The sequence below is a fragment of the Helianthus annuus genome, chromosome 5 (genome assembly GCF_002127325.2).
Source record: "Helianthus annuus cultivar XRQ/B chromosome 5, HanXRQr2.0-SUNRISE, whole genome shotgun sequence".
NCBI lineage: Eukaryota > Viridiplantae > Streptophyta > Magnoliopsida > Asterales > Asteraceae > Helianthus > Helianthus annuus.
The window spans coordinates 173,985,326-174,036,659 of NC_035437.2; the positions used below are offsets into that span (position 1 = coordinate 173,985,326).

Sequence of the window (51,334 nt, forward strand, 5' to 3'; positions counted from 1 at the left end):
ATACGTGCACGTGAAACACAGGGGATGAGTTCCATTGTAGGCGCGTTTCAATTGAACTGGTGCTGCTCGGAGAGGTTCTGGTTGCGACAGTCCGGTTATTGAAGAGTCTGCACTCATGGTCTTTCGTTTACGGCTGGGCTGGACTTCCTGAGATGATACGGTGTCGTTGGCGGATTCGTCTGATGTTTCGCTGGAGACATCCTCGGAGGAGTCTTCAGAAGAAGCATAGGTAGATTTGCCGGAAGAATCGTCAGAAGAATTGATGATGATTGCTTGATGAGCTTGTTTGACAGGATTCTTGGAGAAGAATCCGTCCAAGACTCGTTTGTCGTTGATCTCTGCAGCCAAACGGTAGGTTTCTTCGATGGTAGCAGGTCTTGCAGCTTCGACAAAATCACCCACACACTCAGGCAAGCCGCGAATGTACTTCGGGATGGCTTTTTCTGAAGTGTTGACTTGACTTGGGAAGATTACGCTAAGCTGTTTGAACCTTGCGGTGTAGCCAGCATTGTCACTCCCATCTTGCTTGATTTCCCAAAATTCATTTTCTAGCTCCTGGATTTCGTGGGGAGGGCAGTACTCTTTCTTCATGAGCTCTTTCAGCTCATCCCAAGAGAGAGCGTAAGCTGTGGAGATTCCATATTTGTTGCGTTCGGCGGTCCACCAGTCGAGTGCTCGCGATTGAAATACTCAGGTAGCGCAAGTAGTACGGAAACTATCGGGACACCCACTTTGACGAAGGGTAACATCGATAGAATCGAACCACTGGAGTAGTTGGGTCACACCTCCTTCACCTGTGAATTACATCGGGTCACATGCTTTGAAATGTTTGTAGAGAAAAGCAGATTGCGGCGCTTCCGTCTTAGAGTCTTCCGAGGCTCGAGAGTTGCTGAGAGTGTGCACTTGAGCGACAATATGAGGAATGAGCTTGACCACTTCCTTGGTCACAAGCGAGGCAATCCTCTTATCAGCGCTTCGTTTGGCTCTCCTCCTAGCTGTTCGTCTCGAGGTAGAGTCGTTGGAAGGCATCTAGACAGAGAGAGATTTGGAATGAGATTCGACCATAATGATTTTGAGTTTGCGATGCGATTGAGCGCGATCAAAACTCGTAACGTGTATAATATATTATATTTCACATAGGAGTCACATAGGAGACACGAAATTCCTAGGTTTTCACACACTGATTTGTTTGTATTTAAATATAGATAGTTGTAGTTTACACTTATACACACATATCGATGTAGATTACGCGAGGACGCGATGAGAGGGAGAGAGCGAGAGCGTAAGTGAGTAATTAGGCATTTGTTTTGTTGCGAACATTCGGTCTTCGTTTTAGATTGCGATGGCTATGCGAGTTGTGCGTTTTGTAAAACAAGGAGCGAAAATTGATAAATAAACACATAAAGCGTAGCTAAGTTCATCAAAGCGTAAAACCGGCGAGTCGTAGGCTTAGTAAAATAATCCGAGTGCCTCGGGTGTTTAGGCGCTGACTACCCAAGGTAACCCAACTATACCCAACAAGTTCGTGCACGCGTGTTGACCTAGAAGAGTTATGCTTCCACTGGGATGCAGCTCATGGCATTTGTCTTCCTAGTCATCGCGTGGCTCGAGTCATCGTTACGGTCGAGTCCTTGGTGAGAGCTTTTCGAAAACCATTTTAGAGAGTGGAACGATTTATTAAGGTACGGGTTTCACCCCTGACTTAACAGCTTCGTTCCCAATTGTGGTTGTGCTCATCGAATAAATCCGGGAGTTCCAATAGAATTTCGAAATGGAGACTTTCGTCGAGATGTGGATGTCACCCCTAGCTCGATGCAAGGTTCTCGTGCTAGAAAAATGCGTTGAGTGAGCAATCCTATCAAGAGTTCTTGGTTTTCACACCTGGTCTCGACTGGATCACTCGGTTGTGATATGCGAGTATTTTCGAAAACATGTGTATTGTGTCAGCCTTAGGAAAGGCTAAGTGGTATTTCAGCCTTAGGGAAGGCTTCTTCGTGTGAAGCTGTAGTACGCGGTGTTTACACAAAGTGGTAGTTTTTAGCAACTTCGATCGAGAGTATCAAGTAGGCTCAATACAAACCCTACTGGGTTCGTACGAGTTGGCCTGTTGGTACTTAGACTATAGACTAGGTCAATTTCTAAGACGTCGACCAGGACTAGGTCGAGTCTTGCCTAATTCCCTATAGTTATGGCTCTGATACCAATCTGTCACACCCCAACCGATGGCGGAATCATCGGGGTGTGGCACTAGGCGAATCAGATTGCTCAAGAGAATCCACAACAAATATATTGCGATAATATTTATTACATTCGTTATCCCATACTAACAAATAATACAATCACATAAGTTATTACAGATTTCTTGTCCTCTCGAACAATACAAATCCGACAACCTAGATTTTAGGTGAGTACCTAGACTTCCTAGCTTGATTTGATGTAGATAGCGATCTATCCTGCAACATACGTTAAAAACAACGTCAATACAAAAGTATTGGCGAGTATACAAGTTTTGATAGTGAAGCGTAAAATAGTTAAAAGTGTTGCGAATTACCAAATACATAAACGAGATACCTTAACATATATGTACATAAGACAGATACTACCAGCAAAGTCACTCGAGCTGCGATTGCGATTGCTATTCATCCTAACTAGACCCCATCGGGTGCTATAGTACTATACTAGTTAAGGCGGGACCTCGCGAGTATAAGTCCTAACACATATGTAACTAGCATCACGTATAAATATGCATAACAGTTATTCGCAAGTGATAACAGTTTGATTGACTGGTTCGATTTGATAAAGTTGATTTAATAGGAACGTATGTTACACCCAAAATGCGATAAAAGGGGTTCGAGTATACTCACAATGCGTATTTTGCGAGAACACAACTTGATTGGATCGGTTGAGAGCGCGCGTGAGTCAGCCTAGACAGGAAATGGTAGGGTAAGCGATGCATAGTACGCTAATCGTGAAGAGTCGGGTAATCGGCCCATTGTGCTAAACCTGATCCGGTTGGATGACCTTATCCGGTCGAATGACCTTATCCGGTCAGATGAGTTTATCCTGATCAGATGACCTTGATCCGGTCGGATGACCTTTATCCGGTCGGATGACCTTTATCCGGTCGGATGGCCTTTATCCGGTCGGATGACCTCTACCCGGCCGGATGACCTTTATCAAGTCGGATGACCTCATCCGGTCGGAAGGCATCGAAACTGATGGACAGCTCGTTCCAAGGTCCTGGTCAACCATACTTTACGGTTTTTGGAAAGAAAACGAGTGGTTTTATCGGAATGGTGTGACATCGTGCTAAACAAACGAATTTCCATCAATTCCGACCCGTTCTAACGGCCGGAACCACCCCGTTCCATCAGATCTGGTCATTCTTGACGGTTTTTCCTATGTTCAACCCGAATTCACACAATACTTGATTAGATATGTGAATTCTAGGTGGGATTGTTATAAAAACATGTGGAAATCACTCAGATCTGAGTTGTTTGTGGTAAAATGAGGTCACACTTTGAAGTTCATACGAACTCTTGGTGACATCATCCTTGAACACCTCAAATCAATAGATTTCACGGTTGAAAGTTGAGTTTTAAAAAAACAGAATGATGTAGAATTGAGTGTGGATCATAGAAGTACAAGTTTTTGTTTGAGATCTTACCGGAATCGCGTGAAATCAAGAGAAAAAGGGTCCAAGTGCGTGCTGGTCGAGTGGGAGCTGTCACATCACTGTTCAAGTGAAGTGACAGGCTATTTATAGGCAAGGGAGAAAGGTGGAGGTGACTTGGTGTGTTGGGTCGGATGGCCCATCCGTTCGGATGGCCCATCCGTTCGGATGGCAATCCGCTCGGATGGCAATCCGCTCGAATAGCCTATCCGTTCGGATGGCCTATCCGTTCGGATAGCCATTCCGGTTGGGTCTTCGGTGCAGAGAGTTTCATCGTTTCGAGCGTCTTAGTAGTCTTGGGTACGCGTTTCCTATATTTAGTTATTATATATATATATATATATATATATATATATATATATATTTAACCCCAAGGGGTCGTATTTACGTATTCATATTATATATTTAATTATTCAAAGTTGCGATACAATAACCGGGTTTTGTTTCGAGTATGCGATTACCTTGCGACGCTTCACGGTCATTGGGGAGGGTAGAATAGGTCCTCACTCTATGTCACCGTGAACGTTAATATGTGATGCGATGTGTGTTGTTAGTAATGAGTTGCACTGCGACACATCTCGTCTATCAAGAAGGGTAGAATTGGTCCTCACTTGACATCTTCGTGGTTGTCAGCAAGTGAAGTGTGATGTGATGTGATAGTGATAAAATATGCGATAATATGTGAACATATTGCGATATAGCAATATATGCGATATACCACATGATGCATGATTACCTCCTAGCACTTGAATAAGCTTGGCAAAGAAGATGGTGGTAGCAGTTATGTGTAGGCCGAGAGAGGGAGAGAGAGTGTGAGGGAGGTGGAGTGAAGTTGGGGAGTGTGAAGTATGTAATGATTCCTTTCAATCCAATTGGCCATTCTTGTAATCATTTCTTTATCTCTTGGCAACTCAATCAAGCAAGATTTAAAAACAAATCTAGAGAATATATTGGTGATGTTGACCGAAAATAGGCTAGGGGGAGGGGTTAATTGTAAAATTTGGTAATAAGTAGGTAAATAATTGGAGGTTAAGTGTAACATCTAGTGTATTATGTGTATGACATATTTTATAGTGTGTTGGGGTATTCGGAGACCATAATTAGTCTAAAAATAATAAAACAATGTTTCTGACAAACATTTGGTGTCCCGGGTAATGTCCGGTTCTTCGGTTAGGTACCGTTCCGTTAAAGTGTTAAGTTGTACCGTATAGTGTCTTTTATGTATCTTTTTGTAACACAATTAATTCCCAACATTTAGGAAAGCATTCAGGACCATTTAGTCAATTTTCTGCACAACACTAGTATGTTAAAAGCTGAATTTTTGCTGAAAATGAAGAATTCTGCACTTAAAATGAGTTTTAGGCACTTTTCGGCACTCAAACTATCACCTAGTGACATAGTCTTATGGTCCTCACTTCCCTACACACCATACTAGTGTAGTACCTTGACCATGGCCATACTGGGTCTCAAAACACTGTCTGTCTATGTACTGGCACTGTCAGTATATTTCTGAGTTATCCGCTAACTGTGCTAACTGTGCTTTGTGCATCAAGTTTGTCACTAAAGTTTGTATGTAATGAATGGAGTGACAGTATGAAATGCGATGCATATGTATGTATGTTACAGAAATCAGAAAGTAGTTTACGTCATCAGTTGTAATTAAGCACAGTCATTAAGCACGTAATTAAAATTAATTAATCGTACGGATACCTGTAATTTTGAGGGTTGTCACATGTAGCCGGGTATTTGAAAGGGTTAAATTACAATTTTAACCTTTTCTTAGAACAATTACCATTTTGCCACCGCTAATCATTCCATTTTAATGACGCACAAATTGATTAGACGGTCAGGACTGTGACGTACGCAATGTAGGATTAGGGGTTTTGTATGATAACCTCCCTCTATATATATATACTAGGTTAGAACCCCGTGTATTACACGGGTTGAATAAATATAATTTTATATATTAAATAATAAAAAGTAATATCTTTATGAACTCTGTATATTGTACGGGTTAAATAAATGTAATTTTATATATCAAATAACAAAAAAGTTATATCTTTAAAAACCATATGTATTACACAGATTAAATAAAAGGAATTTTGTATACTAAATACTAAAAACATCGTATCTTTAAAAAACTCGTGTATAATCGGGTTGAATAAATCTACCAAATAACAAAAAATTACATCCTTAAAAATCCCGTATATTACACGTGTTGAATAGATCTAAAAAAGAGTTATATCTTTAAAAACTATATGTATTACATAGATTAAATAAATGTAATTTTGTATGTTAAATACTAAAAACGTCGTATCTTTAAAAAACCCGTGTATAGTTGTGTTGAAAAATCTACCAAATAAAAAAAATTATATCCTAAATAAATGTAATTTTGTATATTAAATACTAAACACGTCGTATCTTTAAAAAACTCGTGTATAGTCGGGTTGAAAAATCTACCAAATAATAAAAAAAATAAATCCTTAAGAACCCCGTGTTATACACGAGTTCAATAAATGTAATTTTGTATACCAAATAATAAAAAAAATATTTTTAATAAATTAGGATAACATTTAATATTAATTTATTATTTATATATTTAATATAAGATAAGTAGATAAGAGAGGTATTTGTTTTAAAAATATACTAAACTAACAATTTAGATTTAAGAATAATATTTTATTAAAGTGTGATAAGATTTAATATTAATTTATTATTTATTTAGTTAATATAAGATAAATATAGATTTGAGGATACCTTCAATGAATGACACGTGTCCAAAGTTGGTCCAACACTTCGTATGTCCCGTGTATTATCAATATAACATATTATCCATTTTTTCAAACTTTAAAATAAACGTCACAATCTATTATATATAATAAACATGAAGATTTGGGCTGATGTGTCAGGTTCTTTGAGCTTCTCACAATGGGTTTTGGCGGGAAACTCATCGGGTCTAGAAATTGCACGCGGAGCCTGATTGTTTTAGTAACCGACCCATGTATTCAGATCTATTATAAAAGCCATTTAAAACCTAAATTCCCACATTCGTGTCTCTATTCTTTCATTTTTCTACCGTCATCTACCAAAACCCTAATGGATCCTTCACCGCTACTTCACCGCTACTTGAACCACACCATACAAACTGCAGGTATCAATGTTCTATCATTAATCTTGATTTCTTTAAAAGTTTATTTGAGAATCCATATTTGTTTATATCATCTCTGAAAATCTCAAGTCCATTTCGGATCCAGATGTTGTTCAAGGTAAGAATGTTTACCTGTTACATTAATGCCCTCAAAAAGTCTAATGGTGATGGAAGATTCGGGTTGTCGGAGAAAGCATACGGGATCCATGGCGGTTCATCGCCACAGCATCGATTCAAAATCCTAGGTATGATTTTCCTTTTATGGTGTTTTGTTCAGTAATTTTATGAAAAAAGTTGATTTGGTAGAAAGGTATGAATCAGTAACATTGTTGTTGTGTTGTTATTTTACTTGATTGTTTTTGCTATACGGATTTTATGCAATTGTTGATTTTAGTTTGTGAAGTTTATTAAAATTGGGAATCTAGGGCTTTTTTAGTACAATTTTAGGGCATTTCTTTGTCTATAATCGTTAGAATATTATATTATTATTGTAACAATTTTGTTTTTGTGATTATAACATTACACAATAACTAAAAAACAAAAAAATGGACAGGTTTTTTTAGCTCAATTGTACCTGACCTATGTGAACCTGCTTGATTTGTTCATCTTCTTGCCAGTTCTTTCATCAGACAATGTATGACATCACCATGTGCATTAGGAGTTTATATTAAGTCAATAGTTAATCTTTAACATTGGTTTAGAAAAGAAGGCCCTCCTATATGTATATTTAGTCTAACAATTTTTAATGTTTTTTATGGTAATTAGTTGATTTTTCTCCAATTGATAGGTTCTCGACGAATGTTCGTATAAGCTATCTAACTATCACGAGAGCTTTTGCTGAATCTGTGTTTAAAAGGTACGGTTTAGTTTTGTTGTGTGAGTCGCTACTCATACAATCATACTACGATCATAGTTGTTTTACTAACTTATAATATGTTTCGGGTTGATTCTATTTGTATGAATCGGGGGTGCGTAAGTAAATCGTGGTGTTCAATCAAGGATGTCAAGATGATATGTTGTGTTTGCCAGCGTTGGCTTGTGATGGTCCATAAACCAAGGAGAGAAAGAGTTTACCGGAGAAAGAAAAAGTGGCAACCAACATCTTTATGAATCGTATTGTTTGGGGTTGTTAAGGAATGATAAGGGGGCTGGCAAAATAGTGGTGGTGGTGATTATGGAAAGTTTGGGCGTTCTTTTAAGTCTATCGCAATTGAGCAATCCGTCTAGGTCCGTATCTATTTCTTATTGTTGTCCGATTTATTCATCTTTTTTTTCTATATTGTGTGTTTGTTTGTGTTGATTTTAGGCTCGCGTATGGATAAGGAGATCTGGATATTGTGCAATCACTTTGTTTGTTTTGAATATTTTTGATCATTTTGTTTGTTGTTGACAAATTGACAACCATTAGAGTAATCAATTTAATGAATAGTACATAGATAGTTACGTTGTTTTGCTTTTAATTTGCTTTTTAGTGGTTTTGGTGATGCCAAGGGTTGACTGGCTTTAGTTGTTGATGATGTACAATTTATATTATAAAGTTGCAAATGTGATTCTGTTTCTAAAGCCATTGGTCATTGGATAGTTTGTTTGTTTGATAATTTTACTAAATCTGGAACTATTATTTTCTCACTAATACTTATTGTTTGTAGGTAATGTATTATTTGTAGTTAGACAAACATTATCCAATCTGTTTACACTATAATTTTGATGTATTTTCATTTATCATATCTTTTTTGCTACTGAATCTATTTTGGGGGTCATGAATATTTAAGGGCATGAATGGGTTTTGCATGTGAGATCTAAGTTTTGAGCCGGTATTGATAGGAATGCAGTCGTGGGATGGCCTGCTTTTTTGGGATCCCATGGGATTCAAGATGGTGATAATTGCAGTTTCACTAATCGCAATAGAGAAGGTACGTAGTTCCTTTCACCAAATTCCAAGTAACAGTTCTCGTAATTTGAACAGTTTTTTAGGATGTATAGTTGGCATTTTTTTGTTAATTCAAGTCTCAAACTGATGTGCTGATGCTGCTGAAATTTTGTGGTTAGAAACTTTTGTGGTTTTTGTTGGTTACGTCGGGTATTCTTCAGGATTTTTTCTTGGTTTTTGGGTCTTTTGCATCAGATTGTTCGGGATTTTGGTTGGGATAAAGTGACCCGATAACCAACCCGTTTATAGTTCGGGTTGGTCGGGTTCGGGTTTGGGTTGTTCGGTTTTCATGTTTTTCGTGTGTTTTTTAATTCAGGTTCAGGTGGCTTTGAATTCGGGTCGGTTTTGGGTTGCACGTGTGGTCATCCCTTAAACTTTGTGGTAGTAGAAAATTAACTATTTTGTGGTAATTAATGTGAATGTTAGAATTACATGATGGATCTGATATTGTTTTGTCACAGTATGCAACTACGAGATATTGAAGTTAATCATGTTGCTATGTTTTTTATTTATTTCTACATTTTAACGGTTATTTTTGTTGAAGTTGTTTCTATCTTTAACTTATAAACCCCAAAATCAGTAATTTCTGTTATTAAAATTTCTGTCTTAGTTGGTGATAACCAATAGGTACTCAAATAATATGTTTGACCTGTTGGTTGGTGGGATAATTGGGGCACCTGTCCTTTCAGTTGGCCCAAAGGCCTGTTTATACAAGGAAAAAAGGTTTTTGAATATCAAAAAGTTTTATTCTAACTTGTGAGTTAAATAAACTATAGGGAAGCAATGACTGAATACCGAGCCGAACTAAAGAAACTGGCTGAGAAACTGATGGAAGTAATGGATGAAAACTTGGGGATAGCAAAGGGACACATTAAAAAGATGTTCAATGATGGTGATGAAGAAAATGCATTCTTTGGAACAAAGGTGAGCCACTATCCACCATGCCCTCATCCGGAGAGAGTGACCGGTCTTCGGGCTCATACGGATGCTGGTGGTGTCATCCTTCTTTTCCAAGACGACGAGGATGGAGGTCTTGAGATTCTTAAAGACGGTAAGTGGACTGATGTTCAACCAATTCCAAATGCGATATGCATCAACACTGGTGATCAAAATAGAAGTGTTGAGTAAATACAAAAGTGTTTGGCACCGTGTACAGGCTGTGCCCAATGGGACTAGGAGATCAATTGCTTCATTCTATAACCCATCCTATAATGCCACCATAGAACCAGCAAGCCAACTGATCCAAAAAGAGAACAAAGACGTTAACCATTTTGGTTACCGAAAGTTCGTGTTTGGTGACTACATGTCGGTATATACTGAACAGAAGTTCCTCCCAAAGAACCATGGTTTGAAGCTGTGAAAGTGGCGAATTAAAGTAACAGTGTCGTACCATCCTTTATGTTTAGCGTTTAATATTTACGAGTGATTAAGGATTATAAGCTCTTCTCCATGTGACATTGCGCATCTTTATAACATATCTATTTGTATAAATTATTTTATGTTTTTTAATTAAGATGTTAACCATAAAGTACCTATAAAATAACTTTCTCTAGTCCGGGAAGCAATCCCGGGTGATAACCTAGTATTTTATAATCACAAATTCGATTGTTTTATTCGTCTCACACCAGGGTTAAACATTTATATATAGTAATATAACGACATAATTAAATAACTAAGTATTAAAGGTGCGTGGTTAAACCTTCCTAAAAGACTCATCTGGCGCGTACACTCGCCTCAATCTATGCGTTGACCCAAGTTTGACTGTACTTTGACCAATTGATTCAACTACAATGAATCATCAAATCCGCTTCTAACACCATGAGGCCACCATCGTTGACCATCACCACCGTGACTATTCTCCGAAACCGTGTCAAAGTGTTTTGTATGGACTCTACAGGTGTTAGGAGTCCATAAGTACATTATTTGTTAAAAATGAACGACCGTAATTCGTTGGAATTTAGCCAGAGCATGAATCTTTGTCGCGGGAATTTTTGTCGGAAAATATGTATTTCCACCACCACTCCATTTAAGCAAAAACTAACACCACCACATGAACCGGGACGTCAAAATTAGTGGGGATAGGTGGTTCATTTGCCAGAAACCGCCGGCGGCGACAACTTCGCCATGTCAGCCGTTGTAAGCCGTTTTTCTCCCCACACCCTAATCTATTTCTTACAACACCCATATCTAGCTTAATTAAATGTAGTTTGATTATGAGGCCCAATAAAATTTGTTCGTTCTCTTTCCTTGTTGAAATTCTCTTTCCTATTATTTTCTTTTCAAAAGAAAGTGAATATCAATTAAAATTTAATAAATAATAAATAAAGTTAACTTATCTACAAAAGTAATATACTTATATATTCAAATTCAGATTTCAATATGTAAATCTCTTTTCTAAAATATCAAATAAAATTGGCATGTTTTACTTCAGTAAAAAAAATCTCCTTCATATTTGTCACTCCAAAAGATTTAAAATTGACATGTTTTATTTCCGTAAAAAAAATCTTCTTCGTATCTCTCCAAAAGATTCAAACTACCAAATTATAACTATATTTATCTATTATTATTATTTTTATTATTATTATTATTATTATTATTATTATTTCAAAAATATATATTTTTACCGTAAATCTCTATTTAAAATACATGGGTTGTTAAAATACTACCCCTTTAAAAAAATTTCATCTTCGAAGTTACTGAGTAAACCATATTAATAAACTTGTCCCATAAAGGAAAACATAAACTAGTCATTTGGAGTTTGGTAAATATAAAAATGAGATTTAAAACTTCTTTTCTACAGTGGAAACACAAATATATTAATTCGGTGTTTACCCATTACCTCATAGGTTTTGTTTTAAAAAAAATCAACAAGAAAGAGCCTGAGCTCTAACACAGATCATAATTGTAACACCCAACCCATGTTAGGTAAAGTATATGTAATAGCGATAATGCTTTTATACGCATTGAGGATAGTTGTTAGTTTTTACGTTACCAACGGTATTTATATAAAAATATCATTTTGTTTGTGTTAATGTTATGTATATATACTAGGATGGTCTTCTAGAAAAAGTAATCTGGAATACTTTAAAATAGATTATGGTGGTCTTTTGAAAAAATAATAATTAAATATTGGTTAATAGTTAAGTAGTAAGACCGTCCGTAATGGGGCGTTTTTTTTTTCAAATTTCGCCAAACACGCCGGAAAACGCCCGGCCTCCGCCCCCTTGGGCGTTATTGGGAGGTATTCGCGAAAAAAGGGCCATTGGCGTTTTTTGAATAACGCTGGAAGGGGCAAATTATGGACCAATGGGAACGAAGAAGAAGAAGGTCAGAAGAAGAAGAAGAGTGGGACCCATATGGTTTTTAAGTTTAAAAGTGGCAAACTAGGCCCCTGTGATTTTATTTTAAGTTTAAAAATGGCAAATTAGGCCCCTGTGGTTTTATTTGTTTTTTTTTATTTCTATTTTTTTTATTTCCGTTTATTTTTAAGTTTAGTCGGATTTTATTTTTTTATTTCTAGTAGTGTAATTTTTTTTTAAATTAATGAAGTATTTTAAGTTTTAAATTTTAAAAAATAAAATAATTGTTTAATGATTGGAATGGGCGTTATTGGGCATTATTCCCACTACGCCACTTTTGCAATAACGCCCAGTAATGCCCTCATGCTGACTGGACTGCCACATGGCAGAAAACGACTAAAGGTGGGGGCATTATTGCTCAAACCACTACGCATGGTCTAATTATGTTGTTGTTACTAGGTAATAATTATACTAATAGACTTGGTGATATATACTTGGGGTGTCAAAAGCAACACGGGAGAGAAAATGAGGAGAGAGAGGGAGTGAGATATTTATAAGTGGGTTTGAAGTGCGCTTCAAGCCCAGTATCCCATGCAAACTGCATCCTTTTGACCCGTTCTCGCTACCGAATTCCGTTTCGACAGATAACTTGGTAGTAAATTATTATACATATTAAAATAATCATTTACACTGCCAAAAAAAAAACCTATATTTTGTCGTAAAGGGTTTAAACAACGCGCACGTACGTGGTGCGCGTTTAAATCGCGTACAACAAGTAGTTCTCAGATTTTCACTATTTAAAACGATCCGATAATTATCATGAATTATTAAAAATTTATAAATGAGAAATAAATATCTAAAATATTTATTACGATTAAAAATGAAGGTTCCAATATATTTACGTTGTGTTTCAGAGATCTACTTAACAGGGGGAGGGGAGGGGAGGGGAGGGAAAATGGTGTTCCAGAGATCCATTTAACAGGGGGAGGGGAGGGAAAATGGGGTTTTTTTTGCCTGAAAATAGTCTTTCCAATTTGGAAAGACATGGAGGGGAGGGGAGGGGAGGGGAGGGAAGGGGGGGGGATTTTTAACTCGGGAACACAGTGTTAATCCGGTCCCGCTTACTTGCGCGTTCTCAACATCGTGTAACAATTTCGTTCTTACAAATTTCGAGCTCGATCTTTTAAGTAGTAAACTAATAGTTTACATCTATTATCTATTATCTATTATATATAATAAACAAAAAAAATTTGGGACACGTGTCGCAATATTAGGGCTTCTTAGATTTGGTTTTGGCGGGAAACTGAATGGGTATTAAAATTGAACGCGGATCCCCGTTTTAATGTGATCCGACCCGTGTTATGACCCGGGTATATAAGTCATCTAAAAAACCTAAATTCCTGTAGCTCATTCTTTTCCTTCACTGCTTCACACGAAACCCTAGCCTCCTTCTTCCTTTGGCTTGAAGCTTCTACCGTAACGTTTGGAGGATTATATTCGTGAATTGTAGTGATCTGGAAGCCAAATTTTCGTCAAATTTAGTTTGAATTTTATCATCTGATGTAGATATCTATGGTTACGTGATTGTGTGAATTGCATCGTGATCGATTTATGGAGTTTGTTAGGTAATGGTTCCAACTCCCATAGGTAATGGTTCGCATTTGTAAAGATCTCATCTATATCTTCAGTTACAGAAGCCATTGAATATTACTAATTTTTATATAACTTTGATACAGGTGAATGCAATACTGTTGATGCTAAACATAGTTTTTGGAAGTGGAAGTCCTTTCCAGAATGTTGAACTTGGTATAATTTATTCAGCTAATTGATATATATTTTTTTTCATGTATGTAGTTTTGCTATATTTGACACTAGAGGTGATAGTTACTTGATTTTTAGTTCCGATTCGGTACCGACATTTAGCTTTTTCGGTACGAAATTTAAGTTTATTATACAAAGATTTAACTAAGAGCAGGTGCAGATTCGTTGAGATGGTTGAATAACTACCAAACAAGCCATCTTAAGCAAGATCATTTTACTTTTAATTTTCTTTTTTGCAGCTTTCTTTTATGGTGTTGGGAGAAGCAGTTATGTGTTAAAGAGTCGTATTTTAGAGGTGTGAGATGCAAATGACACACGAAGAATGGAGCACTACCTAAGGTACATGATCATCTATCTCTTGCTACTTCTTTATAACTTTAAAGTAAAAGGATTTCAATAACAAAGTTTGGTGGTTAGCGATTTTTTATATGATTTGGAAAGTAAACTTATCAAAGTTTGGTGGTTAACGATTTTATATATACGTTTTACTATGATAAAATTATTGAGAGTGGGTTCAGGTTAAAACAAATCACTTTTAGTATGAACCGAAAATTACATTTTTCCTCTTAAGCAAATCTTTTTTTCGACCCTTTTGAGATTAAATAGAACCCAGATCAACCTATCCATGTTGCTAACTCTCGGTGTTCGTTGCAGATGACAGTCACATCGACAAGAAAGCAGTTCCATTTGTTGAGTGGGGCTGGATAGGCCATAGCCCAGAACAATCGCGAAATCGCCTGCTGGAAGATTTACATTTACACGTGGCAACATATTTGGTATAGTAATTCTTCAAAGCGTCAACCTTTTCTTTCTGTATGGCGTGGCAATTGCAGGTTAGATTAAGGGCGGGATTAGGTGTAATCAATGTCGTTCTCAAGGATAACATAGGTATGTAATATATTAACGACTATTTTTTAGAAATCTGTATATATGTACGCGATGTACTCATATTGTTTGCCCTAAATTCCTAATCGCTAATTGATAATTTTTGATACTGAATCGATTCACATAATTATTGGCAGCTACTGAGACATAGCCGATTTAGACGGGATGATATTTGTAAACACTTTTTCAGGGTTGCTTTACCCGTTTCTACTTGCTTTGGTCAACTCAAGTTGGGTCAAAGGTATGGAAACAAAGGTTGTACATGTGCATTTGTAGTTGTACATGTTTGACCCATATCATGAATTAGGTGTAATATAATATGGTATCTATTTAAATTGTTTATCAAGTATTGCTAAAGTTTGAAACACTTGATGAAAGGAACACTTTTAATGTACTTATGCAATGAAAGATGTATATTGTTAATTTGAGATTAATCAAAAATCATTAGCTGTGAAGCATGAATAAGTTGGACACAATTCTGATCTCTTATTACCAAGTTTTAGAGGGTCCCCTTGGAAAAAGCATAGCCAACGTGATCTTTATATAATAGGATTTCAGTTTGCAAGTTTTTGTTTCAAGGGTATTTGTGTCATCATTTTATTTATAAACAATGTTTTCAAAACTAGATCGGACATCGAACCGGTAGCCTTACTGGTTCACTTGTCGGGTCGGACTGGTCGAACCGATAGGAGTGGATTTGAGATATCACAATAGTTAGTTAAAAATTTATAAATAAATATACAAGTTTTTATTATAAAAATATCCTTTAGTTTGATTATGATTTATCCAAACATATTAAAATCAATGGTTATTAGTAGTTTTTAATCTTAAAATAGTTTTTTTTGTATGTTTCATTTATAAAGCAAGTACTTTTGTATATTTGAGATTGTTTTCATTATAATAAAGATTAATCCTTCACCAATAAAAGGTGATATACATTATAAAATTCATGTAAGCACCATAGATACAAGAATCCCATCTTAGTTAAGCTGGAAAATCTTACACTCTTTAGTTATTGGGGGTGATGATAATGTGGTACTAGCTCTATTTCACCACAGTAATTAGTGGATTTGAAGCAAACGTAGGTCTGCCCATGTCGATACTTTCTTGCGGGAACATTGTGGTAATGGGTAATAATTTTGTTATTAACTTATATGTCTATTTTCCTTGTGTATTGACAAATTGAATTAACCCCTCAGGAATCATTGAAGACAATAAAGGAAGCTTCAATCATATGCTCCAAGATGGTAATTTTGCACACTTTTACTTTTAATATCTTTGATTAGGCTATGTGTTAAGAGTTTACAATTTACACTCTACGTCAATGTCACGTTGACATAAGCTCTCACTCACTTATTTTCACATTTGTGTGTTATGGTCTCACAATGTTTCACTGCCTACTATCCATTAAAATAATATGTAAAATATATAAATTGCATGTTTTGTAAGATTTTAAATTGCCTACTACTAATATAACTTTCTGCTTTGAGTCCTTTTTGTACTTTGGTAATTTTTACTAAGTCATTGATGGTCATGGCATCTTTCACTTCCGGGGCGGCTTTTGGGCCGGCCAACCCGTGCCGTCATCCGAGGCCTAAATTTTCAAAGGGCCCGAAAGGTTTTGATAAGTTTATATATATATATATATATATATATATATATATATATATATATATACTAAATTATATATTTAATATATGCATCTACTTTTGACTGGACATTGTAAAAGCTATGATGATCGTCAAGCATTATGGTCGCGGGTCAGGGTCAGGGGCTACAACACTTGGGAAACCTTTTGTTCATCCTGCTACCGTAGGTTTGAGAGGCAAAGTATACGAGTAAGTGGATTTTTTTTTATTTTTTTTATAAGGCTTTTATATTGAGGGAACAATTGAAAATAAGGTTTATTAATGGTGGTGATTGGTGCAGGCTGCTTAGACAAAATGCAACAAGATTCTTGCTGGATGATGTTTACAGAAACCCCGGCCCCCTTCAGTTTGAGGGGCCAGGTGCCGATTCCAAAGCTGTCAAGGCATTTGTTTGGTGATTATAATTTTGTGTACTTAATGTGTATAATTTGTGGTTGGTTAGGTTGGAAACAACAATCCACTTTTTTAGTAATTTATGTAATATGTCATTTTATTTGCATTAATTTTATATATATACTTATTATTAATGTAATTTAATTTTTGCTGTCCGGGAAGCAATCTTAGGTGATAAAATTACTGGACCGTGTATGCATTTATGAATGACAGTATTTACTTAAGTTGTTATTGTTAACATAAATGAAGACATTTTTTAATTTATTATTGTATTAACAATAACAATTATTCAATGTCGTGTAAAAGTTTAATGAGATAATATGTACATTTTAATAAAAATACATGTTTATTAACTAATAAAATTAAACTACCCGGGTAGCAGCCCCGGGTGATAACCTAGTATTTATATATACAATATATATTTGTATCGTTTGAATTGTTTTATCTTACATTAGTTCTTTAAAAGTTTAAACGTGTACCGGTAATCATTGAAAGTTACTACAAATGTGACTTAAACTTACAAAAAGGGCTTTGCTGGAATTGTAAAGACCCAGTTACTCAAAATTAAGTGTAAAATGCATTAACATAACGAAAACATAATTAAATTTGTTCGAGTTTGTCGGTTGTCACAACGTACAAAAATAAAAATCGACGGATGGCATGTTACACGTATAGGGGGATGGGTTCAAGTCGTGCAACGGGAACACAAACCAATGGATTAGCTCTAGGAATCGTTAGTCCCATACCCTCTTCCATATCAACAACTATAGCTTGATTCCCATTTTTCCCTGCTGCCTTCCACTCAAAGCATTGAATCATTGCACCAAGGGTTGTGGGTAGCGTGAGCAACGCTAGTGAAATCCCTGGACACATCCTTCTTCCAGTCGAAAATGGTATTAAGTGGAAGTGTTGTCCTCTCACATCCAACTTGTTTTCTTGAAATCTTTCTGGCCTGAATTCAAGTGGGTTTTCCCAGTAGGCGGGGTCTCGACCCAGACTCCAAACGTTTATGAAAGTTGTAGTGTTTGCTGGAATATGATATCCTCCAATAGTGCAATCTTGTGTTGATAATCTTTGAATTAGTGGGGCTGCAGGGTGCAACCGTAGTGATTCCATAACAATTGCTTGGAGGTATGGAAGGTTTGGTATGTCCGATTCCTGTACAAGCCTACTTTTTCCGACGACTTGGTCTATTTCTTCTACTGCTTTTTTCATTATGTTTGGATGGTTGATGAGTTCTGCTAATGCCCATTCAGTTGTTATAGCAGAAGTGTCTGTTCCGGCATCAAATATATCCTGCAATTATATTTGAACAACCGTAAATAACTCTTTTAAATATGATATGATTCGATGTTTATTACGTACCTTAATGTAGGCTTTAATGTCCTCCCGGGTTAACTTTATCTCCCTGCTCTCATCTTCTGATATATCGAGTAAAATGTTGAGCAAATTTTTTTCTTCGTGTGTCGCCTGCTTTCTTGCCTCTTCAAGGTCCGTGATGATCTTTTCCATCAACGCGTCAAATCTTCTATGAGTATTCATTGATTTCATTCCTAATCTTTGCAAATCTAGATTCTTAAAGAACCATATATGATCCGAAAGGTTAAATGTACCGGTAAGCTTCCCTGACTCGGTAATTATCTTTGTTAATTCCCCTAACCCTTCCTCTTCTCCTGAACTCCTCTTGCTCATAAACATTCTCGATATCACGTTGTTTGTCAACTTCATAAGCTCGCCTTCAAGTTCGACAGAGTTACCCTCTTTCGCCTTTTGTGATATATATTTTATGAAAAGGTTAAGTTCTTCTTGCCTAACTGGAAGGAGGAGATCCAGTGTTTTACCATTGAGGAGTTCTGACATGGTGATCTTCTTGAAGAACTTCCAGTAAGATCCATAATTACTAAAGAGAAGGCCTTTGTATCCATAGGACAAGCAGTTCACGGCTGAGTTATAGGGTCGATCAAGAAATGCGGCATCACGCGTTTTAAGGATTTCTTTTACTGTTTCTGGTGTAGAAGCAACAACACAAGGTGTGGAGCCTAGAAAGATTTGAAATACTGGCCCATATCGGTTGGAAAGCTTGTGTAAAGCTTGATGAGGGATTGGACCAAGGAGGTGTAGATGCCCGATGATGGGAAGGCGAAATGGGGTTGGTGGAAGATGAGATTTAAGATGAGAAGATTTGCGTAATTTCGAGATCAAAATGGAGGACATCAGGCATACAAGAAAGGTGGTGAAGAAGAAGAACTCTAGCATGGTTGTAGTGAAGATAAGAAAGTTTTGCTTAATTTATATAATAAAAATTCCTAATTTTTTTTGTCTGTCATGATTAAAGTAAGTTAAGTGCCAAATATATACATAATATTTTGTTATAGCTATAAGCAATTAGCCCCGCAATATTGAACGCAGTTGTGCGATATCATAGCCTCGAAGTGTCACAGTTTTGACTAAAAAATATTGATGGAGATGGGCCCAATGGTTAATGGTTGAGAGCTCCAATCCATCTATTTGTCACTAGCATGGCGATAATTAAGCTAAGTAATACTATACGTTTCTACAGCAAATAAAGGCATGAACTACCTCCAAAAATTGTGTGTCCACAACCTTAGAGGTAGGGGTGGTCATCACTCATCACTCACTCAGAACTTACAATCAAATTCTGCCACGTAATCGAGCTTTATTTCATCATTGGTGATAGAGTTTAATGGAAATGTCTATCATTTAGGGGACTGGGGGTGAATCCGTGATGGAACCCCATCACTCGTGATTGAGATTTGCACACCGCCGCCACCCCAAAATATAACTCGTGGAAAATTACACGCGTGGAAAACATCACGCGTTGAAATTGTTGAAAATTATGAACGTTGCTTCAATTTGATGATCTGGGTTTGTGTGTTTGTTGTTTCTATTTCTAGAAATATTAAAACTTTTGATGAATACTTGCCATGTGAGCGCCTGTTGGTATTATATTTATTTATAGTATGTATATTCGAAGAGGTGTCCAAATCCAATATTACACAATATGTAATCAAAGAAGACGGACGTGCAATATCTCCGGATTGGGTGCCGGATCCTCCTACACAAGTTCACATTCCAGAAAATATTCAACAAGACTTGCATGATGAACAAACTCACTTTCGGTTAAGATACGATTTAATCGAACTAGAACTAGTAAGTTCTTTAGGTTTGGAGTTTCATGAGTCGGACGAGTAGTAGAGTTTTCTTTATTATTATTATTTTTTGAAATTGTAGTCTAAGATATTTCTAGTATGTTTAATTGAACTAGTATGTTTTAACTTTAATGAAATTTATAATTTTAGTGTTTTATTGTTAATTTATAATTTAAAAAAAATTAAAGAAAAAAGTTTGTGAGTGATGGAATTCCATCACTAGTGATGATCACCGCCACTAAAAAAAGCTTGTAAGTGATAAAATAATGGTTGATGAAATGGCGTAACTTGATTGGATGTTGTGAGTGATGAGTGATGACCACCCCTACTCCTCCTTACAACATCCAACAAGGCAACAATAAACCCTCATATTTTCTCACATTCTTCCATTCTTCACACGCGATATTCTTAATGCGTTATATAATTGACGCGTGAAAATTTTTGGTGGTGCTGGTGTTCGAAATTGTTTTACGTGTGAAATTCTTTCATGGAGAAAAACCTTCTACCTGGGTCCCCTTATAGATAGAAGAAATTAAAGGCTATAATAAACCACGTGCACACATTTGTTGACCAATGCTTGTTAACATTTATACTTATTTATATTTTTATATACTAGAAACCTGAGGAAATAGTGTCAGGCTCTATTTTAAATTTTCACTTTTGCCATTGGTTTTGTTTTTTCTCCTCTTAGCTAAATCACAGTTTTGCCCCCAGTTCAAATTTATAGTTTTGTCATCGTTTTTGTTTTTTTTTTCCTATCAACTTACGATTTTGCCCCAATTGTAAAATTACAGGCATGCCATCGTTTTAGGTTTTTTTTTATGACAAAACTTGGGTAATGTTTTATTTTAATTGTTTGACTGGTGTAATTTTTATTGGTGCCGATGCCAGACGGCTGCCTGGCACACGCTTATTTCTCCTAAAAATTTACAATTTTGCCCAATTTAAAATTTAGTTTTTCCATCGTTTTAATATTTTTAGCAAAGGTATGGTTGTTTTTGTTTTGATTAGTTGACTTGATGCTATTTTTTCAGATGGTGTTATTAGTAGTATGTACAATTAAGTTAAACAAAAACGTACATGTTTTATTATGAGAGGATTATTCGGTTTGATGTCTCACAATGCGAGCAGTACCATAACTAGCTCATTACAAAGAACTACGTGGATCATATTTTTGGCTTATCAGTATTTTAATAAATGGTCCCTATTTCAGAAATCATAACTTTAATTAACGAACTTTAAAAAACTAGTTGTATACTCATCCGGTAAACGAGTAAATTAATGGTATTATCTATATCTCTAATAAAAGAAACCATGGGGGACACATGTCACCATATGGTTGATGCCAAATAAGTAGACACATAACCATACATGTGGCATATCTCATAGAGGAGGACATGTTGCATAGCTCTAAGGGCTGGATTGAGTTTGGCTTCTTTGATAAGCTTCTTGTGTACTCTCTCTCTCATTTTCTCTCAATCATGGTTTCTATTTTCCTGAAAACCCTAGAGGCGAAATCATCTTCCTAATCCGGACCTCAATCTGCCTCTTCCGGATCTCAGTCAACAATCATGGTTTCTTTTTTCAAAATCAGTATGTTGACCCTCTCTCTCAATCTTTATCCAGATTCTAAACCCAAACCCTAGATCAAAATTCGTCTGCCTCTTTATCTCTCTCAATCTTCAATCGTCTGCGACAACGATCAATCCATCTTCTAATCGTAATCCAGTATGTGCGGTTACTGTTTTCGAATTGAAAACTGATTGTTATTTACGTTTTCGTAAGATTTGAATATAAACTGTAACTGATTGTTATTTTACGTTTTCGTAAGATTTGAATATTGTAACTGATTGTTATTTTATGTTTTCATAAGATTTGAATCAAGTTCTGCCACGTAATCGAGCTTTATTCCATCATTGGTGATGGATTTTAGTAGAAATGTCCATCACTTAGGGGACTGGGGGTGGATCCGTGATGGAACCCCATCACTCGTGATTGAGATTTGCACACCGCCGCCACCCCAAAATATAACTCGTGGAAAATTACGCGCGTGTAAAACATCACGCGTTGAAATTGTTGAAAATTATGAACGTTGCTTCAGTTTGACATGGGTTTGTGTGTTTGTTGTTTCTATTTCAAGAAATATTAAAACTTTTGATGAAGACTTGCCATATGAGTGCCTGTTGGTATTATATTTATTTATAGTATGTATATTCGAATAGGTGTCCAAATCCAATATTACACAATATGCAATCAAAGAATTAAGACGGACGTGCAATATCTTCGGATTGGGTGCCGGATCCTTCTATACAAGTTCACGTTCCAGAAAATATCCAACAAAACTTGCGTGATGAAGAAACTCACTTTCGGTTGAGATACGATTTAATCGAACTAGAACTAGTAGGTTCTTTAGGTTTGGAGTTTCATGAGTCGGACGAAGAGTAGAGTTTTCTTTATTATTATAATTTTTTTTAAATTGTAGTCTAAAATATTTCTAGTATGTTTAATTGAACTAGTATGTTTTAATTTTAATGAAATTTATAATTTTAGTGTTTTATTGTTAATTTATAATTTAAAAAAATTAAAAAAAGTTGTGAGTGATGAAATTCCATCACTAATGATGACCACCGCCACTAAAAAAAGCTTGTGAGTGATAGAATAATGGTTGATGACATAGCAGAACTTAATTGGATGTTGTGAGTTATTAGTGATGACCACCCCCACTCCCCCTTACAACATCCAACAAGGCAACAATAAACCCTCATATTCCCTCACATTCTTCCATTCTTCACACATTATATTCTTAACGCGTTATATAATTGACGCATGAAAATTTTTGGTGGCGCTGGTGTTCGAAATTGTTTCACATGTGAAATTCTTTCATCATGGAGAAAAACCTTCCACCTGGGTCCCCTTATAGATCGAAGAAATTAAAGGCTATAATAAACCACGTGCACACATTTGTTGACCTATGCTTCTTAACATTTATACTTCTTACATGAGGAAATAGTGTCAGGCTTTATGTGTCACCTTCTAATTGGTACAGTCAAATTATAATTTTATGCCGTTTAAATTTTTACTTTTTCCATTGGTTTTGTTTTTTCTCCTCTTAGCTAAATTACATTTTTGCCCCTAGTTTAAATTTATAGTTTTGTCATCGTTTTTGTTTTTTTTTCTATCAACTTACGATTTCGACCCCATTGTAAAATTACAGGCATGCCATCGTTTTAGGTTTTTTTTGTGACAAAACTAGGGTAGTGTTTTATTTTAATTGTTTGACTGGTGTAATTTTTATTCGTGCTGATGCCAGACGTCTGCTTGGCACACGCTCATTTCTCTTGAAAATTTACAATTTTGCCCAGTTTAAAATTATACTTTTTCCATCGTTTTAATATTTTCAGCAAAGGTATGGTTGTTTTTGTTTTGATTAGTTGACTTGATGCTATTTTTTTTAGATGGTGTTATTAGTAGTATGTAAAATTAAGTTAAACACAAACGTACATGTTTTATTATGAGAGGATTATTCGGTTTGATGTCTCACAACGCGAGCAGCACCATAACTAGTTCATTACAAAGAACTACATGGATCATCTTTCTGGCTTATCAGTATTTTAATAAATGGTCCCTATTTCAGAAATCATAACTTTAATTCACGAAATTTAAAGAACTAGTTGTATACCCATCCGGTAAACCAGTAAATTAATGGTATAATCTATATCTCTAATAAAAGAAACCATAGGGGACACATGTCACCCTATGGTTGATGTCAAATAAGCAGACACATAAGCATACATGTGGCATATCTCATAGAGGAGGACATGTGGCATAGCTCTAAGGGCTGGATTGAGTTTGGCTTCTTTGATACGCTTCTTGTGTACTCTCTCTCATTTTCTCTCAATCATAGTTTCTTTTTTCCTGAAAACCCTAGAGGCGAAATCATCTTCCTAATCCGGATCTCAATCTGCCTCTTCCGGATCTCAGTCAACAATCATGGTTTCTTTTTTCAAAATCAGTATGTTGACCCTCTCTCTCAATCTTCATCCGGATTCTAAACCCAAACCCTAGATCAAAATTCGTCTGCCTCTTTATCTCTCTCAATCGTCAATCGTCTGCGACAACGATCAATCCATCTTCTAATCGTAATCCGGTATGTGCGGTTACTATTTTCGAATTGAAAACTAATTGTTGTTTTACGTTTTCGTAAGATTTGAATATAAACTGTAACTGATTGTTATTTTACGTTTTCGTAAGATTTGAATATGGATTCTTCAGTGCCAAAATCAAATTGCCAACGGAAATACAACAGGCATTGTGGTGGCGTTTTACGTACGTAATCTTAATTCATAATTCATCATCTCTAATTTTGAGGAATTGGTGCAAAAAATGACAAAACAAAGGCAGTTTTCGTATTTTATTATTATGTTGAAAATGAAATGGTTTGGTATATGCAGAGTGGTTATGTGGATGTGTTTCCTAAAAGACATGATGAATCAACTTATCAAACAAAATTAATATTTGAAATTGTAGGTCAAAGGATTGCATCTGGTGGAAATTTTACGCCTCACATGGTTATTGTTAATCCGGGCGAGGTATGTTGATGTGAAATAAAAATCCCGCTATACTATTTGATTACATGTCTTATTCTGTTATAATAAATTGATTTGTAAATTGTTCCATGATTAAATTGGTTTCAAAACTAACTTAATTCAATTGTTGCCTAATTTCTCTATTCAATGTAGTTGCTTAATGTTTTGGCAGTTTGACAATATAAGCTGTCTCCACACGTTTGGCAATTAGAGTATGTATATGACTTTAAATAGTTCATAACTTTGAAACAATGTATGTGATTTACTATTTGTTTGGTGATTTAGTTTGAGTTGCATTTTGTCAATTGATTAGATGAAGATCTGTTTGAGATGGTTTACCTTTGGAATTAATTGTTGTCGAACTAATATTTAGGGATGCTACTAACTTATTTGACCTAATTTTTATTATTCAAATAGTTTTAACACATGTAGGAGATGGGTTGTCAAAAAAAAATCACAAAATTAGGTTAAATTTACAGTTTTCATGAATTGATGTGGGTTGTTAAAAAAGTCATAAAATTTGGGTTAATTTACAGTTTTCTTGAATTTCTAAACCATATACTATTATAATGCTGTGACTGGACAGTCTACATACCAAAAACCCGTTGGTTTTAAAGGAGAGATACGTCTTTGAGTTTTAAAACCTATGAAATGTCTACTGTATTTGAGTTTTAATTGATGTGGTTTTCTCTAATCTGGCGTTCAAATTCATGTAGTTTCCTTTTCTTTTAGGTAGCAAAATTTGAAACCAGCTTGATGTATGTTAGCATCATTGTACTGATCTATTGTTTTATGTGTGCCTTTCCTGAATGAACTAATGGTTTCTTTTTTTTGTTTTGTTTTCTACTTTTTTGTTGGCAGCCTAATAAAGTTTTTGCACAACCAACTCCTCTTTCATGGTGACTGATTTGCATGAATAGTTTGTTTACACTTTTTTCCCATTTCTTCACTCTAAGTCATGTTTGAGATTCAAAGGAACAAGTATCAGTATGGTATTGTGAAATTACTCTTTTTTCAATAGAGAGAAATATAATGTACAACTTAGATCTTTTTGATGTTCTTGAGTGAGGTTATATACTTCTATAAATGCTTTTAAGAAGATATACGGTGATCAATAGCCTCAGCCCTATATTAAAATTAAAGATAGAATTTTTACGATGAACTTTTTTATGGTATTACGTTACCGTAACTTTCTGTTCTCTTAATTTATTTTGTATATTATTCAGGGAGAAGTGTGCTGGCACAGATTGGTCATTGGTCACCACAAATGACAGGAAAAGATATTACTACAATGCTAAAACCAAGGTAACACAAGCTTATTTGCTATAATGAAGTTTTATTACTTCAATTTGACTTGCATTACTTTTATATTGACATGTAAACTCAGTTTCGATGTTTACAATTTTTTATTATTTCAGCTGAGCAGCTGGCAAATACCAGCAGTTGTGGCAAAGTTAAGAAAGAAGCAGGAAAGTGATGCTTTAAAAGAACAATCAATATCAATGCATAACGTAACTACTTTAACTGAAAATGGATCCAGCCCATTAAGCTTGAACGCCCCTGCTATTACCACAGGTGGCTATGATGCCATATCTCCTGTCTCATCATCTACATTTGATTTGATAAAAAAGAAACTGCAAGATTCTGCAGATTGGATCTGACCTGAACGGTGAAGATTGTGACAACCCTCACAATTACGGGTATCCGTACACTTAATTAATATTTAATCTATGCTTAATGACTATGCTTGATTACAACTGTGATTAAACTATTTTCTGTTTTCTGTTACATACATACATATGCATCGCATTTCATACTGTCACTTCATTTATTTCATACAAACTTTAGTGACAAACTTATGCACAAAGCACAGTTAGCACAGTGAGCGGATAACCCAGAAAACATGCTGACAATGCTAACACCTAGACAGACAATGTTTTTGAGGCCAGTATGAGCCAGAGATAGAATAATACACTAGTAGGGAGTGTAGGGAAGTGATGACCATAAAACTGCGTCACTAGGTGATAGTTATAGTGCCGGGAAGTGTCTAAAACACACTTTAAATGCAGAATTCTGCACTTAATAAACAAAATTCAGCATTTAACTATGCTAGTAAAGTGCTAAAACTTGGCAAAATAGTCCTAGATACTTTCCAAAGTGTTGGGAATTAAATGTGTCACATAAAATAGCATAAAAGACACTTTATGGATTTATTTAGCACTTTAACGGGCAACACCCAACCGAACAACCGGACTTTACCCAGAACACAAAAATATTGCCAAACACGTTGTTTTTATTATTCTAAGCTAGTTAGGGTCCCCGAACACCCTAACACACTATATATTATATCACACATCATAACACACTAACTTAACATTTGAAATCTAACTAAATTAGTTAACCATCCATTGAAACCCAACCCTATACCCCCCCCCTTCGAAACCGGTTACATGGGGACTCACCCCACATGATTTTGTTGATTATTTTATTAGATCATGTTTAGTAATAATGAAACATTATACACAATGGATAAATGGTGAGGATGGTTAATAAAAAGGCACATGAGATCACCACACTACATTCTCACAACAACATTTCACCATCACTCTCTCCTCATCTCTTCTTCTTGATCGGCCGAAACCACCACACCCACCATCACCACCTTCAAGTTTCTTTCAAGCAATCCAAGGGCATCCAAAGGTTTTAGAGATCATACAACGAAGCTTGGTGTGTTCGGAAGCTCAAGGACCTCTTTCATTCTCTTTTATCCACCACTTTTACACTCTTGAACTCCCCTAGCCTTGTGCTAGTGGTAAGTGTCTTAGATCTTCATCCTCTTCATATTTTTGATGGTTAGTAGTTAAAAGAATGATGAAAAGATAAGAACGCTAAAGAAACATAAACAAGTCTTGGAACATAAACTAACTAGTGATGAAGTAGTGTTGAGTTGATGAAGAAATCATGTTATTCTTGTGTTGTTATGATTGTTGTTTGTTGTTTGTTAGTAAAAACGATATGGATCATCATATGGACTTGCTAGATCATGATTAAAAACATGAACTAGCAAGATGTGAAAGTTAGAGATGTGTAGGATGATGGAAACATCCACACATAAACTATGAACTTGAATAAATAAATGTTTTCTTGAAAAACAAAGATCAAAGTAGGTTGTAAACTTGTCGATCTAAAGATCCATGAGTGGTTTTTCAAAAGAACCAAGTGAAAAGTATGAGTTTTGTTAAAACTTGGATCTTACATAAACTTAACACATTTTTAGTGGATAAACAAGTGTAGAAACACTTGTGTAATAAGAAAATTTCACAAAGAAATATTTTTAGAAAATATGACTAGAAGTTGTGAAAGATCAAACTCTTTAAAAATAAAGTTTTAAAGGAACTAATCACCTTTTGGAAGGTAACAAGACTTACTAAGTGTGTTAATAAGTTACTACATGTTTTCATAAATATTCAAGTTCATGAGTTTATAGTTATGCTTGTTTTTGACAAGTGTAACACCTCGAAAAATTTCGTCCAATAATGTCTTGACACGTGTCATAAGGTTCCGGTATGTAAAAATATACTTTAGAGGGACTAAAAGTGACAAACAGTGAAAACTATGGAACGTAAGGGTCCAAAGTGTCAACAATGGATAAATAGACTCTATGATAACCCCACATAATGATTATAACCTTAAATGGATGGTTCATGGATCATACGACGCGGAAATTGCACAAAAGTGAGGAATTACAAACTATAGGGGCCAAAAGTGTCAACATGTTTAATTTATACCTCTGAGTGAACTTTTGGCAGACCCGAAGCTTCGAGAAGCTAAAATATACTCACTAGAATATGTGGTAAAAATTTCATGAAGTTTCGTCAACGTATGAGAAAGTTATGGCCAAAACCGTACTCGAGGGACTAAAAGCGTCAATGTCGAATTTCATGGCTTTTCGGTTGAGCGCAAAGTTATCCGAGGACATTACCATGTTGGTAAATGTCCTAAGGTTCTTAAAAACCAAGTTTGGGGGTTTGCGGGTCGAGAAAAGTAGCCGAAACATCGCGTACAAGCTCAGGGACCATTTCTGCCAAAACTGAAACTTGTTTGGCTGAACCAGGGGTCAGGCGACCCGCCTGGTAAAGCCCAAGCGGGCCGCGTGGGTCTGCCAGCGACTGAATTCGCAAAAATGGCTGATTTGGGTCCGATTTTAAGTGCCAAACAGCTGGTCTTGCCTCCAAATACTCCAATCAAATGCCATGCATGGCTATTACTACAGTGGGCTACTCCCAAGGATCAGAATTCATCTTTAAATCAGTTTTTGCAACCATTCTTGAGCATTTACAATTGTGAACAAGAGCTCTCAAGACTTACAAAGGTTCTCAAGACTTCCTGGAGCTAATCTGATCAACAAGGCCGACTTCTAGTGTTCATTAAACACCTATAGGACTTTTGTAAGCTTTCAATTCAATCTTTAATCCGTTATTACTTTGATTATTGCTAAAAGTCAAACTGTGTGTTCATAAGCTTTGACTTTCTGATTAAACGGATTTCAATCAGTCATTTCTCGAATTGAAACCTGATTTATGTTGGTAATATTATGGGAAACAAACCCTCAAAAGGGTACTCTCTGATTCCCACTACATGCATGCTAAATGTCGAGTCAAACCTATTTCTAAAAAGTCAACAGAAGCGATTTTTGTGAAAAATGACATGAATAATGATATAGATGACATGCAATCTGTTTGATCTTCATAGAAAGCTTTATTATGAATATAAGAATGTATTTTACCACGATCAACTCGACGATCTTTAGTGTAAACCCGGATTGGAACCGAAAGTCTTAATAAATGACTTTTTCGTAAACTATCGGTTCGGATCCGTACATGCATGTGTGAGATCTGTATTTTTGAGCATTTTTGACCATTGGCATTTTAGTTAAACTTTCTGGAAATTTTATGTCATGAGTCTATGCTTAGCCGATTCGAATGCATGTTTCCGATTTATGCATAAAGTTGACTATTTTGCCCTTTTTGATTTAAAACGGGATTTTTGGAAAAGTGAAAGGATAGAAATCTTTATTTCTAATATATGAACTTGCACCGAAAATTTCGGATCAGTTGGTGGTCCAGATTGTGAGTTATGGCCATTAGCGTAAAACTATATTATAAATTCACATAAACGGTCCTTTTCGCGTAGAACCCGTTTCTGGCCACGTTTTGATACGAAACTCTTTACCAACAGAAGTAATATAATATTCTGGGAATTTTGATGATTTTTAATTAATTTTTGGCTGAACGGATCCTAGATCGCCTAGTCATTTCGGCTTATGTCGGTTTTGACCGTTTTAGCCATAAAATGAGTTTTACACCTCCTTTTGACCCGAAACCTTTTTCTACTGATTTTATATGATGAATAAATTATTTTAAGTATTCTGGAAATATAAAAATCTCAGATTTTATTTGAAAACCCGAAAACGCCCTTAAATCGCATATTTAGCGTTTTAAGCGCATAGTAAGCGTTATACTTGTTTTAAACATATAAGACCTATACCTACTGATATGTTTAGCATATTTTCATATAATAACAGTAAGTATAAGTATATGAACTCAGACTTCCAGTTTTGGCACTTGTAGCCCTTGTGAATTACTAAAATACCCCTACGGTGCATAGTTTGGTTTTAAATGATAAATTTGGTATATGGGTCATACCCTACTGATATAATATGTTATATTAAGTATATTTACTGTATGAACCAGACCCGAAACTCAGATTTCTAATTTTACTCTTTTATTATCTTTTAAATGACCAAAATGCCCTTCTAAGGCATAAATTGGGTTTAAAATTATTCCGGGCAATATAGAACATAACTTACTGATATAATATCATATTTTAAGCATATTATCTCAGGGAACTTGCATTTGAATCATTGGTCTTCCCGTATCGCCCTTTTCGCGTTCGGTTCGGTTTACGTAACTAGTTTGCGTAAATCGACCGAAACGGGTCAAACGATATCATTTTTATTTCAAAATCCAGAATGTATTTAGTATACCCATATTATACAAGTATTCAAACTTGTCGGGTCTAAATCACATTCTATCCGGTCTTTCGCTTAATCGTGCGTAAACCATATCATTCTTAAAACTAACCGGTCAAAGCTTAGGCTTAAATGAAAGGCCGTTAGGAATCTAATAGGTTAATTATAAACCTTTGTTCCAGATTAGGAGGCCCGGTAAAAGCTACCAACACTTATCATTTGTGACTTATACTTGCTCAGGTAAATACATTTTGACTTATTTTCCCTATACGGGCTTGGGGTACGGTATTTAAAATACCGCTTGATCGGGCGCACAAGTCCTGCGCCTTATAGGTGTACAGTCTTGAATAGCTTGTGCGACTTCGTTTAAACAGTTTTGTCTTACTTAAAGGCTTTGGGGGGTTATTGACCGTGTCCCGGATATCCTTGGCATTATCTTACGAGATGGCCACGACCAGAGCACGGGGTGTAGGCGTACACCCGACGTGTATAACTCTTTAATGTGGTGTGTCATTTAATCTCTAGCCCGGACAGCAGATCCCGGGCCACCAGAGATATAAGTGCATGTAATTCGTTCACGAGTTTATATTATATAATTATCCCAAGTTAATAAAAATATTTATGCCTTGTGCATTTAAATCAATTTTCAATCATTTTCAAAATGAGTCAGTTGATTTGTATTTACCAGTGTAAACTGACGTATTTTTCCCAAAAGGTTAAGTGCAGGTACTATACGAAAATAGGCTGGCTGTTTCCTAAGAGCGTCCACTATAGTCTCGCAAGCTTGGACGACAAATATCTGCTGAACTATTTTTATCTTATTTTATTTGATCCGCCTGTGGATCCGTTCAACTACTGTGATATTTATTATTGCAAATTATTTAAAGGTTGAAATGTATCTATTCTGCTTCCGCTGTGCATTATTATATTGTGTTGATTGTCTATGACGATGCCAACTACGTCACTGTACCCCACACCGGGCCCACCGGTGACACGTGGAAATCGGGGTGTGACAGGTTGGTATCAGAGCCAACGCTGAGTGAATTAAACACTATCCTAATGTGTTTAATCTCAGTTACACAATTGCACATTCCTCGATTTTCGAGTCTAGACAAAGAACTTAGGAAATGTTCAACTTTTCGTTTAATTTATGTTTATTATTTTGCTTTGTCTTATATATTTGTTGTGCAACTTGTTTGACTTTTGACAGGGTCACTATGCCGCCACGAATGAGAGGTCGAGGAGGATTTGCTACGTCTCACGACCATGAGGCAGGGCCCTCACATAGGCGAGCACCATCCGCCACGCACAACACAGCCGCCAACGACCTTTGGAGGTCTTTCGCCGAGCCTGCTAGACACTCGGTATCCGCCAGCACTTCACCGTCTTTACCCCACTCGTTTGGGCCCCACTCGGAGAATGGGCCCCATGGTTCGCATGGATCCTACATACCTTTGCACCAGTCACCGCACCAGTATCCAGCACCAGTCTACCAGGGTTTGTATAACCCTGATGCTTTTGTGGATGAGCCAGTGGGTCATAACCCACTTGGACCGGAGGACCACTTTTCTGGTGGTCACGAGATGGACGTCGACGAGGATACGGACCCCTCGCTACCACCATCAGGTACGCCTAACCATCCGATTGAGATATCGGATGGGTCGCCATTTAGGGGATCACCCTACAATGGTGGGGACAGCTTTCAGGAGAGATTTAAGCAGCATGATTGGTATTACACCCCCAGCCACAACTCTCCGATGCTCCAGTCTCACCAGGTTTCGCCGGTGCACTCGCAGCACCACTCGCAGCAGCTCCAGCAGCAGCCGCCTCTACCGCAGGACCTATCTGAGGCCCTATGGCGTGACGTGATCACTCCGTCACCACCGCCGCCACCAGTTTTACCTCCTCCGCCTCAGAGGCCAAGGAGGAATGCGCGTATGTCTACGCGCGGAGGGATTCGCATAGGCACCCCTCCACATGTTGGTAGCAGCCGCTACACGTCTCTTCCCGGGGAGTCCGAGACAGGGGAGTCTCAGCATCCCGTATCGGAGGTCACTTCAGTACCGATCCCGCCTCTGCCGCCGCAGAATTATGGAGAGCCAATTCCGGCTTATGCTAGTGCAGCTCAGTTTAACCCGTTCGAGCATGTTTTCCCTCAGGGTTATGATTACACAGGAGACCCTTATTGGCAAGCTGTGAACTACAGCTCACTCCCACCTAGTGGTCCATTGGGAGACACTTGGGCTGCTGGGCAGTCTACTTTTGGTTACCCTCCGGGTTACCAGCAGCCACCGCAGCCGCAGCAGTACCAGCCACCGCAGCCGCAGCAGTACCAGCCACCGCCACCGGCGCCAATGATGTCGTCGCCGCAGGTTCAGGAAATCCTGCATGGGATTGATAGCATGCGACGTTGTCACACCCCGATTTCCACGTGTCTCACCGGTGGGCCCGGTGGGGGATTACCGTGACGATGTTGGCAACAATATAGTCAAACCACACAATTATATAATGCACAGCGGAAGCATAATTTAAATATATCATTTCAACCTCTGATTATAATATCAAAGTATTACAGAGTTGAATATCCACAGTGGATCGTAAATAAAGGTAAAGTATTGTTCCATTAGATACTGCAATCAAGCTTGCGAGGCTTATCCCGACGCTAGGGAGCTAATACCAGCCAATTACGTTTAGGTACCTGCACTTAATCTTTTTGGGGAAAATACGTCAGTTTACACTGGTAAATACATTCAACTGACACATTTGAAAATGTTTATTAAAATTGATTTGAATGCACAAGGCACAAACTCTTTTATAACTTGGGAAAATTCATAATGATCTTGTGAACGTTTTACATGTTCTTTTATGCGTTCAGTAGCCCGGGTCGTGCCGGGTTAAAGATTTATAGACACACCACGTTTGCGTAAAACCGTAGTACAGAAACCAACGGCTACGTCTTTTAGTTTTAATGTCGACACTTTATACCGGGTGTACGCCTACACCGGGATGTCGATGGTCGTGGCCATTTCGTAAAATGATGCCGAGGATATCCGGGACAACGGTCATTAAACCCCCCAAAGGCTTATAAGCAACAAAACTGTTTAAATGAGCCAATCATATTATTTAGTTATCCACCTAAGCGGTGGACGAATATAGTGCTCAATCAAGCGGTATTAATATACCGTAACCCAAGCCCATATAGGGGAAATAAGTCAAAAGTATTTACCTTTGCAAGTATTAATCCTTAATTTAGATCAAGTCACCGATAGCTTTTACTGGGGCTCCTAATCTGGAACGAAGGTTTTAATTAACCTCTTAGAATCCTAACGGTCCTTGTATTAGCCGTAGCTTAAACCGGTTGATTCCGATATATAGATATGGTTAATTCGCACGAAAAGGCGAAAACCGAGAATGGAGTATGATTTGGACCCGACAAGTTCAGTGACTTGTTTTATATGGGTTTATTGTTCATACTCTGGATTTTGGGGTTCAAATAATATAATTTGACCCATATCGGCTATTGCACGAAAACTAGTTCCGTGGGCCGTACCGTGTGCGCAAATAGGCGAAACGGTTAACCATAAGAGTCGTACGCTTATTTCCTAAGTCAATATGCCTTAAAAGTATTTTGGTATCAGTATGATACCTTCCGTAATGCCCGTAACGAGTTTAAGTTGTAATTATGCCCCGTAGGGGCTTTTCGGTCATTTTAAAGACTTTAAAAGGGATTTTCGAGTTCTACAGGAAATCTGAGTTTCCCGAACAGCTTATAAAGCTTAAAATACTTTATTTATTATTTAAAACCAGTAGCAACTGGAATCGGGTCAAAAGACCTTGTAGAACTCCCGTTTTGGCCAAAAAGGCATATTCGGTATTAACCGAACCGTAGCCATAACCGCAGGTTATGAGCAAGGTAAAAATCATTAAAAATCTTTAAAATTCCCAAAATATTATTTTACCACAGTGGGTAAAAGTTTTGGTGACGAAAACTTGGGTTAGATGGGCGTTATGCTAATTGCGCCGTTAAATACAAAATTTTCTTAAAAGTGCGCCTTTTAGCATAACTCTCATTCTAGGCCTCGGATTGACGTGAAACTTTAGGGACATGCTTATATTTTAACAAGCAAGGTTTTGGTCCGTTCACGTGTCCGAAATACTCGTTTTAATTTTAAATGGCCGTTACGGTCAACTTTTAGGCGAATGACGGAATTGCATAAAAGACTCGGGTAACTCATGAACCGACCACAGAGGCTTATACCAACATGTGACCTGGTCCTAAGAGAGTCCTAGGGTATATTTATACCTCACTAAAACGGGTCAGAACTGAAGTCAAAGCAAAAGTCAAACTTTTGCGACTTTCGGCTCCGAACCGGTTCTACATAGTAAATGATTGATTCAAACGAGCGCAAACAAGTCTATATACTTATTATCAAGTTTTATGATTGTCAAAACAGGTTCCATAACATGTATATTACAGATTATGCTTAAATTGCTAAAATAGCTTTCTGTTGACTTTTTAACCGCACGTTTGACTCGATAATTGACATAGTTAGAGTGGTGATCAGGGGGAACCATTTTAGAGGTTTAATACCCACATAAATACCAACTCATAACCATTTTTGATTCGTCATAAGACTGAATCGTTTGCAAGATATTGCAATGACAACCGTTAGTTACGACGGTTGCGTTTATAGGCTATAACTATGGAAATGTGGAACCAAAATGGTTATGAACGACTTACAGAAGTTAACTCTTGATGAGAGAACAGAAGGGAAAGCTAGAGAGCTCTTGAATGATCAGATATAAGTGTTTTTGAGTTGTGATGAAGGTTATGAGCACTAAGGTGCTATTTATAGCCAAAGAAGGCAACTCATGATCATTTCAAGCACTACTATCAGTCCAGAGCTGATGGGTAGTTGTCCCCTACATGTATGGGTCATTTGTAGGGTGCCCATGCCCCATAATTACATGCATAATCGTTCACAAGTTCCAAAAGCCAAGTAGTTACCATTTTTCTGCATCTGGGCACTTTACGCGACCCGCATGGGAGTTCCCATGCTCTTTTACGCGGGTCGCCTAAAGGTTAAGAATCAGACGCGTTTTTGAGGAGGCTCGCGGCCCGCCTCAACTTATGTTGAAACTTAACGCGGGTCGCGTGGGGTTATATTTTCAGAATTTTCAAATCTTTTTATAATCATTACAGAATCGGGCCATTAATAACGAAATCTTTCGTAATGATTTGCCTGACCTTTCGGATTTGAAGGGGTAACTTTGCGGTTTGGCCCTCGGTTATTTACCGATAGGGGCCTCGTGTTAATTACCCGCATTATTAAGTCCCCGGTTTATTTATTATTTATTTTGGAAAGCCTTAACTTTCACTGTTGACGCCTTTAACCCTTCTTCTACGAATTCGATCGTAACTTTCTCGTTTCATATCGAAACTTCGCGAAATTCATATATATTATTTTAGTGAGGGTATAATACCGTTACAAAGTCTTGGGAACGTTAAAGGGTCACTCAGAGGTATTATTAAACATGTTGACACAGTTAACCCCTGTAGTTTGTAATCTCTCACTTTCTTCCGCGTTTTATATTTGTACGATCTATAATTTATTCGTTTGAAGGTTTAAGCATTAATTAGGGGTACCATACAGTATATCTACCCTTGTTGACATTTATAACCCTCGAATTTATATACTTTCAAGGTTTGTCAAAATTAGTCCTTTATTTATTATAGATGCCACGTGTAAACAAATGACACGTGTTAACACATCATTGGACACAAAAATTCGAGGTGTTACATCCTCACCCCCTTAAAATAAATCTCGACCCGAGATTTACTCAAATAAATAGGGGTATTTTTCTTTCATTGTAGCTTCGACTTCCCACGTATATTCAGGACCTCTACGAGCATCCCATTTGACCTTTACAATCGGTACGTGCTTTCTGCGAAGCTTCTTTACCTGTCGATCCTCAATCGACAAAGGTTTTTCTATAAACTTTAAGCTCTCATCTATATGCACATCTGTGTGTGGAATCACCAATGATTCGTCGGCGAAGCACTTTTTGAGATTGCAGATGTGGAACACATTGTGAATTCCATTGAGCTCTTCAGGCAAGTTTAGTTTATAGGCAACTGATCCGACTCGTTCAATGACCTCAAAAGGTCCTATGTATCTCGGACTCAATTTGCCCTTTTTGCCGAAACGCATCACCCCCTTCCAGGGTGACACCTTAAGTAATACTTTTTCACCCACTTCGAAGTGAAAATCCTTACGCTTTGGATCAGCGTAGCTCTTCTGCCTATCACGGGCAGCCTTGAGACGTTCCCGGATCTGGACAATCTTGTCCGTTGTCTGGAAAACAATCTCTGGTCCCGATAATTGGACCTCTCCTACTTCCGCCCAACAAACAGGCGATCTACATTTCCTACCATATAATGCCTCAAATGGCGCAGCCTTTATGCTGGTGTGGTAGCTATTATTGTAGGAGAATTCGATCAGGGGTAGGTTTTTATCCCAATTACCACCTAGATCGATCGCACATGCACGAAGCATGTCTTCTAGCGTTTGGATAGTACGCTCACTTTGACCGTCCGTCTGTGGATGGTAAGCCGTACTAAAGTTTAAACGCGTGCCCAAAGATTGCTGGAAACTCTTCCAGAAGTGAGATGTGTATCTAGTATCCCTGTCGGAGATAATAGACACAGGTATGCCGTGTAAGGCTACAATCTTATCAACATAAAGTTGGGCTAGCATATCGGAGCTATACGTCTCCTTAATGGGTAGAAAATGAGCTGATTTAGTCAGCCTATCGACTATGACCCATATTGTATCGTTTCCTTTCTTGGTTTTGGGTAACTTGGTTATGAAGTCCATAGTTACACATTCCCACTTCCACTCGGGAAGCTCAGGCTGTTGTAGCAAGCCAGACGGCTTTTGGTGCTCGGCTTTGACTTGGGCACAAGTCAAGCACTTTGCTACATGGGCGGCTACAGACTTTTTCAAGCCTATCCACCAATAATTTGCCTTTAAGTCTTGGTACATTTTATCAGCACCAGGATGGACTGAGTATTTGGAACTATGGGCTTCCTGGAGAACAACATCTCGTAGTCCCCCATAAATCGGAACCCATATACGTCCATTCAGTCTAAGAATTCCATCCTTGCTAAGAGTCAACTGTTCCGCAGTTACTCCCAGCTTTTCGTTAGGATAATTAGCTTCCAACACAGCCTCTCGCTGTGCAGCCAAAATCCTTTCAATCAAATTATTTTTAACTTCAATGCTCTTGGCATTGATTCGAATGGGTTTTACCCTTTCTTTCCTGCTCAATGCATCGGCGACTACATTCGCCTTGCCGGGATGGTACCTGATTTCACAGTCATAATCATTCAGGGTTTCCATCCAACGGCGTTGTCTCATGTTCAACTCCTTCTGGTTGAACAGGTGCTGGAGGCTTTTGTGATCTGAATAAATCACAAATTTAATACCATAAAGGTAGTGCCTCCATAACTTTAGTGCAAATACAACGGCACCCAACTCCAAATCATGGGTGGTGTAATTCTTTTCATGCACCTTTAATTGCCTTGAAGCATAGGCAATCACTTTGCCCTTCTGCATAAGAACACACCCCATGCCTGTGTGTGATGCATCGCAGTAAACTACGAATTCATCTGTACCTTCCGGTAATGTCAGCACAGGTGCGTTGCTTAGCTTCTGCTTCAGTATTTCAAAGGACTCTTGCTGCTTCGGGCCCCAAATATACTTTTCTTTCTTCTTGGTCAAAGAAGTCAAGGGCGCAGCAATCCTTGAAAAGTTCTCAATAAACCTTCGGTAGTATCCTGCTAAACCCAGGAAGCTACGGATTTCGGTAGGCGTCTTTGGTTCTTGCCAGTTCATGACTGCCTCTACCTTAGCGGGATCCACTTGGATACCACGCTCACTCACAACGTGTCCTAAAAATTGAACTTCTCGTAGCCAGAATTCACATTTCGAGAATTTGGCGTAGAGTTTCTCACGCTGTAGTAATTCGAGAATGCAACGGAGATGCTTCTCGTGGTCAGCTTGATTCTTGGAATAGATAAGGATATCGTCGATGAAGACTATGACGAATTTGTCCAAGTACGGCTTGCAAACGCGATTCATGAGATCCATGAACGCAGCCGGTGCATTTGTGAGCCCAAAAGGCATCACTAGGAACTCGTAATGACCATAGCGAGTTCTGAATGCAGTCTTGTGTACATCTTCATCTCTGACCCTTAGTTGATGATAACCCGACCTTAAGTCGATCTTGGAGAAGTAGCTTGCTCCTTGCAGCTGATCGAATAGATCATCGATCCTTGGTAAAGGATATCTATTCTTTATGGTAACTTTGTTCAGCTCTCTATAATCAATGCATAAACGCATTGACCCGTCCTTCTTCTTTACAAAAAGGACCGGTGCTCCCCAGGGAGAGGAACTGGGTCTGATAAAACCTTTCGCCAGCAGTTCATCCAGCTGGGTCCTTAGTTCTTTCATTTCCGTTGGCGCTAATCTGTAAGGTGCTCTTGCTATCGGAGCTGCTCCAGGAATGATGTCAATTCTGAACTCCACTTGTCTATCTGGTGGCAAACCAGGTAGTTCTTCAGGAAAAACCTCGGGGTATTCAGAAATAACAGGAAGATCCTCGATCTTCGGCTTTGGTTCTTCAATTATCACCTGAGCCATGTAAATTACACAGCCTCTGTTCAAACACCTTGAAGCTTTCAGCATAGATGCGTCTTCGGGCAATCCGTAATGCGTATCCCCTCGAATGGTAAGAGATTCACCACTCGGAGTTTTTAAGACTATTTGCCTCTTGCCGCAAATGATTTGGGCCTGGTTATGGGATAACCAGTCCATGCCTAGCACAACGTCAAAACCCGCAAGTTTGAAAGGAAGTAGAGATAAAGGAAAAGAATGGTTCCTAATGGATATTTCACATCCTTCTAGAACGGTAGAGACGGTTTCTATCGTTCCGTCTGCCAACTCTACTTCGTATTTTACGTCTAGGGTTTTGATTGGCTTATTTAGTAGTTGGCAAAATTTCTGGTCTACAAAGGACTTGTCAGCGCCAGAATCGAACAGTACTCTTGCAAATATATTATTTACGAGAAAAGTACCTGTAAGCACAGTGTCGTCCTTGACCGCTTCCTTTGCATCCAAACGAAAAATTCTCGCATTTGATTTCTTCGTTTCTTCCGCCTTCTTGGCATACTTCGGGCAATTACTCTTTATGTGCCCCTTTTCATTACAATTATAGCAGGTTGCGTCCTTTATCTTTTTACACTCCACTGTCTTATGCTCCTTGGACTTGCATAGCCCACAGGATGGAGTCCTTTGTTGCGACTGCGAACCAGACGCAAACCTACACTTTCCGGAGTGAGGTTTCTTGCAGACCTTGCAGTAAGGTCTTCCATCTGCTTGCCCCTCTTTCCTTGCCTCCGACCCTCTCTTGCCCTCACCGTTTCCACGGTGCTTTTTACCGGACTTTCGTGAGGTATCATCCTCACGCTTTCGCTTCTCAGCCTCCTTGCTCCTTTGTGCCCTCAGACGGACAGCATCAAGTGTAAGTGACAAGGAGAGGTCAGTAACTGACCTGAAGGTCGTTGGCCTAGAAGCCTTTACGCTGGCCTTGATTGCCGGCTCTAAACCCCCAATGAATCGGGCAATTCTTCGTGGTTCTGGTGTCACAAGATATGGCACCAGGCGTGACATAGTGTTAAAACTTGTCAGATAAGCTTGACAATCCAGGTTTGTCATCACCAGTGAGACAAAATCTGCCTCAATCTTTTCAACCTCGTGCTGAGGGCAGTAGTTCTCTTTTATGAGGGTAATAAACTCCCCCCATGTCATCTTGTATAAGGCAGACTTACCTGAAGCCTGCACCAGAGCTCTCCACCATGCCAGGGCCTCGCCCTTGAATGACTGGGACACAAACTTAACCACGTCCCTCTCGGCGCACCCGCTGATGTCCACAATCGTGTCCATCTCGTCCAGCCAGGTTATACAGTCAACCGCACCTTTCTCCCCTGTAAATTCACGGGGTTTGCATGATACAAAGTATTTATAGGTGCAACCCTTAGCACTGGACGCATCAGTATATTCTCTATCGCGGTGGACGCTGTGCTCAGTAGACGAATGCTTGTCGTCATCTTTCTTGGGTTCAGAGGGTGGTTTGGAGTGTGTCTTTTTAGAGGGTGGCTTTGACACAGATCTGCCTTGAGACTCGGTATGTTGACGATCAATAGCTGCCTGGACAGCATTGTTGATCAGAGCCTTTAACTGTGCGCCTGTCAAATGTACTGACGCGTTGTCATAGTCATCTTCATTTGTGTGGCTGTTCTCTCCGTTGGGATCTGCCATTGTAACTTGAATCTGTTACAGAAGATAACAAAATTTTAATTTAGGAGATTATTATAAAATTGTCTTTTATGACAATTTGTCAACCATGGTACAGAGACCATATCTGGTTAACTTATTATTTCATTATATATTAGGATCTGAATATCTCCTATTTCAACTATATAAATAGTATTGGCGGCATAAAGCCTAATCATGATGATGTTTTATAATGTTAGCCGAGATTTCATAGAATCAAAGGCATAGAGATTTGAACCGTAGTTCTTTTATCTCTTTCTGACAGAGAGTCATAGGCTACTACTGCCTTTTGTCTTATAAGACAATTATTATGGCCCATAGGCACTACACCTCTAATGGATGTCTTAATATGGTTGGCCCGTAGGCACTACATCACTAATGGATGTTTTGATAATACTGGCCCGTAGGCACTGCATCACTAATGGATGTTTTGATAATATTGGCCCGTAGGCACTACATCACTAATGGACGTTTTAATAATACTGGCCCGTAGGCACTGCATCACTAATGGATGTTTTTATAATATTGGCCCGTAGGCACTGCATCGCTAAATGGATGTCTTTATAATACTGGCCCGTAGGCATTGCATCGCTAAATGGATGTCTTTATAATACTGGCCCGTAGGCATTGCATCGCTAAATGGATGTCTTTATAATATTGGCCCGTAGGCATTGCATCGCTAAATGGATGTCTTTATAATACTGGCCCGTAGGCATTGCATCGCTAAATGGATGTCTTTAATATATTGATCACCTTTGTTGGTGATTTAACCCACGATCTATATATCATTTAGTTGGGTTTTGAAATCCTCAAAGGATTATTGTATAAGAATGACGTGCGTGATTATAACGAATCACATCTGCCATGAATGTTAACATGCGTACAGAGGTTAACAGGGAAATCAGAATCTTTTCAGCTAGGTCGTACCATCTTGACTGATCTTAAAAGATCCCAAGCTAGGTTTCACCCCCTTAAGATTCTTTATTTAGGCAGATCAATATAAAAGGAATGGTTTTGGTTTATTTTTATATATATTAAAACAAAACTTATAACATACATTCCAAAATTCCAAATACAGTTACATATTGCCCTAAACGGGTCTTTCAAATAGTACTTGCCTCCATAGAGGTTTTAAAATAAGTGACAAGTCCACGCAGGGACTAATATAAGATAGGTGTCCATGCAAGGACTAAAGATAAGTCCACGTAGGGACTGAAATACGATAAGTTGTCCACACAGGGACTTATTTCAAAATAGAAATTACATTCGTACTACTATTAAGGGCTAGTGGTCACGTTTCTTCTTTTTGCCCTTTAGTAGGTTCGCCAAGCCCTTGAGAAATCCTCGGTGGCTTTTCTTTTCTTCCTCGAACTCTCTCTCCACACGATCTAGTCGATGGAGTATTTCTTCCTGTTCAGGAGGAGAAAATCGTGGTTGTGGCGCTTGATGCGGAACTGGAGGTCTGGGAGGTATTGGATACCCATGAGCTGAGTAGTCCGCTGGTCCCATGTTTCCATGTGCTCCGTCAGGGTAGCGCGCATTATATCTAGCCGACACCACATATGGGTCGCGCTCATAGCCGTAGTTGTATTGGGCTTGTGATGGTTCAAACGGGTTGTAAGCCGTCGGACCCGTATAAGCAGGTATGGGTAGGTCATACCCAAATGGTGGCGAATTTCGTGCAGTAGGTGCGGAGTTCGCTTCTTGTATAGGACTCGAAGGTCCTTCCTCTTGTAGCGGCGGATAGTGGCTGCTACTAGAATGTCGAGGAGTGCTGAAGTGGTTACCCCCTCCTCCTCGTGTAGACATACGAGCATTGGTCCTCCTACGCCTCGGCGGATCAGGTATAACTGGTTGTGCCGGTGGCGGAGGTGGTGGCGTAACTGCCTCAAAGCGTGAATCCTCAGAGGGATCCTGTGGATGTCTCGGTTGCGATGTCTGATGAGATGGTGTGTTGTACCACTCATGTCGGTCAAACAAGGCCATAAAGCTGTCTGGGCCTTGATACTGTGGACCATGATATGAAGATCCATCAGATACTTCTATCGGATGCGTGGGCGTACCACGAGCTGGTTCAGTTGGATCCTCATCTTCCTCCATAGGATCTTCAGAAAAGTGGTCTTGTGGCCCTAGTGGAACAAAACCTGAAGGTTCCTGTATGTAGTCAGCCGGATTAAACTGAGCTACGTAGTATGGACTAGGGTCGTCGTAGTTTCGGTGCGATACCGAACGTTGTAGAGGTATGAAGGAAGGTTGTGGGTTGTTGGGATTATTTTCTGAATCTGGCCCAAAGGAGTGCCGGTAGGATGGTGTTGAGCTGTGCGAAGTGGAATGCCTCGCTGGTTCGTAAAGATCTCTTCTTCGTTGTGGCTCTTCGCTTCGTGTCATCGAAGGATGTCTTGTACCAGATGGTCCAGCCTCGCTATCGTGATGTGTCACGATTTCTCCTCGGCCTCTTCGTCCCCTTCCTCTTCCTCGGAATATAACAGGTGGCATTTTCCTGCTCCAAAACTTATTAAAAATCAAATCGAAAAATAAAGACAAAAAGGAGTATTAATCCGAATTTGTCCTAAGTTCTTGTCTAGACTCAAGTATGTGCAATTGTGTCACTGAGATTAAACACAATAGGATAGTGTTTAATTCACTCAATGTTGGCTCTGATACCAACCTGTCACACCCCGATTTCCACGTGTCTCACCGGTGGGCCCGGTGGGGGATTACCGTGACGATGTTGGCAACAATATAGTCAAACCATACAATTATATAATGCACAGCGGAAGCATAATTTAAATATATCATTTCAACCTCTGATTATAATATCAAAGTATTACAGAGTTGAATATCCACAGTGGATCGTAAATAAAGGTAAAGTATTGTTCCATTAGATACTGCAATCAAGCTTGCGAGGCTTATCCCGACGCTAGGGAGCTAATACCAGCCAATTACGTTTAGGTACCTGCACTTAATCTTTTTGGGGAAAATACGTCAGTTTACACTGGTAAATACATTCAACTGACACATTTGAAAATGTTTATTAAAATTGATTTGAATGCACAAGGCACAAACTCTTTTATAACTTGGGAAAATTCATAATGATCTTGTGAACGTTTTACATGTTCTTTTATGCGTTCAGTAGCCCGGGTCGTGCCGGGTTAAAGATTTATAGACACACCACGTTTGCGTAAAACCGTAGTACAGAAACCAACGGCTACGTCTTTTAGTTTTAATGTCGACACTTTATACCGGGTGTACGCCTACACCGGGATGTCGATGGTCGTGGCCATTTCGTAAAATGATGCCGAGGATATCCGGGACAACGGTCATTAAACCCCCAAAGGCTTATAAGCAACAAAACTGTTTAAATGAGCCAATCATATTATTTAGTTATCCACCTAAGCGGTGGACGAATATAGTGCTCAATCAAGCGGTATTAATATACCGTAACCCAAGCCCATATAGGGGAAATAAGTCAAAAGTATTTACCTTTGCAAGTATTAATCCTTAATTTAGATCAAGTCACCGATAGCTTTTACTGGGGCTCCTAATCTGGAACGAAGGTTTTAATTAACCTCTTAGAATCCTAACGGTCCTTGTATTAGCCGTAGCTTAAACCGGTTGATTCCGATATATAGATATGGTTAATTCGCACGAAAAGGCGAAAACCGAGAATGGAGTATGATTTGGACCCGACAAGTTCAGTGACTTGTTTTATATGGGTTTATTGTTCATACTCTGGATTTTGGGGTTCAAATAATATAATTTGACCCATATCGGCTATTGCACGAAAACTAGTTCCGTGGGCCGTACCGTGTGCGCAAATAGGCGAAACGGTTAACCATAAGAGTCGTACGCTTATTTCCTAAGTCAATATGCCTTAAAAGTATTTTGGTATCAGTATGATACCTTCCGTAATGCCCGTAACGAGTTTAAGTTGTAATTATGCCCCGTAGGGGCTTTTCGGTCATTTTAAAGACTTTAAAAGGGATTTTCGAGTTCTACAGGAAATCTGAGTTTCCCGAACAGCTTATAAAGCTTAAAATACTTTATTTATTATTTAAAACCAGTAGCAACTGGAATCGGGTCAAAAGACCTTGTAGAACTCCCGTTTTGGCCAAAAAGGCATATTCGGTATTAACCGAACCGTAGCCATAACCGCAGGTTATGAGCAAGGTAAAAATCATTAAAAATCTTTAAAATTCCCAAAATATTATTTTACCACAGTGGGTAAAAGTTTTGGTGACGAAAACTTGGGTTAGATGGGCGTTATGCTAATTGCGCCGTTAAATACAAAATTTTCTTAAAAGTGCGCCTTTTAGCATAACTCTCATTCTAGGCCTCGGATTGACGTGAAACTTTAGGGACATGCTTATATTTTAACAAGCAAGGTTTTGGTCCGTTCACGTGTCCGAAATACTCGTTTTAATTTTAAATGGCCGTTACGGTCAACTTTTAGGCGAATGACGGAATTGCATAAAAGACTCGGGTAACTCATGAACCGACCACAGAGGCTTATACCAACATGTGACCTGGTCCTAAGAGAGTCCTAGGGTATATTTATACCTCACTAAAACGGGTCAGAACTGAAGTCAAAGCAAAAGTCAAACTTTTGCGACTTTCGGCTCCGAACCGGTTCTACATAGTAAATGATTGATTCAAACGAGCGCAAACAAGTCTATATACTTATTATCAAGTTTTATGATTGTCAAAACAGGTTCCATAACATGTATATTACAGATTATGCTTAAATTGCTAAAATAGCTTTCTGTTGACTTTTTAACCGCACGTTTGACTCGATAATTGACATAGTTAGAGTGGTGATCAGGGGGAACCATTTTAGAGGTTTAATACCCACATAAATACCAACTCATAACCATTTTTGATTCGTCATAAGACTGAATCGTTTGCAAGATATTGCAATGACAACCGTTAGTTACGACGGTTGCGTTTATAGGCTATAACTATGGAAATGTGGAACCAAAATGGTTATGAACGACTTACAGAAGTTAACTCTTGATGAGAGAACAGAAGGGAAAGCTAGAGAGCTCTTGAATGATCAGATATAAGTGTTTTTGAGTTGTGATGAAGGTTATGAGCACTAAGGTGCTATTTATAGCCAAAGAAGGCAACTCATGATCATTTCAAGCACTACTATCAGTCCAGAGCTGATGGGTAGTTGTCCCCTACATGTATGGGTCATTTGTAGGGTGCCCATGCCCCATAATTACATGCATAATCGTTCACAAGTTCCAAAAGCCAAGTAGTTACCATTTTTCTGCATCTGGGCACTTTACGCGACCCGCATGGGAGTTCCCATGCTCTTTTACGCGGGTCGCCTAAAGGTTAAGAATCAGACGCGTTTTTGAGGAGGCTCGCGGCCCGCCTCAACTTATGTTGAAACTTAACGCGGGTCGCGTGGGGTTATATTTTCAGAATTTTCAAATCTTTTTATAATCATTACAGAATCGGGCCATTAATAACGAAATCTTTCGTAATGATTTGCCTGACCTTTCGGATTTGAAGGGGTAACTTTGCGGTTTGGCCCTCGGTTATTTACCGATAGGGGCCTCGTGTTAATTACCCGCATTATTAAGTCCCCGGTTTATTTATTATTTATTTTGGAAAGCCTTAACTTTCACTGTTGACGCCTTTAACCCTTCTTCTACGAATTCGATCGTAACTTTCTCGTTTCATATCGAAACTTCGCGAAATTCATATATATTATTTTAGTGAGGGTATAATACCGTTACAAAGTCTTGGGAACGTTAAAGGGTCACTCAGAGGTATTATTAAACATGTTGACACAGTTAACCCCTGTAGTTTGTAATCTCTCACTTTCTTCCGCGTTTTATATTTGTACGATCTATAATTTATTCGTTTGAAGGTTTAAGCATTAATTAGGGGTACCATACAGTATATCTACCCTTGTTGACATTTATAACCCTCGAATTTATATACTTTCAAGGTTTGTCAAAATTAGTCCTTTATTTATTATAGATGCCACGTGTAAACAAATGACACGTGTTAACACATCATTGGACACAAAAATTCGAGGTGTTACAGACGTGAGTTTCAACACGAGATGCGAGCTGATCGCCGTCGCACCAGTGGCATGTTCAAGAAGGTGTTTGACCTGCTCAAGGGTAAGAGCAAGAGGGATCATTGAATCCTTTAATTATTGTCTCATTTACTCATGTCCCTGCGTGGACATCTATCCTTGTACTCTACCCCTGTGTGGGTATATCTATCTTATTCTACCCCTGCGTGGGTATGCTGTTCTGTTGACCCCTGCATGGGTTTGCTTTATTTTATTTTGTTATTGTTGTTATTTGTTTAGCCCCTGCGTGGGCATGTTATTCATGTTATTCATGTTATTTCAAAGTCCCGTTTAGGGCAAATATGTACTGGTACTTTATTTGAAATTTGAAATGGTTAATTTGAATTTATCATTGTATTTATATGCATGAATAATATTAAAATAATGGAAAATATCAATTTTTATTTGATTTGCCATTTTATAAGAATCTTAGTAAGGTATAACCTAGCTTGAATGCCTTATTAACAGGCCTGGCCATGATGGTAAAACCTGGTTGAAAGGATTCAACTCCCTGTTAACATCTGAAAACATGTTAACATTCCTGGCTAAGCGTGATCGGTAGAATCACACAAGCCACCCTTTTTAATAAATTATCTACAGATTTTATCTGTATACAAGTCTATTAATGACTTGATACCTACGGGTTATGACTATGTCATATAGTGGCAGTTGTGGTTTATAACTCCCTGCCAAGAAAAGAAATATCTACAGATTATATCTGTACACAAGTCTGTTTATGACTTGATACCTACGGGTTATAACTATGTTATATAATGACAGTTGTGGTTTATGACTCTCTGTCTAGTAAAGGATTATTTGTTTAATTATACAATTTATAATCCTATAAAAATCTAAATTTATAATTTAGTAATTGTCCATGTGACTAGGCCTATGGTGCCAATATATATATTTTCATTCCTTGATTGCTAATAAGAGCCTGAATGAAATTTATTAAATTAACTGCTAAGGTTTTTGATACCATGGTTAATAAATCGTCTAGAACGATAATACTGTTAGGTTCTAAATTAGACCTTGTCCTTTATTGTAGCTTAAAGCTACAATGGCCAAATCGGAGGAGACCAACAGTCATTCTGGGGAACACTCAGATAATGCAAAGATTCACGTTACCGGTGCAGAGTTACAAGCACTGATAGATAACGCTGTTGCCAAAGCTATGGATAGGCAATTCAGGGAATCTAGTGGTACTCGGAGTAGGACCCGAACAGAAACGTACGCAAAGCCCAAGACTCATTCTGAGGCTCATAGTAAGCCGCCATCTAAAAAGAGTGAGCCGAAGAAAGCTGAGGATGATAATCACTCCTCCAACCACAGCAGCGTCCCAAAGCAGGAGATTAAGCTGAAACATGACACGTACAACAGGTCCTGTACGTACAAGTATTTTGTATCCTGCAAGCCCAGAGATTTCACTGGGGAAAAGGGAGCCGTCGATTGTATGACGTGGATTGACGAGATGGATACTGTGGTTGATATCAGCGGGTGTGCTGATAGAGATGTTGTGAAGTACGCGTCCCAGTCGTTCAAGGGAGACGCGTTAGCATGGTGGAAGTCGCTTCTACAAGCTACTGGAAAGACCGCTCTGTATAGCATGACTTGGGATCAGTTTGTAGCACTGATCAAAGAGAACTTCTGTCCGCAGCACGAGGTCGAGCGAATTGAATCGGATTTTGTATCCTTAGTTATGAAGAATCTCGATTGTCAAGCGTATCTTACTACGTTCAACACCTTATCCCGGCTAGTGCCTTATCTGGTGACCCCGGAGCCGCGTAGGATTGCTCGATTTATTGGGGGTCTGGCACCGGAGATAAAGGCAAGTGTCAAAGCTTCAAGGCCTACTACATTTAGATCCGTAGCAGATCTATCCCTCTCCCTCACTCAGGATGTGGTAAGATTGAGAGCTATGAAGAGCTCTGAGGAGAACAAACGGAAACGTGAGGATGACACCTCACGAAGGTCTGAGAAGCGACATAGAGGGAACAACGACCACAGGAAAGGGTCGGGGTCTAGGAAAAGTGATCATCAGTCGGGTGAGAAACCCAAATGCAAGGTTTGTAGGAGACACCACTTTGGGAGGTGTCGGTTAGAAACGAAATCCCAGTCTTCAGAAAAACGATGTGGAATCTGCAAGTCCACAGACCATAAGGCTGTGGATTGCAAGAAAATGAAGGATGCAACGTGTTTTGGTTGCAACGAGAAAGGGCACATTCGGCCCAACTGTCCAAAGAATGCGAAGAAGGCTGATGATGGGAAGAAGACTAATGCGAGAGTCTTCAGAATGGACGCAAAGGAAGCAGTCCTTGACGATAACGTCATTACCGGTACGTTTCTTGTAAATGATGTTTTTGCTAGAGTCTTGTTTGATTCAGGAGCTGATAAGTCGTTTGTAGATGATAAGTTTTGTAAATTGTTGAACCTTCCTGTTAAAACCTTAAGCGTGAAATATGAGGTGGAATTAGCCGATGGAACCTTAGAAACCGCCTCGATTGTTCTAGATGGATGTGTTATATCCATTAGGAATCATTCCTTCCCGTTATCCTTGCTTCCCTTTAAGTTAGCTGGATTCGACATAGTGATAGGCATGGATTGGTTGTCGAGTAACCAAGCCCAGATTCTGTGCAACAGAAAGCAAGTAATAATTAAGACTCCGTCCGGTGAGTCACTTACTATTCAAGGAGATACCCAGCATGGATTGCCTGAGCAAGTGTCCATGCTCAAAGCATCCAGATGCATGCAGAAAGGATGTGTCATTTATATGGCACAAGTCACCATTGATGAGCCGAAGCCGAAGATTGAAGATATTCCTGTTATTTCGGAATATCCTGAAGTATTTCCTGAAGAGCTACCCGGGTTGCCACCGGATAGGCAAGTAGAGTTTCGGATAGATATCATACCAGGTGCAGCACCTGTAGCAAGAGCACCATACAGATTGGCACCAACGGAGATGAAGGAGTTGAGGACGCAGTTGGATGAGCTTTTAGCCAAAGGTTTTATTAGACCTAGCTCATCTCCTTGGGGAGCGCCAATCTTATTCGTTAAGAAGAAGGATGGGTCGATGCGTCTGTGCATCGATTACCGTGAGCTTAACAAGGTCACTATCAAGAATAGGTATCCGTTACCCAGGATCGACGATCTGTTCGATCAGTTGCAAGGAGCAAGCTATTTCTCCAAGATTGACCTGAGGTCAGGTTATCATCAGTTGAAGGTCAAGGAGGAAGACGTACACAAGACAGCGTTTAGGACTCGTTATGGACATTACGAGTTCCTAGTGATGTCGTTTGGGCTCACTAACGCACCAGCCGCGTTCATGGACCTCATGAATCGCGTCTGTAAACCTTATTTAGATAAGTTCGTCATCGTCTTCATTGATGACATTCTTATCTACTCGAAGAGCCAAGCTGACCATGAGAAACACCTTCGTTGTATTCTCAAACTTCTGAATCAAGAAAAGCTTTATGCCAAATTGTCAAAGTGCGAATTTTGGCTTCGAGAAGTCCAATTCCTTGGACATGTTGTAAGCGAGCGTGGTATCCAAGTAGATCCCGCTAAAGTAGAAGCAGTCATGAACTGGCAGGAGCCGAAGACTCCTACCGAGATTCGCAGTTTCCTCGGATTGGCAGGATATTATAGGCGATTTATCGAGAACTTTTCAAGGATTGCTGCGCCCCTAACTTCGTTGACCCGTAAGAAGATTAAGTTTGATTGGGGCCCTAAGCAGCAGGAATCCTTTGACATTCTGAAGCAGAAGCTGAGCAATGCGCCAGTATTGACGTTGCCCGATGGTATAGATGAATTTGTGGTGTATTGTGATGCATCACATACTGGCATGGGCTGCGTACTCATGCAGAAAGGCAAAGTCATTGCCTGCGCTTCTCGACAGCTCAAAGTGCATGAGAAGAACTACACCACCCACGACTTGGAATTGGGTGCGGTTGTATTTGCATTGAAGCTATGGAGACACTACTTGTATGGAACCAAGTGCATAATTTATTCGGATCACAAGAGTCTTCAGCATCTGTTCAATCAGAAGGAATTGAACATGCGACAAAGGCGATGGATGGAAACTCTAAATGATTATGACTGTGAGATAAGATACCATCCAGGCAAGGCAAATGTGGTTGCCGACGCCTTAAGTAGAAAGGAAAGGGTTAAACCGATCAGAATCAATGCCAAGCGCATTGAAATAAGGAATAACTTGAATGAAAGGGTGTTAGCTGCACAGAAGGAAGCTGTGCTGGAAGCT

The 51,334-nt window shown here is 38.5% G+C and overlaps 1 protein-coding gene, 1 long non-coding RNA gene and 1 pseudogene across 4 annotated transcripts; 2 read left to right on the forward strand and 1 right to left on the reverse strand.

Annotated features, from left to right (window-relative positions):
- Positions 1 to 6,695: 6,695 nt before the first annotated feature.
- On the forward strand, positions 6,696 to 10,260 carry LOC110942234 (annotated as a pseudogene).
- A 3,208-nt stretch (positions 10,261 to 13,468) lies between these two features.
- LOC110942233 lies at positions 13,469 to 16,937 on the forward strand. Of its 3 annotated transcripts, none has more exons than XR_002594671.2 (8): positions 13,469 to 13,697; positions 13,787 to 13,856; positions 14,111 to 14,210; positions 14,526 to 14,759; positions 14,894 to 14,997; positions 15,956 to 16,003; positions 16,486 to 16,594; positions 16,686 to 16,937. It is a non-coding gene; the product is annotated as an uncharacterized LOC110942233 (long non-coding RNA). The 3 variants fall into 3 exon arrangements; XR_004893656.1 differs by having other exon boundaries at positions 15,968 to 16,003; XR_002594672.2 differs by having other exon boundaries at positions 13,469 to 13,675.
- Positions 16,938 to 17,352: 415 nt separating this feature from the next.
- LOC110942231 (cytochrome P450 93A3) lies at positions 17,353 to 19,123 on the reverse strand. The gene is made up of 2 exons (XM_022183981.2): positions 18,164 to 19,123; positions 17,353 to 18,094 (listed from the first exon to the last, which is right to left on the reverse strand). The coding sequence occupies exons 1-2, from the start codon at positions 19,052 to 19,054 to the stop codon at positions 17,462 to 17,464; spliced, it is 1,524 nt and encodes a 507-aa protein (XP_022039673.1). The 5' UTR covers positions 19,055 to 19,123; the 3' UTR covers positions 17,353 to 17,461.
- Between the last annotated feature and the right edge of the window lie 32,211 nt (positions 19,124 to 51,334).

Coding starts and splice junctions, on each gene's coding strand:
- LOC110942231 (XM_022183981.2), bottom strand. CDS start 19,054: ATGCTAGAGTTCTTCTTCTTCACCACCTTTCTTGTATGCCTGATGTCC. Junction 18,095..18,163: donor ACATTAAAGCCTACATTAAG/GTACGTAATAAA, acceptor ATATAATTGCAG/GATATATTTGATGCCGGAAC.